Genomic DNA, 55793 nt, shown 5'->3' with positions numbered 1-55793 from the left:
CCTTGGTTCTGTGGAATAGTATTTAGGAACCAAGATTAAAGAAACTATATGTGCTTGCTGTTACTGGGTTATTGTTTCCAGGCCTCTTCAGAGGACACAGCCAGAGCCAGTGGCTGGTGGGGCAGGGGGCGAACAGGCACACATTCATACAAACATCATGAGTTCAAAACCAATAACACACTGTCTGTCTTCATCTTCTTCATTCTGTACCTCTTCTCCCATAGTGAGTAACCTGATTTACAGTAACAATATATTTACTCATTGTGAATGCTACAGAATTATTTCAGAATTGCTTATTAAAAATAGTCTCAGCAACATTTTCATGTCTACACACTTGAGTTTAACATCAGAGTATACCAAATCATCCCATGTTATCCTGCAGAAGTCAACCCCAAAGCAAGTTAGCAGGCCTCCCCACAGCAGAGGTAACATGGACCCTGTCCAAGGCAAAACTCAACTTTGCAATGGCTGCCATTTGGCTTCTCTTGAGTACCAGAAGAACAAAGGTCAGAACAGATTACTGATAACTCTCATCGAACTGAAGATTATGTAAGCTGTTTCACTGGTTTTTTTTTGTTTGTTTTTTTTAATTTCAAGATACTTTATTCTTAAGACAGGTCACAACACTAAGCTTGTGGACTATTCTGCCACCATACAAGCTACAAAGGCTTGCTCAGCAGTGGAGAGGCACTCTTTTCTTGTAGCATGTCTGAAAAGTGATAAAAATCCATATAAAACAAATATTCAGATATTTTCTGCAGGAACACAGATAAGTGGGACCCCCTCTCCTAGTCTTCCATAATGGTGTATCTGTGCCAACTCTACTCTTACAAAGTCATTTCAAAGCCAGCAGTAATTAAGCTCAATGGTCCCCCCCAAATCCCTTAATTCAAGCTAAACTTGCAGTTAACCATGCGGAATGATATCTACACATTAATACTAGCTGAAGCACAAGTTGCTGGGTGACATTTCATTCCACTTTCTCAAGCACAAGACACAGGCGGAGTGCTGATGCCCTTCTCTTCCACTTGGGGTGGGAAGTTGGGGTTCTGGGTTTGCTGTATGAGTTGCCCCATTGGTCCTGACATCACTTAGCAGATAGTCGGCCTTTGGAATCCACTGGAAGTAGAAGCAGCAGCCTCAGTGTAAGCACCAGGGTCAAAGAGCATCTGAGCACATCCAAAGGCAACTTGGTTTTGCAGTTTGCCCCTGATGACTCCAAAGCAGTCTGTCAACTCAGGGCTACATTAGGTACCACGCTCAAAACCAGCAGACTTCTTTTGGGACTGGTAAAAGAGTTAACTGTTGCTGTCCCTGGTGTCAGCTTCCACGTAGGAAGTGGCTGTTCTCATCCTGAGACCTTCGTGCAGGCAATCTCTGATGCTTGCTGTGTCTGTGACGTGGGAGCTCAGGTTGGTCTCAGCACGTATCTGCTTCGTGTTGGTGGTGGCTTTCCTGGATCTGAGATGTGAAGCTTAAGTTTGAAGAGATCACCAGTGTAATCCAGCCAGCATTGGACAAATATTTTCCATCAGACTCTGGAGTGAGAATCATAGCTGTTTCGCTTTTCAAAATCTACCCAGTTTTATGTTTGTCATTTGCTCCAGAATAATCCAGTGTGACAGAAGAGAAAACGTACTCAACAGTGGCCGTTGTGCTATTTATACTCTCCGCTTTGGTGGATGTCTACAATGTTTTATAATAAAAAGACTTTTGAAAAAACTTGAGCTTAAATGGCTAGCCCCAACTCAAATGAAAGGCAGGTAGGTAGTGGAAACAACACTTTAAAAAATTGACAGAGAAATCTACAATCAACATTTTTGGCAACTTAAGGTTCTAGGGTCTTAAAGGCTAGACTATAAAGCTAGAGTATCCTCCAATAATCAATACTTTAATATGGAAAAGGAGGTACTCCAATTTGGCCAAATAACTGTCATTGGAAAGAGATTAGATGATTCAAGTATTTTTGTGTTTTGAATGTTCTCTATTCTGTCTGGGATCACTGGTTTAAATATTCCTCCTAGCGCAATGTGAAAACCTTTTGGCTATAGCCTAACACAACATCTCTCCCAGACAGATCTGCTCTGAGGCAAGGCATTATTTTATATAATAAAGGGCACTACATAAGTGAGCCCCAAACTTGCAAAATCCAGTGACACAAAAGGCAAAAACAGGAAACATGACCAGGATCTGCCAGGCTGAGGCAATTGTGGGGTGCTTCTGAGGGAATGAGAACATATGAAAGGCTTTCCGGGTGAGACGAATGGAGAACTTGGAAGAGATTCCTACATGTTACTTGTAAAATGCATAAAAATAAATTTAAAATGATACAGGGGTGTGATAAATTTTCTGTCTAGTAGTTTCTTCCACTTCATTTTGTCAAAAACTCCAGGGTGCTAGGGAAAATAAACAGTTTCGACTACATGGTAGAAGGGAGGGAAAGGAGTTGATCTCTGAACGCTTTCTCCTGGAGGATTTCCGCTTTCAGCCACTGAGCTGGCCAAGTGCAGTTCAGCAGGAATTGGTTCCAACAGATTCACACTGTGACCAGGAAAAGCATTCTCTCCAAAGCTACAGGGCACAAGGAAGCTTCCCAGGGTAGAAGACGAATGACCCCTGCTATTAAAATGCACACTGGGAACTGCACTTTACTAACAGTCCTGAACGAAGATGAAAAATAGGTTGCAAATGTTGGGCAAAACACTCTAGCTGAGCTTAGAAATCGATCACATTAATCTTCTTTGATCTTATCAAGAAAACAGACATTAGACACGTGTATTCTAACCAAGGATAATTTGTTAATTCAGTGCCCAAATGGGTACTAGACAATGCAAAACCCTCCATTTTCTGAGGCAGAGCTGCTCTTTCTAAAAGAAAAACCAGTTACCAGTGAACTGGGATAGGTTACTAGTGTCACATTATTTCAAACTCTGAAAGCAGCTGCTCTTGCTACTGTCTTTAACTTGCCACACGGGACCTACACAGGGGTCTTCAAACTGCAGGCCGCAGGCCACATGCGGCAGTGTGATTGTATTTGTTCCTGTTTTGTTTTTTTACTTCAAAATAAGATATGTGCAGTGTGCATAGGAATTTGTTTATAGTTTTTTTTTTAAACTATAGTCCAGCTCTCCAATGGTCTGAGGGATAGTGAACTGGCTCCCTGTTTAAAAAGTTTGAGGACCTCTGCAGGGCAACCATTTCAGCTGTGAGAGAGGGGGTGTCTTAGCTTGTCCCAGGGAAACTTTAAACTGGTAGCAAGATACCAAATTCCTAGAAGTCTGTCTTCCTTTTCTTTAGGATAAATAAAATCCGAAATTTCTACCCCAGCCTCAGACAGAACAGAAGGATGCCAAGATTAGGATGCAGGTTAGGCAGACTTTAGGATTCCTGTCTCAGAAATCCTGGATAACTTGTTAATAATCCAACGGAAACAGGAGGTTTATGTGAGGTTTTTATAAATGTCTTTTCTGTTCACATTTACTTCAGGTGAGATCTGGAAAATGGTGAGACTAAATTTTATCAGAAGTACTACCTGAGCAAAAATCATCCCTATCTTGGGAAGCCTGCCAGATTCCAAAGTGATTGGATATAACTGTTGCTTTGTGTGCAGAGGGTCCCCCGGGAGGTTGACACATAGATGCCCAAGACAACAAAAGAAATCCACCTTTAGGATCTTGGGCTTCATTAAGATGTAGGCACTAAGTGGGATGGAAAACTCAGAGGCCAATTCCAGAGATGAAATTATTAAAAAATAGTCTAAGTCACAGCCTAGCCATAGGTTTGGTTATTTTAGGAAGATCTAGTCGTTTCATTCTTAACCCTGCTCTTTGAGTTCTAGAGTATTATTTTGCTAATCAACAAAACTAAAATGAAGGGGCTACATAGAGAACCAGTAGTCAGTAATAAGTGTGCAGCATCCAGTCTGTGTCCTCAGGCATCCCAGACGTGGCCGGCTATGAGCACACCAGATTCATCCCTGCTTCTCAGCCATCTTCAGCCAATTTCTAGAGACCGAGCTGTAGAAAATAGTTTTCTTCAAATGCCAGTTTTACTATAAAATAGATACAAATAACCTTGTCAAAGAGGAATCCACCAATGGAAACCTACGAAAGAATGGCAACAGCCATTATTACTGTAAATGTTTTTTATATGACTTTGTCCTTGAAATATATGTGACTCACTTTGAAATACAGTGTGTCCCAAAAGTTGCCCTACACAGGGAAAAAGGGAAATTGTAGCTAAATGTACCTCTATTTACAAAATATTACAAAATTATACAAAGAGGTAGCCAACATGTAGAGAATGTTTCATAAATATTTGTGAGTAAAGGTACATTTAGCTACAATTTCCCATTTCCCCCTATGTATGGTATCTTTGGGATACCCTGTAGAGTCAACAGCTTAAAGAAATGATGAGTTACATACCCCCAGCATTTAAAAACACACCGTGAAAAAGAGTATAATTAAAGAGAATAAGCAATCAATCGTGTCCATGGCCTGCCCTGACGACTGTGCAGCCCACTATAATCAGTGGTAAAGGACAAATACATGTATGTGACAAGCCCCCAAATACCATTCCCCTTGCTCACGTGAATAAAATTACCTCATGCACCATATTCTACCTTTCTTGCCCTAACCTTCAATTTTTAGAAAATCCTGAGTGTCTCTGTGTTGAAGTAAGTGCAACTCTTTGTGTGACACAGGAAGAGAGGGGCCCACCTAAAATCCATCAAACACACGGACACATGCTGGGGATGTCACTTTCTGCCACAGAACTTTATTTTCAAACTAATTGTAAGTACACAAAGATTAAAGTTCAAAAAAGCAAACCAAAAAGAGAACCTAAACAGGCACAGTTGTTCATTTGCAGCTTTTCTAGTAGTCAAAGAGGAATTCTACTAAGTGTCAAACAAAGGATGTCTCTGGACTAGAAGACAAGTTCAAGGGTCTTGTTTGCATCGTGGTGATGTGCTTGTTAGCTTTCTTAGAGGAACAAATCTGTAATTTTCCCATTTAATGGGCCTCTGGACTTAACTATCAAAGTACCCCTTTTCCTATAGGAAAAGACTAGCAATACATACTTACAGTGTATTATATAATATCTATTATTATCATCCCAGAAAATCTCATTAAATATAAAAGTGAAGTACTTATTAGAATAGTGCCTGGGACTCAATGATTTACTGAATGATAAAAACCTTAAACCTCATCTCCACTTGTTATTCTCTTGTTTCAAAAAATTATGACTTTGGTTAAACCCCACTGGTTACTAGTTTGGTGAGTAATTCAGACAGGGCTAGCAGGAAAGCTAACTCAGAAGGCTTATGACACAAACACTCAGGCATCCTAAAGCCTCCTCTGGGCCAAGATATGTTACCTAGCTACCTATACAAACTCTGCTCCATGGCCTAGCTCTGGAAAATCTGAAATATCAGGGGGAAAAAAAAAGAGTTTAGCACCCATAACACACTGCATCCCACCTCTTTTGCATCTATTCCTAGCTAGCATTCAGGAAAGACTTCACTTTTTAGCTTGTTTCACTTTTCCTTGATCCTCTACTTTCTTAATGGCTGCTTGGATGGCCTCTTGGTCCCCCAGGAACTGGTGAGGCCCAACAGCATGCAGGTTTTCATCCAGTTCCAGAAGGATGGGGACTCCAGTAGGAAGAGTAATGTTGATAATGTCTTCATCTGAAATTCCTGTTGATCAGAAGAGACAAGGTGTTAAGCTAACTCAGAAGGAAGTTCTGTCTAATTATTTAACTGCAAATCCATTTAATACCATTTAACTACATGCTTGAAAATATGCCAGGTACTGTGAGGGATTCCAGCTATAATTCCTAGAAACCAAGAACTTTCCAGAAATTAAAAAGAAAAAAAGCTTATACAGAGATTCACACTAAGTGCTAAATCAAATCTTAAGACAAGATACCTTTGGGGGCAACTTGTTGTTGGCTGTTTCCCACCTGAATTGGAAGGAACAAAAATTATTTTCTCTATGCACATTTATGTTAATCCTTTTCCACAGGAATCATTTAATGTTGAAAAATTGGGAAGTGAACTAGGAGCATTTTCTGAGTTTTTCCTTTTATATGTTGTCCCTGGGCTGGTACTAAAATCAGACTGCGTGAACCTGGACGCCCTGGGTAGACTCATGCAGGAATGTTCTCCCAGATGCTTCGGAGAGAGGGTCAAGGAGAAGTGGAAACAGGTTTACAGTAAACAGCCCTTATTTACAGGCCTTGTAAACAGGCCTATTCCTCTACTGTTCCTTAACCTCTCCAAAGAGGAAGTATATGTAATGGTCAAGTCATCTTTAATCCTTTTAAAAATACAAAGGATTATTTCAACTTTGATCAGAAGAGTTACAGCTGTAGAAGTGGTAGTAATAAAATTTTCATTATTAGAACTGCTTCTAACAATGGACAGCTAATATGTCCTGAGTACAAACTTCACACCAGGTATGATTCAAAGCATTTTTTCTGTATTATTAATAACTCATTTAATCATCTCTGCAATCCTATGAGGATATAAGCTATTATTTCTCCATGCAAAAAGTTCTGGCACGGAGAGGTTAAGTAAACAACTCAAGAGCACAAGTAGCAAATGGTAGGTAGAGCCTGGATTCAAACTCAAGAGGTCTGTACATACTGTACAAGGTAATGCCTAAAGTTTCTCTGAGTTCAAAATGGGCAAGGAGAAGGCATGCAAAGACAGGGGATTCAGCAAATTAAAAGCAACTGAAAGTATTCAAATTTTCTATTTTATAGATTTTATTAATTACATAGATGTCTAAACTCTAACCATATACTTTCTGTACTTTAACAGAAAAGACCTAAGTGAAGAAAGTTTCTAAGGAGAGCCCTGAGTTTGACTTTACTTGATGGGAGTACACTAAGTTGTTATCAGTTAGTTACCAATGCACCTTGTCATTCTAATTCGCCATTGGTCCTAACTTTGTGCACCAGCCAAGAGTCACAGAATCATAGCACTGGATCCTTACCACTGGGGTGATTCATTATTACAGTTTCATGTCTAGGCCCAGAAGGGCTACCTAGAAACTCTTAAATACAAACTACCCATACTGGAACATCTGTGAAACAATGGAAAGTATCTGAACTCATCCTAACTTGGGAGACGGTGTCTCTTCCAAGTGCACTGCCCCATGGCCTCTCCCACCATCTCACCTCCATATACTGTCTGTCTAATTATAGTGAAGTAACGTCTCTGGACCTCCCTCCTATGATGTAAAAAAAGGAAACACACATTTTTCCTTTTCCAATATGCAGGACAAGAGGGAGGACTTAAAAGGGAACATACACGGACAAGTATAGCAAAGTCTTTCTTCTTTCCCTGCTAGGACTTTCCTTCTAGGTAAAAGATTTAAAGGGAAGGTTACAAAGACACTACTTTGACCTGCCAACCCTCCAACCCTACATCGAGACCTTACACCAGATTATCATCGCACACTGAAGCTGGCAAGAAGAGGTCAATTCAGACCAGACATCTGGCTGTTGAGAGGAGATGACTGTCCTAGATTCTGAGAGCTCTCTGGCTCCCTCAGTCAGACATGTCGGCTGGTTGTGCAGCAGCTGCCACATGCATCCCTTGGAGAGAGAACAAGGGGCATGTCAAGATTAGAGCCAGGCGGCTGCTGAGGCTTAAGAATCCAACAATTCTCATCCCCCAATCCAGGGGAAGCTCTGAGGTCCTTAAGCCTAAAGGACTTTTTTGTTTTTGTTTTTGAGACAGAATCTCACTCTGTCACTTTGTGTTGAGTGCAATGGCATCGTAGCTCACAGCAACCTCAAATTCTTGGGCTTGAGCAATTCTCTTGCCTCAGCCTCCCGAGTAGCTGGAACTACAGAAGTCTGCCACAATGCCTGGCTAATTTTTCTGGCTCTTGCTCAGGCTGGTCTTGAACTCCTAAACTCAAAAGGTGCACTGGCTTGAGTGCTAGGATTACAAGCATGAGCTCCCCCACCAGGGCCTAAAGGACTTTTTATACGCATAATACTCTGGGCAAGGACATGTGTCACCTTGGCCAGAAATTTGCCTCCAATGATCAATTTCTTCATTTATAAAATGAGAGAAGACAATCTCTTTTGGCACCAAAGTCCCTCTATTTTATTCTTAGTGGTTAAGAAAAAGTAGAGGCACCTTAGAGGCCCCAAAAACATGGGACACTGAGTACTGTTTATAATCATCTATTATGAAAGATTACAGTTGATCTGTTTCTCTTTCTGTGAATAATGTGCTTTCATTGGAAAGAAAGATACATTTTATAGATTTCTCCAATTAAGCTACATCTTCACTGTAAAAACTGATTTATTAAGACATAACGAGCGGCCGGGCATGAAGTTTCACATCTGTCATCCTAGCACTCTGGGAGGCCAAAGCAGGTGGATTGCCTGAGCTCAGGAGTTTGAGACCAGTGGAGTTCGAGACCAGCCTGAGCAAGCAAGATCCTGTATCTAAAAATAGAAAAACTGGCCAGGTGTTGTGACTGGCGCCTGTAGTCCTAGCTACTCAGGAGACTAAGGCAAGAAGATTGCTCTAGCCCAGGAGTTTGAGGTTGCCATTGAGTTATGACAACACCACAGCATTCAACCCAGGGCAACAGAGCGAGACTCTGCCTCAAAAAAAAAAAAAAAGGCATAACTAGTAAAAATAACCATGTTTAATTAAAGTTTGTCATAAGAAAAACTATGAGTGTATGTTTATCAGCACAGAGTCATCACTCGTAGGCATGTGACTTTACAAAGTCAGCACCTACTAAAGATCCAGGACTTTAATTTAAAATGACTAAATACTCCAGTTCCATTCAGCATTGTATTGGGGGCTGTAGCCAGAGCAAGTCCAGGCAAGAAAACAAAATAAAAGGCACCCAGACTGGAAAAGAAGAAGCAAAATAATCTCTATTTGCAGGTGATGTGATATCACCAAAAACTATCATAACTAATAAATGGTGTTTAGCAAGGCTGCAGGATACAAAATAAAGAAAAATCAATTGTAGTTTTACACAGTAGCAATGAGCAACATAAAAGTGAAATTAAGTAAACAACTCTATTTTTAATAACAGGAAAAAGAATAAAGTGCTAAGGATAAATTCAACCAAAGAAGCACAAAACTTGCATTTTGAACATTATAAAACAGTGTTCAAATTAAAGAAGATCTAAATATATGGAAAGACATTTTATGTTTATGGATTGGAAGGCTTAGTATCAGTAAAATGGCAATGTTCCCTAAATTAACATACAGATTGAATACAATTCCTATCAACAATCTAAGCTGACATTTTACAGAAACTGACAAGCAGATTCTAAAAATCATATGGAAATCCAAGGCACCCAGAACAACCAAAACAATCTCGATAGTTTCTGGTTTCAAACTTACTACAAAGGTACAGGAATCAAGCCAACTTGGAGCTTGCATGTGGCACGTGCGTCTGTGCTAGTGACACAAAGACAGACACAGATCAATGGGAGGCAAAACTGACAGTCCAAAATAAACTCTCACACTTTTGAGCAACCAATTTTCAACAAGTGCATCAGGACAATTCCACGCACAAGTAATAAATAGTCTTTTCAACAAAGGGTTCTGAGATAACTGTATATCCATCTGCACAATAATTAAGCTGGACCTATGCTTTATATCTTATATAAAAATTATCTCAAAATGGATCAAAGACTTAGATGTAAGAGCTAAAACTATAAAACTCTTAGAAGAAAACATAAGAATAAAGTCTTTATGACCTTGGATTAGACAATGGTTTCATAAATATGACAGCAAAAACGTAAGCCATAAAAGAGAATAAGATAAACTCGGCATAGAAAAATGTAAAACGTTTCTGTTTCAAAGGACACTATTAAGAATGGCGCCTGTGGGCGGCGCCTGTGGCTCAAGGAGTAGGGCGCCGGTCCCATATGCCGGAGGTGGCGGGTTCAAACCCAGCCCCGGCCAAAAACCACAAAAAAAAAAAAAAAAAAGAATGGCGCCTGTGGCTCAGTCGGTAAGGCGCCGGCCCCATATACCGAGGGTGGCGGGTTCAAACCCGGCCCCGGCCAAACTGCAACCAAAAAATAGCTGGGCGTTGTGGTGGGCGCCTGTAGTCCCAGCTACTCGGGAGGCTGAGGCAAGAGAATCGCTTAAGCCCAGGAGTTGGAGGTTGCTGTGAGTGGTGTGAGGCCACGGCAGACTCTGTCTCTACAAAAAAAAAAAAAAAAAAGAATATGAAAGGACAACCCAGAGATTGGGAAACAATTTTTGCAAATCACATCTCTGATAAAGAACTTGTATCCAGAATATATGAGGGCAGACAATGAAGTTCATGAACTCATCCTAGAAAAAAATATATTTATTGCTGCAGCACTATGGTCACCTTCAAGGTACTTCTCTTAGGAAGCTACACAGTGACAGCTGTGCCTAGTTCACTCTTCAAAGCAATTTTGGAATACTTTTTCTGGAATGGCCATCGGGGCTGTAGTGGTACAAGGTCTGATAATTAAGTTCACAAACTCAATCCTAGAAAAAAGCAACTACATACCTCATTGCTGAATATCGCTATGGTCACCAGACGGCTGAGGGGAGTCCTATGAAGGCGACTATACTGATACACAGAATGAGGTATGTAGCACTTTTTCTAGGATGAGTTCATGAGCTTAATTGTCTGACTATGCATAACTATTACACTTCAATAATAAAAAGACAAATGACCAAATTAAGGAATAGGCATAAGATCGGAACAGACGTTTCTTTAAAGAAGACGTACAAGTGCACATGAAAACATGCCCAACATCATTAGCTGTTAGGAAACGCAAAGCAAAACCACTAGACACCACTTTGTACCCATTAGGATGGCTACAATCAAAAAGTCAGATTATAAATAAATGTTAGTGACAGTATGAGAAACTGGACTCATTATACGTCAGAAAATTAGTTACACAAAAGGCTGTTGCCTCTGAGAAAAAGTCTAGCAATTCCTTTTAAACATAGAGTTACCATATGACCCAGCAATTCCACTCCAACAAAAATAAAATGTACGTCTATACAAAAACCGGTACAAACTTTCATAGCAGCATTATTCAACTAGTCAAAATGTTTTTTTGAGAATTAAATGTGGCCTTTAATTCTCAAAAACCAGAATATTATTTGTCAATAAAAAGGAATGAAGTACTAATACAACATGAAGGAACCCTGAGGAAACTTGTCACAAAGGACCACATATTGCATGGTCCCACTTACATGGAATGTCCAGGATTGGCAAATCTACAAGGACTTGAAGAAGATTAGTGGCTGCCCAGAGCTGAGGGCGTGGGGGAAGTCTGGTGGGTGGTGACAGCAAAGGAGGATGAGGTTTCTTTGGGGTGGTAAAAAAAAACAAATGCTCTAAAAGTGATTGTGGTCATAGATTTATAATTCTGTGAATATACTACAAGCCATTGGGTTATATACTTTAAATGATGAATAAAGTGCTATGTGAATTATATGTCAATAAGCTGTTTGAAAAATATCAAACAGACCCACAGAGGCTAAATCCACCTGCTCAAGTCATGAGACTATTAAGACTTAAACTCCGGTTATTTCCACCACCACCATGAAAAGGGAGAGAGGAGAATGTTTATATATATGGTTTGCCCTTTTGAACAGCTGGATAGTAACTGGAACTCTTGTGATGTACTCAGTGTTCCCAGGACTGGTAAGAGGCATGAACAGGTTTTTCTGATGCCCTTGAAATAGCTAACCCACTGGGATCACGATGGGCCTGGTTTAGGGGTTGCTGTGTGTGGCTTCAGAAACAAGTTCTAGGTTTCTAGCCAGAGGCTAGGTTAGGAGCACACATGGGACTCATTTGTCTGACCATGGCTTTAGAGGTAACCAGATCCAACAAGTCCTCTCTTTAATAGCGCCACTCTCAAGCTCTTAGCTAACAACCCATTTTTGTGTGGAACTGAATTAAAGAGCTAACTAAACAAAGGCCACTGGAATTGTAATATTTCAACTACAAAAGAAGGAGAGTTCAACAAAAATAGAATGTTTTCAATAAATAAAGCCAACCTTCCGTTGTAAAGACTACTCAAGCCATTCATCCAGCAGACTAATTACTTATGAATATTTAAAATACTTAGACCAGTTAATAATCAGTCAATGTGACTTCAGTGACTGAAATTTTAAAATAGCAAAGTAGGAAAAACCACAGTGAAGTTATTACTCATTACCCAATTTCAGCATAAGCTACATTCATCATCCTCAGTAAGTTAAGCAAACAATCTCCTCAGGCAGTGGTTCTCAACCTTCCTAATGCCGCAACCCACAGGTTGAGAACTGCCGTCCTAAGGCGACAATGATGCATCAGAACCATATTAAACCAAATGGAATTAGGGCTACGTTTTGTAATATCCCATCACATACTCATTCACTGCAATGTCATATCAGAGTTAAAATGATACGCAGTGGATTTGGGTCCAGAAGCCTGAAAATACCCAAATCCACACACTCAAGTTCTGAAGTCAGCCCTGTATAGACCATATGCATGAAAACCTGACCTGCTAGTATCATTATTTTTGATCCACATTTGGTTGAAAAAAAAAAAATTCTTGCGTAAGTGGACTGTGCAGGTCCATGTAGTCAAGTGTCAGTTGTAAAGGGAAACGTCACCAAGTTCTCACACGGTGTCTTCCCCTTTCCATCACTGTCCCTCTCTTCATGTACCCCCACCGTTGTCTTTGACTCTCGAATCTTCATGTAGGAACATCTAGGCATTGACTAAACCAATTTAAACTCTGGGGATACTTCAAGTACAAAATAATGAAAGTTTCAGGGTAAGTTAAGTGGGTAATTCAAGGCCAAAATAGGGAGAAATTCAAACAACTTCATTTTCCACACACACGATTAGCTGCAAAAAGTCAAATGTCCTCCTACAAACCCCCTCCCCTGAGTCACTGCAGCAGGACAGGAACTGAATGCAAACTGTTATGACAATGTACATTTACTACTGCATTTAATTTTAGAGTTAATACAGCCTATAATGTTAAAAATGAAGATTTCTATAAATCAACTACGCTTATAACAAAAGAAAGTTTAAGCATACCATCAGGCAACTATTTGCCTCACATAAGACAGGCCTGCATTGGTTGCTTCTGAAAATATCACACTAAAATGCCAAAGGTGACTAACTCATCAGTCCCCGTTCCCACAGCTAGTCCCAGCTGACCTTTCCCTCCCGATTCTCTAATTTCATCTCAGCACTTCTTTGCCTGGTTATGCGTGCAGCTGCACACAATTCTTTGGGGAATCAAGTCTATCGTGCATGAGTGTCTTGTGCGCCACTCTTATTCCAAACTTGGAACTGCCTAGCCCTGTGCTTGAACCTAGACTAAACAATCCACTTCCTCTGGCAAGATGCAGACTCCATCTAATGCTTCAGTTTGGTACCTGGCTTTTTCTTGCAGGCTGGCAGGAAACAAACAGGAAGTGACTGGCCAACCACAGAGAAAGAAACACACGCCTGTCTGGAATGCTACAGAACAGGATGCTTTTAGATAGTAGGCCTATGTTAGAAATGTTCATGGCATCGGAACCAGTCAGAGGTGGGCCCTGATTTAACATCCCTGGACTTACCAGCACAGTACATTATTTTTGCTTCTAAAAAAATCAGCAAAGCAGTCTCTTAAGCAGGAATTTTCTTACTGTATCCCATGTCTTCTTTCTTCTGAAAGTATTAAGAACTACCATCAGATTAAAACAAAGCACTCTCAAAATTATATACAATTCATAAGCAGTAAGTCATCTGACAGCGTAGAGGCCACCTTCATCAGTCAAGTGGGCTGAACGTACAGTTCCTATGTTTGCAATTCTTAAACAAGCATGTCATCTGACTCCCAGTCAGTACCGTTTGCCTCTCATTGTACCATTCACTTGCCTTGACTCCAGTAGGTCCTTGCTGACCTACTCCAAGACTAGGTGGTTGTGAGAAGGAAAAAAAAGCAGATGGAAGCCCCAATTAAGACTAACAGAATTTGGTAACAAATAAGCGGAGGTAGTCCTAGGATGAAAACGTCTTTATTAGCAGTAGTGGTAACCTATAACCTAAGCTCTCAAACAAGAGTTCATGGTCCAACAGTTTATACACAACTTCTCATGAAGAAATCTTTTAAAGTCCTTCTCTACACTGGCCATGGGTTAGTGCCAAATATAGTCAGGACCAGATAACTCAGATAGCTCCTGAAGCCTTGAGAACACATGATAAATGTCCTCCAGGTTAGTTTTCAAAGGGACGGCAGGTATATGTAGCAAACTTCACTTAATTCTGCTAAAAGACAATCAAACAACTCTGTTATTTGGTAGAACAAGGTTAAGGGTCCTGATTAAGTGGTGACTTCATTGGACAAAGCAGGTCTTTTCTGAGGTATAATTTACATACAGCAAAATTCACCATTGTCAGTATACAGGTTATCAGTTTTAATGACTGTGTATGGTAGTGAATAAACACTAATCAGGATATCACTCCCCAAATTCCCTTGTGCTCCTTTGCAGCCTGCCTTTTTCCCACTAATCTGTGTTATGTCTTGATAGTTTTGCTTTTTCCCCAAATGGCATATAAATGGAATCATATGCTATATAGCTTTCAGAGCCCAGTCTCTCTCAGTCGGCATAGCGCAGCTGGGTTTTGCTGATACATCCATGACCGGGATATACTAAACAGCCGAAGTAAAACACTTAACTGTAGCTTTTCAGTGAACTCAGAGCCATGTTCTAGTTCCTACATAGAATATATGTATGTAAAATGTCTAGAACTATGCTTGGCACACAGGAAGTGCTCAAAAGGGCCAGTTTGTACAGCTGTGCTGGAGTGTCATTCACAGACCACAATGTTAGGATAACGCAGTAATAATTACAGATTCTTGTTGCATCACACTACCTTTTTATAGCTTACCTGCCAAGGATGCTTTGGACTCTGCTCCTTACAACACAGTATTCCAAATAAAGAACAGATCAAGGGAAGGGCTACTTTTTTAGAAAAAAAATTTAAAAGTCCAAATGATAACTGTGTATGGAGACTTTGAACTGGGTTTTGGGTAGCGTTCACATTCCCACTAATTATCATGATCATGGCCAAGTCATCTAAAGTCTTTTTGGGTTTCATTTTCCTTTAACAGCACCTGTCTTTCCTCCCACAAATGGAGGAAGCATCAGTTAGGATATGGATGCCAAATAATATTCCATTGTATGGATTTACCACATTTAATTTATCCATTCATTAGTTGGATTGGATCCATTCCATCTTTTGGCTATTAAAAATAATGCTGCTATGAAGGTTTGTATATAAGTTTTTATGTGAACATACCCTTTCACTTCTCTTGGGTAGTTTTACAAGTTGAATCAATAAAAGGTAAGTTGAAGTCCCAAACCCCAGTACCTCACAAAGTGACTTTATTTTGAAATTATCTTTATCAGAGATAATCAAGTAAAAATGAGGTCAGTGGTGTAGGGTGTAATTCAATAATTGGTATTCTTATAAGAGAGAGAAAAATCCGGTACAAGAAACATACACACAGGAGAATGCCATGTGAAGATGGAGGACTAGAACGATGTTTCTCTAAATCAAGGAACACCAAAGATTGCCGCAAATACCAGAAGCTAGAGTTGGCAAGGAAGAAGTCTCTCCCACAGCCATCAGAGAGAACAAACCCTCTGACATCTTAATTTATCCCCCAGAAAATCTTAATTAATTAAACCTTCTGACATCTTAATTAATCCCCCAGAAAATAAATTTCTGTAATTTCTTACACCTGCATAAAAAAAAAACACAAATTTATACCTAAGAATGAATCATATGATAACTCTATTTTTAACCCTTTAGAGTAACTGCCAGGTTGTTTAAAGAAGCAGGTACACTGGGGAATGGGTCTAAGTGTGTGACACACCTTTTGGGGGCAAGGCACAATCCTAAGAGGGACTTTACCTAACAAATGCAATCAGTGTAACCCGGTTTCTTGTATTCTCAATGAATCAACAACAACAGAAGCAGGTATACCATTTGATTAAATTATTTTTCAATAAATTATTAATGCTTTCAAAACTTTCCTCAAATGTAGTAAATTAAGCTTTTCTGTCTAAACTCGTTCTCAACACGTAGCTCTCTCTCTGCTCCTGCTACAGTGACAGTCTTCTTTCTACCATTTCTCAAACTTTCCTCTTTACCTCAAAAAGAACATTAACAAATAGTTAAATCATCAGTACACTTGAGGAGAGGGTATCTAGAGTGTGCTGTGTTTAGTGCTGTGGGATAATCTCAAGGAGACCTAACTGGAAGACAGGTGAAGAGCAAACGGTACTAACAACAGGAAACTGTTTTTAAAGGGAGGACTTCCTAGCTAAGGGGATGGGCTGGAGAGGATCCTGAAGGAGATGGTGGCATTTTCTTTAGGGAAGAGAGCCCGGCCACACGAGATCTAAATCTTGTCTCTGGAAAAGAATTGGCATGATCAAAAAGAATATATCTCCTGACAGAAACTCTGAAATTCTAAATTTCAGTTTGTTGTTGTCCTAACAGCAGCCTCATTACTTCTTCAAACAGTGAAATATTATAGTCTATTCATGATGGAATTGTGTATCTTTTGATCAAATATCTGATTATTCGGAACAAGGAAGAATAGATCGTTTTATGTAGCTGAGTAAGATATATACACCCACACAATCTAGTGCCATGTCTAGCCAATAAAGTTTTTAATAGTCAAACAAAGTCTGTGGATTTTAGATGTCTGCATGATTAATGGATGTCAGCTATACGAGTAATGATTTGGCCCTTGGACTTTCCATGTAAAAATTAGGGAAAAATAATCACATGCTAAAGATCATTTTGTTAGCAATAACCTATTTCACATACAAGGTCAAACATTTCATTTTTCACAGCCTCTTATAGAAAAGTAAAGCAGAATGAAATGGAATGATGGAGAAATGCGTTCTGTTTAGTAAGCCAAATGCTGACAGTGATCAAAGGCAGGAAAACATCAGACAGGCAGATGACCCAAAATACACAACCATCTGGGATTAATGAAAGAGAAGAGGGGAGCAAGAAATCCCCAGAAGGTGCCACAGTGCAAACTGGCACTCAAACTGGTAAACTTAAGTCCTCAAAAGAGTTCATTTAGTTCATTTTACTTAAGAAGAATAATATACTACATTTTAGGATACATTTAGAACACTATATCAAGTAATTAAGATAAAATTAAGGCTACCGATGATCTACAAAATTTTAGAGTCGAGATAAATAAGCCAACCATCCTTTTATTTTCCTTCTCCCTAACTTCCTTACTAGTAGGGCTAAGCCTGGTCTGGAAGGAGAGGACTGGAGCACAAGAACTGCTCAGGAAGCCCACGTGAAACATACAGTCCTTTAAAGCTGGGAGAAGGTGGGCAAAACTGAAGTCTGGCTAATGTACTCAACTTGAAAAACTCAAATTTATTTTCGACACCATTTCCACGATTCTTTCCCTTCCTAGCTTCCTTTCATTGTCCTGCAACTAAAGCCATAGAATCTTTAAAACCAATGTTTCTCGAAGTGTGGAACCCCAAGCAGGACTGTGAGCATTGCCCGAAAACATCTAAGAAAAACAAATTCTAAGGCTGATTCAGAAACTCTGAGGGTGGGCCCACAAATCTGTGTCATACCAAGCTCTCTGATGTCCGCTAAGGTTTGAAAACCGCTGCTTCAGATAATATGAATGTAAGACACAGGAGTTTTTATACTAAGATGATTCTTAAGTCTGAAGTGACAAAGGGGAATGGGAAAGGTCTATTATGTAAATGGTGCATTATGAGCTTAATTTCCAGATTAAGGCCCAACTATAATACTCAGCAATCTCTAATAAGTAGTACATAAAGCAGGTACCTTCCAGATGTTTCAGAAGTGCTCTACTGCTATTTCCATGAGCAGATATCAGAACGGTTTTACCACTTAAAACTTCAGGAGCAATCCTTTGATTCCAATAGGGAAGGAGTCTTTCCAGAACATCCTTTAAGCTTTCAGATTGTGGCAGCTGATCCAGGGGTACATCACACACTTTATACCTCCGGTCACTGTAGATTTCATGGTAGTAAGGATGAGACTCCTCTATGGGAGGTGGGGTCACATTGTAGCTTCTTCTCCAGAGCCTCACTTGTTCTTCACCATGATTCAAAGCCATCTGCTCCCTGTTGAGACCAATCAAGGCTCCGTAGTGGCGTTCATTTAAACGCCAGGAGCTTTCCACAGGAACCCATTCCTGCCCCAGCTCTTCCAGGATCAGCCAGGCCGTGTGGATGGACCGATTAAGGACAGATGTGAATACACGATCAAACTCAAAGTTTAGTGCTTTGAGTTGCTTCCCACAGTTCCGAGCTTCCTCCATTCCATCATTGTTAAGTTTCTGATCCACCCAGCTGCAGAAACGATTCTCCTTATTCCAAGCACCCTCTCCATGTCTTAACATAATAAGTTTGTACTTGGACATACTGATGTCTGAGTTTTGTTGGTGTTTTCAAATGGGCTAACGTTCAAGGACAGTAATACATCTAGAGAAGAAACAAAAAGTTTAAGTTATAATATTCTTTCACCTGACTACCTGGAAATGGAAGCACAACGTTAAAACATCTCATTTCTGACATAAACTGAACTCCTTTTGAAGAGTTTTGACATCAAATATCTGGTAACTCACACACTATGGCACATACAGGCATATTCTACAGATAATTAATTACAAGAAATGTAGTTGACTTAAATTTTCTGATGGCTGCATGGTATGTTAATTATATGACGTAAAATAACAGAATACTTCATTGTAATGGCATGTTGCGTTTCTGGCAGATCACAGGACATCGTATGCTTAAAGGGAATTTAGTAGGATGAATTATAGATACCTACAAGAATGATCAGGACCTGGAACTCTCAGCTTTTAGCAGCTGAATCTCACTTTGTTTTTCCTCTGATGGAAAAAGAAATATTTACCAGTCTCACTTTCTTGGTACTGACACTGCTAAACATGTTAACTCAATGAACTGCCACATGTATTTGGTATGTATCACAACTAGCTCTTCAATGCCACAGGCTACAAAACAAACAAGAAAATTCTAAGGTATGCAAGATGGGGGGAGGTGTTAACATCAAATAGCATTAAAAGTGACTTAAAGTGACATTAACACCAAATGTAGTACCCACCTAAATAATTTCTCACCTGCTCCAAAATACACCTTTTAGCAGGAATAAATCCAGGTGCAAAGCAAGCTATCAACTGCGAGCAGCTGAGACACTGCCTGTAGAAACAGATTAACGGGAGCAGGGCTGTGGGAGGGAGAGGAAGCACACTGATAAGGAGGCCTGCCTCCTCCTGCCCAGACCTTCAGGCATCCCACACACACCATCCTCATGTTAACAGAATCCAGTATGGTGGGACAGGCACCCCTCAAGCAATTCTGAACTCCTCTTGTTTAAGCTACTGGCCATAAATCTGCTGGGGCCACTGTGCTTGGGAGATCTGAGGGCCTGGCTGTTTGGCCTGGCCTGGTTGTCCTGTGATGGACACGTTTATACTGACGAGTGTTGTTCAGTTTCCATGCCCAGGGTCTCCACCTCCACATTGGGGAGTCAAGATTCTATGAGCATTGGGCCTTGTCTTCTGCCACTGTTGGCAACTTCCATTAACTGGGGATTTTCTGTTCCACTTGAAACCTCAACAGCTCCTTTATAAATATTCAGCAGTTAGATGAAAAAAGTCAGTTGATAGTACATTCTGTGTGATTCACGACAGTTACTTAACAATAAGTGACAAAGTTAACTGGAATCTAGAGCTAGTTTCTAGCATTTTTTTATGATTCCTAGAGAGTCTAAAGTCTTTAAAATACACACACACATACACACACACACACATATATTCCATTATTTCAGTGGAAGGTAAACAGAGGATCTAAAGAAGGAAATCAGATCAAGGTGGTCTGTAAGAAGTCATGTGTCACTTAAGGGGATATATTCCGAGCAATGTATCCTTAGGCAATTTTGTTGTATGAACATCGCAATATACTTACACTAATCTAGATGGCATACGTATTTCTATTTATATTTTTATATGTGGAAAATCAAATGCCCCAGCACCATCACTGAACACAATCATTTTCCCTAATTGATCTGCAATGCCAGTGTCAAGTATGTATGTGCCATTATTATTCCATGGGACCACCGACATATATGTGATCCATTATTGACTGAAACATCATCACGTGGTGAGTGTCTATAGTTGAAAGACTACAGCAGTTACCATACTCCCTTTTCATCAAGCATCAGGCTTGAAGCTTCAGTGTATATGGAATGGGAAGCACCAGGGAACCCTCGACGTGCCTGGGCTCAGGGCTCACATGAAGGTATCTCCCAGAGCCAGTAATTCCCAGCGAGGGAGCACGATGTCTCTACCCTCAGCCTAGGAGGGGCATCTGGGCAACAGAAGAACAGAGAAGGGGATAAAGTGTATCCGGGCAGTGTTTTGCCAGGTGACCACCTATGCCTAGGAGCAGAATAATCATGAGGCTAACGGAATAAAGTTTAAACTCTAGGGTACCTCTCCTGGGAGAACTTGCATGGAGAGAAGGGTGTGTGTGTGTTTAATCTGCAAAAGAAAGAGAGTTTTGTATTATTTCTTTATAAAGACCCAGTCCGCCAAGTAGTAAAAGATTTAGGCCCATCAAAAACTGGATACTCTTTGTAATCACATATTGCTGTTTTCTTTTTTGGTGGTAGTGGAGGAGGGGTATGCAGAAACAAGAAGCACACTATCAGCTATCCCCTACCTCAACCCTTAGTTTATCTTGTCAAGCAAGAAGGCTCCACAGGCTAAGAAAGCTATTTTTCCCTTCAAAAAAGAGGGGTATAGGGAACAAACTGTGTAGGCAGAAATACTTCTCTATCATCTTTTGATTATGAACTATACCAAGGGAACCAAACAAATACAGCAATAACACGAGCACACAGATACCCACCACCAAGCCTCTGTAGCATCATTCTGCTATATTTGCTTAAAAAATAACAAGCAATTTGTTTTCTTTTTACTCAAAATATGTATTCTGGAGCAGAGGAATAGTATCATAGTCACAAAAACTACACAAGTACACACTGTTCCCTCACTCTGATGTATAGGAATATATTTACTCAGGTGAATACTGGATAAAGTACCAAACTAGTGTGTTTATCTTAGGTTAAAAAAACAAAGTCAACTTACAGCCCTCAAAGATATGAAAAATACAGTAGAATCCCTCAGTAACAGAATGGAGCAAGCAGAAGAAAGGATTTCTGACATTGAAGATAAAGTCTTCGAACGCTCCCAATCTCTCAAAGAGGAAGAGAAATGGAGAGCAAAAACGGATCACTCACTCAGAGAGCTCTCAGATAATTCGAAAAAAAATAACATAAGGGTTATAGGAATTTCGGAGGCTGATGACGTGGCAGCCAAGGGCACAGAGGCCCTTCTACATGAAATTATGAAAGAAAATTTTCCAGACATGCCTAGAGAATCTGAAATTCAGATAGCAGACAGCTTCAGAACCCCAGCACGATTCAACCCCAAAAAGCCATCTCCCAGACATATCATAATTAGCTTCACTAAAGTTAACATGAAAGAGAAGATTCTCAAAGCAGCCCGGCGAAAGAAAACTATAACGTACAAAGGTAAGAATATTAGAATAACTGCAGATCTCTCTGCTGAAACTTTTCAAGCAAGAAGAGGCTGGTCATCAACTTTTAATCTCCTAAAGCAAAAAAACTTTCAACCCAGGATCTTGTATCCAGCTAAACTGAGTTTCATCTATGATGGAGAAATTAAATACTTCAATGACATTCATATGTTGAAAAAATTTGCCATAAGTAAACCAGCTCTTCAGGATGTTCTCAGACCTATCCTCCACAATGACCAACCCAATCCTATACCACAAAAGTAAACTCACTCAGAAACTTCGGATCAAACTCCAACTTCCACACTGGTGAAAGGATTAAAAATGTCCACTGGACCTTTGAAAAACTCGATACCCAAAATTCCACCAGACTTATCAATACTCTCCATCAATGTGAATGGCTTAAACTGTCCTCTAAAAGAGGCATAGGTTAGCTGACTGGATACAAAAACTTAAGCCAGATATTTGTTGCATACAAGAGTCACATCTCAACTTAAAAGACAAATACAGACTCAGGGTGAAAGGATGGTCATCCATATTTCAGGCAAATGGTAATCAGAAAAAAGCAGGTGTTGCAATTTTATTTGCAGATACAGTAGGCTTTAAACCATCAAAAGTAAGGAAGGACAAGAATGGTCACTTCATATTTGTTAAGGGTAATACTCAATATGACGAGATCTCAATTATTAATATCTATGCACCCAACCAGAATGCACCTCAATTTATAAGAGAAACTCTAACAGACATGAGTAACTTGATTTCCTCCAGCTCCATAATCGTTGGAGATTTCAACACTCCCTTGGCAGTGTTGGATCGATCCTCCAGAAAGAAGCTGAGCAAAGAAATCTTAGATTTAAACCTAACCATCCAGTATTTAGATTTAGCAGACATCTACAGAACATTTCATCCCAACAAAACTGAATACACATACTTCTCATCAGCCCACGGAACTTACTCCAAAATTGATCACATTTTAGGTCACAAGTCTAACCTCAGTCAATTTAAAGGAATAGAAATTATTCCATGCATCTTCTCGGACCATCATGGAATAAAACTTGAATTGAGTAACAACAGGAATCTGCATACCCATACAAAAACATGGAAGTTAAATAACCTTATGCTGAATGATAGCTGGGTCAGAGATGAGATTAAGAAAGAAATCACCAATTTTTTGGAACAAAATGACAATGAAGACACAAGCTATCAGAACCTCTGGGACACTGCAAAGGCAGTTCTAAGAGGGAAATTTATAGCACTGCAAGCCTTCCTCAAGAGAACGGAAAGAGAGGAAGTTAACAACTTAATGGGACATCTCACGCAACTGGAAAAGGAAGAACATTCCAACCCCAAACCCAGTAGAAGAAAAGAAATAACCAAAATTAGAGCAGAATTAAATGAAATTGAAAACAAAAGAATAATACAACAGATCAATAAATCAAAAAGCTGGTTTTTTGAAAAGGTCAATAAAATAGATAAACCTCTGGCCAACCTAATCAGGAAAAAAAGAGTAAAATCTCTAATATCATCAATCAGAAACAACAAAGACAAAATAACCACAGACTCATCAGAAATCCAAAAAATCCTTAATGAATATTACAAGAAACTTTATTCTCAGAAATATGAAAATCTGAAGGAAATAGACCGATACTTGGAAGCACGCCACCTTCCAAGACTTAACCAGAATCAAGTGGAAATGTTGAACAGACCCATATCAAGTTCAGAAATAGCATCAACTATACAAAACCTACCTAAAAAGAAAAGCCCGGGACCAGATGGTTTCACGTCAGAATTCTACCAAACCTTTAAAGAGGAATTAGTACCTATATTACTCAACCTGTTCCAAAATGTAGAAAAAGAAGGAAGACTACCCAACACGTTCTATGAAGCAAATATCACCCTGATCCCCAAACCAGGAAAAGACCCAACAAGAAAAGAAAATTATAGACCAATATCACTAATGAATATAGATGCAAAAATATTCAACAAGATCCTAACAAACAGAATCCAGCAACACATCAAACAAATTATACATCATGACCAAGTTGGTTTTATCCCAGGGTCTCAAGGCTGGTTCAATATACGTAAATCTATAAATGTAATTCAGCACATAAACAAATTAAAAAACAAAGACCATATGATTCTCTCAATTGATGCAGAAAAAGCTTTTGATAATATCCAGCATCCCTTCATGATCAGAACACTCAAAAAAATTGGTCTAGAAGGGACTTTTCTTAAACTGATAGAGGCTATCTACAGCAAACCCACAGCCAATATCATATTGAATGGAGTTAAATTGGAATCATTTCCACTCAGATCAGGAACCAGACAAGGCTGCCCATTGTCTCCATTGCTTTTCAACACTGTAATGGAAGTTTTAGCCACCGCAATTAGGGAAGAAAAGGCGATCAAGGGTATCCATATAGGGTCAGAAGAGATCAAACTCTCGCTCTTCGCAGATGATATGATTGTGTATCTGGAAAACACTAGGGACTCTACTACAAAACTCCTAGAAGTGATCAAGGAATACAGCAGCGTCTCAGGTTACAAAATCAACATTCATAAATCGGTAGCCTTTATATACACCAACAACAGTCAAATTGAAAAAGCAGTTAAGGACTCTATCCCATTCACAGTAGTGCCAAAGAAGATGAAATATTTGGGAATTTACCTAACAAAAGACGTGAAAGATCTCTATAAAGAGAACTATGAAACTCTAAGAAAAGAAATAGCTGAAAATGTTAACAAATGGAAAAACATACCATGCTCATGGCTAGGAAGAATCAACATTATCAAAATGTCCATACTACCCAAAGCAATATATACTTTCAACGCACTCCCTATTAAAGCTCCACTGTCATATTTTAAAGATCTTGAAAAAACATTACTTCGTTTTATATGGAATCAGAAAAAACCTCGAATAGCCAAGACATTACTCAGAAATAAAAACAAAACAGGAGGAATCACACTACCAGACCTCAGACTTTACTACAAATCGATAGTGATCAAAACAGCATGGTATTGGCACAAAAACAGAGAAGTAGATATCTGGAATAGAATAGAGAACCAAGAGATGAATCCAGCTACTTACCGCTATTTGATTTTTGACAAGCCAATTAAAAACATTCAGTGGGGAAAAGATTCCCTATTTAACAAATGGTGCTGGGTGAACTGGCTGGCAACCTGCAGAAGACTGAAATTAGACCCACACCTTTCACCATTAACTAAGATAGACTCTCATTGGATTAAAGATTTAAACTTAAGACATGAAACTATAAAAATACTAGAGGAGAATGCAGGGAAAACCCTTGAAGAAATTGGTCTGGGTGAGTATTTCATGAGGAGAACCCCCCGGGCAATTGAAGCAGCTTCAAAAATACACTACTGGGACTTGATCAAACTAAAAAGCTTCTGCACAGCTAAGAACACAGTAAGCAGAGCAAGCAGACAGCCCTCAGAATGGGAGAAGATATTTGCAGGGTATAACTCTGACAAAGGTTTAATAACCAGAATCCACAGAGAACTCAAACGCATCAGCAAGAAAAAAACAAGGGATCCCATCGCAGGCTGGGCAAGGGATTTGAAGAGAAACTTCTCTGAAGAAGACAGGCGCACGGCCTTCAGACATATGAAAAAATGCTCATCATCTTTAATCATCAGAGAAATGCAAATCAAAACTACTTTGAGATATCATCTAACTCCAATGAGACTAGCCTATATCACAAAATCTCAAGACCAGAGATGTTGGCGTGGATGCGGAGAAAAGGGAACACTTCTGCACTGCTGGTGGGAATGCAAATTAATACATTCCTTTTGGAGGGATATATGGAGAACACTCAGAGATCTAAAAATAGATCTGCCATTCAATCCTGTAATTCCTCTGCTGGGCATATACCCAGAAGACCAAAAATCACAACATAACAAAGATATTTGTACCAGAATGTTTATTGCAGCCCAATTCATAATTGCTAAGTCATGGAAAAAGCCGAAGTGCCCATCGATCCACGAATGGATTAATAAATTGTGGTATATGTATACCATGGAATACTATGCAGCCTTAAAGAAAGATGGAGACTTTACCTCTTTCATGTTTACATGGATGGAGCTGGAACATATTCTTCTTAGTAAAGTATCCCAAGAATGGAAGAAAAAATACCCAATGTACACAGCCCTACTATGAAACTAATTTGGGACTCTCACATGAAAGCTATAACCCAGCTACAACTTAACAATAGGGGGAAGTGGGAAAGGGTGGGGTGGGTAGAGGGAGGGGAATCGGTGGGATCACACCTGTGGTGCATATTACAGGGGTATTTGCGAAACTTGGTAAATGTAGAATATAAATGTTTTGGCACAGTAACTGAGATAACGCCGGAAAGGCTATGTTAACCACTGGGATAAAAATGTGTCAAATGGTTTATGAAGTGAGTGTATGATGCCCCATAATCATATCATTGTATACACTTATGATTTAATAAAAAAATTAAAAAAAAAAAAAAAAAAAAAAAAACAAAGTCACTCTCTTCTCCTTGGTACTATCAACTGACTTTTCCCATTTAATTAATTGCTAAATACAGTAGACCTCTGTAAGATGACCCTCCAAGGGATTGTAACAAACTGGTCAACATACAGGGATGGTCGACATAAGAACCCATGCCCACTGTCCTGACATGTATGTGTGGTGCATGTCCAGTCTATGAAAATTAACTTACGGAGGTGGTGGATGTAGGGAGGTTTGACTGTATTTACAAAGGAGCTGCTGAGGTCTGAAGTTCACAAACTTACATTTCAGTCAGCATCTACTGGAGCTGGTTTACCGAGTGTTTACCAACAAACACACAACACTGTAGTCAGTCTGACTTAAAGGTTAAGGCTTGGATTGCAAACTCAAGTGCCCCCACTGGGCAGACAGATGTGTGAGGAAGGGTGCAGTTGGATCACAGGGAGTGGTGAGAATAGAGGTGAAATGCAGGGAATGTGCCTGCTTCTCTGATGGAGGCAACTCGTGTGTAAAGAGACAAACGTTTCCTATAATCTTATTTCTCTGAACCAAGAGCACCCCTCTTGGAACTTTTTCAGAAATCCAAGAGCAGATGTGATCGCTGACCCTGAAGACTGGGAGAATGCAGGATCTAGAGGCAGGCTAGAGAGAACCTGTGGATTCTGTGAATAAAGAAGTATCTTAAAAAAAAAAAAACTAAAACAATCATCTCAGCCACTAAAAATTGTTATATAAAATAAAAGAAGTACCTACTATTTAGTTCTAGCCCATTGCCCTGTGAGGCTGAGGAACTGGGGTTTCTAGAACTTTCAACTTTCAAAAAAAAAAAAAACCCTAGAAATATACATTTTTATGTGATATCTGATTTAAATATTAACAACTAATACATGTGTCAAATATGAGCTGAACAAAACATGTCTGCAGGCTAAATTGTGTCTCTGATAGCTTACGACCAGGTGAACGGCAAGTTTACCATACCCCAAGAGATGGTCAGAACCCTTCCCCACACCTCTTATCCCAGCTTTTCTGTTACTGTCCAACACCCCCTTTCAGGGGGCAGATTCTGTAATCTCCACAATGCTCTGAGCTTCCTTCTCTCTGACCCACTCTTACAGCCCTCCTTCACCACACCCTTCTGAATGCCTTGCAGAGTTCCCAGCTTCATAAACAACTCCGACTCAGCTTTGAGGTTCAATGAGCTGAAAATGAACTGAAGACTACCTCTTCCCAAGTGACACACCTCTCTCTAGTGAGGATGTGCTCTTGCCTCACACACACAGGGTCAAGGTCAGGTGATAGGCAAGGTTCTGCTCCCTCTCAACAATACCTCCAGAACAAATGACTCCTCCTCCACCATCTTGGGGTGGGGGAGCTTGGATCTGGAAAGACTTGCTATACTCAGCTGTAGCTCCCTTCCTCTCATTTATTTGTGGCAAACTTAATTGAGTATCATATTTAAAAGTCCCAATTCTTCCTGTTGATCTCAGGATAAAATTCAAAATCCTTAATGTGACCTGCAAAGTTTGTTTTTCTTTTATTTCTTTGAGCATGACAGGTTCTTTCTTGCATACTCTATCCTACACGGGACACTCGCCCACCACCTCCCCCCTCCACCGCCACTTCAGTCCCACCCTGCTTTAGGTAACCACCAATCATCCTTTAGAGCAGATGTCCTCAAACTTTTTAAACAGGGGGCCAAATCACTGTCCCTCAGACCGTTGGAGGGCCGGACTATAGTTTAAAAAAAAAAACTATGAACAAATTCCTATGCACAGTGTACATATCTTATTTTGAAGTAAAAAACAAAACAGGAACAAATACAATTCACACCGCTTCATGTGGCCCATGGGCCGCAGTTTGAGGACCCCTGCTTTAGAGCAGTTGTGTCCACTCAAGAATGCAAGCCACAAATGTAATTCTGGATTTTCTAAAAGCCACATTAAAAAGTAAAAGGAAGTAGATGGAATTAATTTTAATAATCTATTTTATTTAACCCTATGGTCCAAAATACTATCATCCTGACATCTGATCCATATTAAAAATTATTAGTGAGGTATTTTATGTTTTTTAATTTTTTTCACAGGAAGTCTTTGGAACCTGGTATTTATTGATTTTTTGTAAATATGGAACACATCACAAATTTGCATGTCATCTTTGTGCAGGGGCCACGCCAATCTTCTCTGTATTGTTCCAATTGTAGTATAGAAAATTTGGGACTTTGGGCTGAAATGTGGCTAGTCTATATTGAGATGTACTGTCAGTATAAAATACCAGGTTCCTTGGCCCTCTTTACAGGCTGCCAAGGAACCTGTTATTTTATACTGAAAATACATCTCAATATAGACTAGCCACATTTCAAGTACTCCATCCACAGCCACATGTGACTATTTGCTATCACACCAGACAGGGCAACTTTAGAGCTCAGTGTAGTGTTATTTCTTGCAGGTCAGTGGTTCTCAAAGTTTAATGGGCTGCAAAATCACCCTGAACAGATTAATGTAACTAAAACAGATGGCTAGGCCCCTTTCCAGAGCTTGACTGAGGAGGTGTGAGGGAGGCCTGAGAATCTGCACTTCCAGCAGTTCCCCAGTGGTGCTGGCCCTGCTGGTCTGAGGACCACACTTTGAGAACTCTGCTCCAGGCACACCTTCTGCCTCTTCTCTTCCCCCAGTGGGAAGCAGGTCAGCATCCGCTTTAGCACATCTGGTGGCCCTGTGATGACTCACGCAGATTACCTGTTCAGTGTTTACGTGCCCTGTTAGGCGGGCAGCTACACTGAGGAGGGTCTTCCTGATGTACCTCTAGCATGCCACGTGACACAAGGCACTGAGCAGGTGTGCCGACTGAATCAAAGTCAGACAGAAATAATTAGATTGTCTTAATGAGCCTTCGACATGACAGTTTTAGGGGTAATTGCCTAAGTAACAAAGTCAGTTGTCAGGGCCAAGATGTTAGGGAACATTAACTCAAGAGTCCCTGTGCATTTAAGAATAAGCAGGGGCCAAGAATAATTATCCATTATAGTTCTGTACCCTGTACTTTCGTTGTGTAAGTTTAGTACGTTCATGGACAGCCATTATCTCCACAGAGAAAACAGAGATTCCGACTTGTTTAAAAAATACGTGGCCACTACATGGCAGACTGGGACTGCAACCCAGTTCTTATGACTGCACGTGGTAGAGTCGTGGTTTGAGGACCTGGGCTGCCGTGGCTTTACTTCACAGGTGCATCTCCAGTCTTAACTTGTCCTTCTAAACCCAGGCAACCATTTCATAAAACACGAACAGACGAGGTGAGCATAAAGGAGGGCTCCACTCAGCACTGCTCTTGGGAAATACCTCAGGGCACAAACTCAAGTCAGACAACCGTCACCTCAACTTAGAGGAAGGAACTTACTAAGAATCTATACTCCTCACCCCTAATTAGAAACTATTTCTCTTAAAACCTAAAGCTTTGGTGTTTCAGTTTCCTTTTGGTAAAACCTAGAACCCTCCACTTGGTTCTTAAGGTTCCTCATTTATCCTACAGCCAAAATTATGGCACTTCAACCAAGTACTAGTTTTAATCAATAATTTACCTTATAACAAAAAAAGGGACACAGCAGCTACTGAATTATCATTCCCTTGGGTTTCTTCTTCTTTAAGGTATGATCTGGTTTATCTCAGCCTCCTTCCCCTTCACTATTTTTCTTTCCTTCTGGCCATACTTTTTTAGTTCCCTGACACCTACCTGTACCTCTCCCACTCTACTGAAATTAGTTATTAGTTATTTTAACTAAGTGGAGATAACCTTCTCTCAGGACTCACTCTGCTTTGACCCATCTAAAGCTGACTTCTACGAAAAGATGAAAAAAAAAATACACAGAGATCTTGGTGCTGCACTGCCTCTAGCTCTTCCACTGTCCATCACGGTTTTGGGTCTCTGCATTTTCTTTTCTTTTTTTTTTTTTTTAAGTTTTGTTTTAATTAATTAATTTATTTATTTGCAGTTTTTGGCCAGGGCTGGGTTTGAACCCACCACCTCTGGCATATGGGGCCGGTGCCCTACTCCTTTGAGCCACAGGCGCCACCCTCGGTCTCTGCATTTTCTTAACACCTGTACCGTACTATGTGATGATGGTGTTTGACATAGCAACTGACATTCGCTGGGTGCTCACCATGTTCTTGGCCCTGTTTGGATCCTCAACCACTGTTCCATAAAGTAGAGACTGTGATTACCCCCATTTCATGGATGTGGAAACAGGAGAGGTCACCTTGCCTAAGGTGACTGGCTCTAACTGGCAGAGCTGGAATCCAACCTCAGACAGACTAGACCCCAAAGCCCATACCTGTGCCTTGAACCATTCTCTCACACTGCCACACTGAAACCCAAGCTCTGTCCTCAATCCTTAGAAACCCTTTTCTCACTACTCTAGTCACGTTAAAATGGGTGATTCATAAACTGAAAGCCATAAACATTCAGTAGTCTCCCCAACCTGATCAATTAATTCATTCTTCAAACCGGTGTTGCATTTAGCATTTAGGCATGGCACCATGCTAGGCCTTTGAGGAATATGGACTCCAACATGGATTATGTCATTAAAAACTGGTGGGAAAAGGTGATATGTACACATTTGTGTGTGTCACTAAAGCTCAAGGTGATTCACACCATGGAAAGCACTTCTTTTATAAAAGGGAGACAAGAAGGGAGAGATTATTTCTGAGCAGGGCTTCGTGGACACTGTACTATTTAAACTGGTTCTGGAAAGATATTTAAGATTTAGATTTACAGACAAAGGAAAACGAATTCCAGCATAAAAGAATAATTGAGTGGAGTCCAAGGACCAGGTGCTTATAGAGAATGGTGAGCCCATTCAAACTGGCTGGGATATAGGGAGGGTGACCACATATCCCAATTTGTCTGATTTGCCAAAAAAAGAAAAAAAATTTTTTTCAATAAATGCCACCATAAAAACTGAAGTTATATTTCATGATGAACATTCTTTGACAAAGCAGGGACAGAGCAGGTAGACAGGGAAATGATGCATGTGCCTCATGAGAACAGTATGGCTTTAGGCCTGTGTCCCCATCGTAATTATTATTAGGGCTCCTTTCACACTTAAGTGTCCCATGTGGAAAATTATATTGTCATTCTAAGTATACAATGTAACAAGGAAGTAGGAGGAGACTAGCCTAGGAAGATAAGACTCAATAATGGCCCGAGAAGGGCCTTGTCCCAAAGAATGTAGTTTTTGCTATAAACACTAGGAAATCATTAAAGGTTTAATAATATGAATTTTAAGAGGCTCAGGCAGTACTTACATATACAGAGAGAGATGGGGAAAACCAAGGGTATAAATACTAGCTGGGAGTTTTTGTAATAATTCTGAACATACAATGAAGACCTGGCCAGGACACTGGCTGTTAAAATGGATGAAAGAGAGACATGTAAAAGACACTCTACCTCAGCTATTAGCAACTTTTTCTGTAAAAGACCAAATAATAAATTTTTTAGGCTTTGTGTGCTACATGTTCTCTACTATAATTGTGTACAGTTGTATAATTCTGCCATTGTGACTGAGTCACTGGTAAGACATAAATGAATAAATGTGACTGTGTTCTAATAAAACTTTATATATGGACCCTGACATTAGAATTTCATATAATTTACACAGACATGAAATATTATTATTTGATTTATCTCAACCATTTAAAATATAAAAACCATTCATAGTTTGTGGGCTATTCAAAAACAGGTAGTAGGGCACTACACGGAGAATGGTGCGTTCATTCAAACTGGCTGGGATATAGGGAGGGTGACCAGATATCCTAATTTGTCTGATTTGCCAAAAAAAGAAAAAAAATTTTTTCAATAAATGCCACCATAAAAATGGAAGTTATGTTTCATGATGAGCATTCTTTTGACAAAGCAAACTATGCCAATAGTTGACCTAGCTGGATCCCAAGCTCAGATCTACTAAACATGTTAGCATTTTAACATTTAAACAAACATAACTGTCAGAGATAATCCAAATAAAATCAACAGATTTTAATCTCAGTCAGAACTGCAAGTACCTTGAGTAATGGAATCCCATTTAAAATTGTTTTTATTCAACATAAAATACTGAGCACATTTAAGTCAGTCTAAAAATCTGACTTTTGTTTGAGTTATTTAGAAATGAATTCAGAGAAATACAGATAAAAAGTGATTCCTGTTACCCTCCTTCAAAAATATAATCTGTCATCGTGACACACTTTACTCCTATTAGACATCTTCAGAAATTATCTCACCGTGCCCACACTTCGGTGAATGTATACTTGGAGTAGAAGTATGGGACTCAAAGAACACATACTTCACAGGTGACTTACTTATAACTTTCAAAGACCTTTCACTATTAGGTATTGAAATTCTACCTAACTTAGCTATCAAGCAAAAAATATTCTTTCAATAAATGCCACCATAAAATTAAAGTTATGTTTCAAGATGGCCATTCTTTTGGCCAGGCAGGAACACAGAGGGTAAACTGGGGGAAAGTGCCAAGGCACTGCATTCTCTGAGGTTACATCTCTAATATTTTTGGAATCTCTAAGTAGTTTCAACAAATGTAGCATGGAAATCTTTCTGCTGCTTCCTATTCCTGCTCTTCATTAGACCATACGATTTCACATATGAAATTGGGTGAAACATAATTTTATATATTTCCTTCATAACTGACGCTCCCCTGTTATAACTCCCCCATAACTGAGGCTCATCTTGTCTTCCAAACTAACATTCTTGAGATTTTGCTTCCTCCTTTCCTTATGTGTTTGAAAAAATAATGTCTATGACTCTAGTAGCTTAACTCATGAGCAAATAGGTCAAATTACAGTTCTAATAAGTCAAATAAAGTTCTGAAAGCTTAGTTTTTCTTCCATTTCCAAAAACTGAATATGAAATTTGAACCCTATCATATGGAAGTACTGTAAAATATGGGACATAGAACCACAGTGCCTTTGATCCAAAGTTACACTTAAATATTTTCTGCACTAGACCACTCAGTGTTTTCCTTGGTACAGATCCTCACTACGTAGTTTCAAGCAACTTTAACCTCCATTGTGTTGGGAATTTAACTTTATAGAAAATGGTCTATGTTTGAGGTCATAGAAAAAAGAGGGTAATTAGAGAAATTACAAAGGAAGAGTTCTCAAGAGAAATGAAATCTGGGGCTCAGTTCTTCACAGTTTTTAGTTCAACATTAAAAGGGAAAACATTAGCCCGGCATTGTGGCAGGCGCCTGTAGTCCCAGCTACTTGGGAGGCTGAGGCAAGAGAATCGCTTAAGCCCAGGAGTTGGAGGTTGCTGTGAGCTGTGTGAGGCCACGGCACTCTACCGAGGGCCATAAAGTGAGACTCTGTCTCTACAAAAAATAAATAAATAAATAAAAGGGAAAACATGACTGTACCTAAAAGTACCTAGTATTCCATAGTCTATCACTTCTCCTAACGTTCTATAGTAACTTTTCCATTTGTATTTGCAGTCAGAAGAACCTCTTTTTACCAGGAGCAAACTCAACTACTCAGGAGTGTTTTTCAGACATTATAATCCTCTCATTCTCCAAATTTACATCTGCTAATCTACTTATATACCCTACTGATCACTTGTTACAAGAGCAACAAACCATACCACATAGACTCCTACTTACAGGTAAAAAGATATACACATATGATGAAATGTATATTTTCTTGGGTCACGTTGCTTGTTCCATTCCGCCTGGCATCACCACTGTGCACAACAGCCACTCATAACACCTCCTTCCTATCTCTGGTCTTTTACTTCCTTGGGGTAACAGTTTTTATCAACACAAACTCTTTCCACCAAACCCTTTTTAAAATAAAAAGACCTGGATACGAGCCCAGCTCTGCATTTCTTGAAAGTGTGGTCTTGAAAAAGTTATTTAACTTGTTTGGACCTCAGGATCAATATCCATAAAGATGAGGATAATGAAATTACTCCCAAAAGCTATCAGGAAAATTATGTGAGATTATAGAGAGGTGCTGTAACAAAAAGTGAGAAGTACAACGGACCAGATTTTGATGAACTCATAAAGAATGGCACAGATTTCAGGATCGCCAAAGTGATCCTACCACAATGATAGTATGAATAAATAGAAGCAAAATCTGTGAACAAAGCAAAAAGAAGGGAGGCGTTACAAAGGAGAAGCTTAATTTAGTGTTGGCAGGAGGAAAGCAATCAAATCAATCAAACATTGTGGTGGGAGAGAGTGATGATGAGATACAGTCCTAGAAGCAATTCTGCAAATCATGCTTCAGTGATGTAGTAAACATTTAATTTATATTTTATAAAGAAAGTTTTTCCCAATTTTGTGGCTAAGTTTCTGTGAAACAGTTTTGTTATTACTGCTTTTTGCCCTGTCACCCGTACAAACATTCCCTCACACCAACTTTATTCCAAGGATGTTTCAAGAAACTGTTCAGTACAAACATTTGTGTGTCCTCTGTTCTCCAGGCACTAGACACACAAAGATAGGTAAATACAGATGTATCAACTGTATCAATCATTACTTAAAATAACAGGTGCCTCTTAATCTCAATCAACTACAGAAGGGAAAGAAGAACTACTAAATATCTACCCAAAACTAACTGTGGTTGGCTCTGAGTGAGGGGATTAAGGATGACATTTTCTGCCACATTATACTTCTGAACTCTACAAATTTTCTATAATAGTCTGTGGTCTGGTTTAGACATGAACACAAAAGAACATATTCTTGAAGCTTGGAACTTTTATTTGCTAACAAATTGGTACAGAATTTACTGTAATGAGATTCTGCTTCTGTACCTATGATGAAAATTGTCTAATCCTTTTTATTTTAAAACAGACTTTTTAATAGGCATGAACTTCAGAAATAATCTAGTGCACCATTTGCTTTTCAAAGATATAAAAATTAAGAGTCAGAGTTAAATGATTCCTTTAAGGTCACACAAATATTAACAGCTTCAGGAGTAAAACCAAGGCATCCTGACTTCTAACTCAGAGCTCCTTCCACTATGCCATTTGTTTGAATTATGTTTCTCTAAAGTCCACTGCCCTCTGGGGAGCATCTATGGTGTATGAGATACCAGAGGAACACAAAGATGGATAAAACCTAGACCCTAGACTCAGGGGAGACAAATACAAGACAAACTGACACAAGTTCTGTTTTCATGGGAGAAAACCTTAGTAGCTACTAGTGGTGAAACACACGTTTTGACTGTCTTCTTCCCAACCCCCAAGGGTCTGCATACAGTCAATTAACATTCTAGTTCCACTCACAAGCTATAAATCCTCCATAATTTGGACGAGGCAACAGGGGAATGGGAGTTACAGTAAGTTACCCAAAAGCCAATTATGCTTCAAAGCTTAACTGCAAACCTAACTTCAATTACACATTTTTATTGACCTTCTCTAGTGTAGTAATACCAGGCGCTGCCCCTTAGAAAAAGTGTATTAAGGGAAATACACTTAATTTTGTATGTTTAGTGATTCCAAGAACCTGTGATTTGGCTCCAGATTCCAGTGGTACATGAAACCACTGCATATATTCACCTCCTTCTCTTTTCACGGCATTTAAGTTTTTTTCTGTCTACTTACACAAAATGATACGGCTAGTCTGCCATCGGCCTAAATACAGCGGCAGAGCCGTGATTCCCTCCAGGGAACCCACTACTCTTCAGGCTCTGCCAGACATCCAAGAGACTGTTCATCATTCCCTTCAACTTCTATTTTTTCTTGCCTCAAGTACCCATTAGTAAGAGGCTTTCTCCTTTCAGTTGACAGAATGAGCTCAGAGGCTCATTCTGAGAAAGGGACAGCGGATGAAAGGGACCTTGGGAACAGGTTAGGGTCCCAGCTTAAGAGGTAGAGAGGGCACCAGACTCCCACCAAATACTAAAACCGGGGTAAGTAAAGGAACTGGCCCTTCTCCACGGCCCAAAATAAAATACCACATTATTTAAAAATGAAAACGTTGGTGGTAGTAACATTCTAAAACAAAACCACTCACCTGCAAACGGCCACCAGCAGCCAACCGCCAGAGCTGCCCAGCAGGCACCGCCAACCAGTCATCATTGCTACCGGCATCAAGGCTCTTTTCTATCCCCGGAGTCAGAGGGGGCAGGTCTCCGGGCTCTGCCTATTGGAAGATCAAGCTGTCACTCGCTCACGGCCCCGCCCTACTCCCGGGACGGGCAGCAGTCTTTTCCGTTTCCTCAGCCTTGAGGTAAAAAGCGAGGCTCTGATTGGCTTGCTGCGGGACGAGCACACGCCTAGACCAATAAGGAGCTGACTCTGGAGCCGGTGAGCGGGCTTGGGCCTAGGGCAGTAGAGAACAAACCCCGCAGCGTCTATGGGTGCGCAGAAAAACCTCAGACCCGGGGAGCTCCGTGGTGGTATGAGATTCTAGAAAATGATTGGCTTTATAAGGGGAAACAGCTGCTGGTGAAGAGCAGTGTCGGTGCGGAATATAACATCCTTACTTTCACTGCTTTTATGGGGATTTCCCCTTTGGCGATTTCCCAACCATATCGTAGGTGGGGAAGAAAAGCGGTGACTGGAATGCACCAAAAGCTTAGAGCACAGAGGCAGAGAGGATGGAGTTGGAGGAGAATTATAAATTTGGAGGCAAAGAGTACAGAACAAAGGAAACCTCTGAAAATACCCGAAACCTCGCACAAGGCTCCATAAAGCTTCTAAGCAGTCTTGAGCAACCGCACTGTGTTTTGAAGCATATGTCAGAACTTTTTGTGTAGGCAAGAAAGATGTGGGCATCTTTCTGGCCCACACAAAAGTTTATACTGCATGAATATGTGGGAAATTCCCTTCTTGATTTTTTTGATTTCCTTTGAGTTTTTCCTGTTTCTTCTTCATGACAAATCCAGTAGGTTTGTGACTGGTAAGCAGGTCGTCACCATAATTGCACATAGACTTGAAAAGATAATCTTTTCACGTTTTAAACTCTGTGACACATTAATATATTGGACTTACAAAAACCTAGACGGACATGGTGGCTCACGTCCCTCAGGTGTAATTTTGAATTACAGCACTCTGGGAGGCTGAGGCAGGTGGATTGCTTGAGCTCAGGAGTTCCAGACCAGCCTGAGCCACCTGTCTCTAAAAATAGCCTGGGGTTCTGGTGGGTGCCTGTAGTCTCAGCTACTCAGGAGGCTGAGGCAAGAGGGTCTCTTCAGCCCAAGAGTTTGAGGTTGCTGTGAGCTGTGACATAGCACTCTACCAGGGGGCACAAAATGAGATTGTCTAAAAAAAAGAAATACCTAATTGCTTGTATCTAGTTCCACATCTCATTTATCCGTCTTAGAACATGTATTCCTCCTGGGAACTCTAAGAACAGAACTTTACTTCTGGCAGAGCACAAATCTGGGGTATAATAGGTCTCAGCAGGTGACAGGTCACATCTAGTGATAGTTAAAATTTAACTTGGACACAATTCAGTTCAGGTTAGGACGGCTGGAGTGGGCAGTCTCCAGCCTTGACTCTCAGGACAAAATCAGGAAAAACTTTTCTACTGCAGTGTAATAAAGCTTCCTTCCTACTTGGAGTGCCCATCATCCATACACTGGCAAATAAAGACAGCCATTCACAAAGGCAGTGTGTGATGGCATTTGACATTTAGAGAAACTTATTCTGGACTTAAGGGCACCTACTCACTGAATTTAGTTTTACTGTCATTAAAAATACACAGAGGGTAGCTTGTCATATGAAAAAAAAGCCTGACTTTTGCAATCATTTGCAAGAATATGTAGCTTATGAATAAGTTATTTTGATCATAAAATGGAAGCAATTTTGTCAGTGCTTCTGTTGAGAAGGAATTAAAATTTTTACTCAAAGTCTCAAAAAAAAAAAAAATTTACTCAGGAGCAGGTGAGGTCTTTGTAAAACAAAATTTGCCCAGAGGCTAACAATTTCAGGAGTCACTATTGTCCTAGGCAGGACTGTTTGACGAGCTGTCTCACTTATGAACTTTTATTTATTTTTTTTTTATTTTTAGACGTAGAATATCACTCAGTTGCCCAAGTTGGAGTGCAGTGGCATAATCATAAGCTCACTGACTTCAAACTCCTGAGCCCCAAGTGTTCTTCCCTCCTCGGTCTCCCTAGTAGCTGGGACTGCAGGCACATGTTACCACATCTGGCTATTCTTTTGATTTTTTGGTAGAGACAGAGTCTCATGTTGCCCAGGCTGGCTCAAGCTTGTGGCTTCAAATAATCTTCCCACCTTAGCCTCCCAAAGTGCTGAGATCATAGGCGTGAGTCACTATGCCTGGCCCTTATGAACTTCAAAAATGAGATCAAGGCTCACAAAGATGATTGTAAATCCATTTACGGCTAAGATAAACTCCAAAGGATATTAGACTTACAAAAACCTACTACTTGATCAGGCTTTAGAAGTTATACTCTAGCCCCTCATTGTACAGGTAGACAGGAGACCAGAGTTCATAATTCCCTCAATCCCAGGCTAGGGTCCCAGCTTGAGGGGTGGAGTGGGCACCAGACTCCCACTCTTAAATGATTTGCGTTCAGAATTACTTGTCCCAGCAGAGCTGGGACAAGGACCTAAGGTTGTTAATTCAAAATGCTGGGAAAACGCTTCCTCCTGCTGCTGCCTTCCCCCTCCAAAAGCAGTGTATTTGTTTTAAATCAATTATTTTAGTATTAACTTCTATAAATATTAATCATGAGGAATTCAGTTCTGATGTAGAAGTAATATAGATAATATGAAAATGACTTGGTGTCATCAGACAACTTTGATGTATTCTCACTTTCATCCAAACACGAAATGTAAAGCAATTAATTATTGCAGCCATGTTGTCTCTTTTTGTCATGAATATATATTGAAAAAAAATCCATGTTAACCCATATTATACTTCAAGGATCAGTAGCAGATTGTCTTCTTTATGACTTGAATAAAGTACTGTTTTGTGATAGTGTATGTACCTAGTCAAAATGTTTTCATGGCTGTTGTACAGAGACTCTAGCTTTTTCCAGCTGGGACTGAGCTGGTCCATCGGGCGTTAAAACACTGTCCACTGACCTACGCTCTTTTGCTGTGTGCTAGTCTGGAAGAATCATTGGCTCCCTCCTTCCAGCAAACTCCAGAGTTAGCTAGTCCTATGTCCTATGTATAGGATTAATTTCCTTATCTTCACACTGTCAGAACACACCATGAGCTGGTTGTTCACTGACAATATCTAGTCTCCAACTACACCCTACCCTTTTCATAGTCAGATTGAACTCTGCCGCCCATAATCTAGCATTATAGGCCCATGTCTGGCCCCCACTATTGACCTACTAAATACAGGGCTCCCTTTAATGAGATTAAAAACTGGAAATTCTTAAAGATCAGATCTGCAGACTCAGATGGGACCTTAAAACCATTTATCTTTTTGTTTCAAACGTGAAAACTTAGAATTTTCATCTACCTTGCAGAGTAGTGTGAAGAAAAAATGGGGGCAATTTTGAAATAGCTTTGCAATCTCTGAAGCATCTTACATCTGCCACTTTCTAGCTCTGGGAACTTAGACAAATTCCTTGACCTCAGACTTGGTGTCTTTATCTGTGGAATAAGGGACAGTGACTAAATGGCCCATGTGAAAATTAGATGGAATAATGTAGTGTTGTGCCTGGCACATGGAAAGATTTAACAAATAGTAATTGTCATTCTTTAAGATCGTGATAATGGTAAACATAAAAGTGTTTTGACTACTTACGAGTGCTCTTCATGTGAGAACTCAGGAAAGGCTTGGCTTTGTGCTTTCTTTCCTGCTCCCTGATCAGTGATGATTCTGCCAGGCCGGACTCCTGCAGAAGACATAAGACAGGGATTTCCCCAGCTGTCTTGCAGCTACCCAGGGAAGAGACTGGCAGGAAATAACGTTAGGAGGATACAGACCTATTGGCAGGACCAGGAGCCTCTGGTAGTGGGAAGTCTGAACCATGTGCAATGCCCCTACTGTAAGTCTCAAGACTGGGTGAGCTTCTTGTCTCACATCAGATTGTCACAAGGACAAGGGAAAAGGAAGAAACTTGAGAAACTCAAGAGAGGCACTTTTCTCTTTTACAAATTTACCCCACTGCTCAAAAAACCCCACACTTCTTTAAATGCTTCTTTAAAGCATTGTGATAATAAAAACAATTCCTGACCCATGGACTTATTTTTTAAATGCTATATCATATTTATTGTATCTTTATATTTTAAAATACTTATAAGGTTTTGAAAAGAAAAAATTTCCAAAACTCATAACTTAACCATTCTGAATTTGTTTTTAACACTTTGTATATCCTACTATTTTGTCCCCCTAAATCAGTTTTTTAAAAGGGTTGGAATCATAGAATAGATAACTGTCGTGGCGGTATTTTTTACTTAATTTATTAAGAGCATTTCCCAATGTCATTTAATATTCTTTTTTGTTATTGTTGTTGAGACAGGGTCCCACCCTAGGCCCTGAGCAGAGTGCGGTGGGCGTGGTAACTCACCGCAAGCTCAGACTCGGGCTGCGGGCACCCCGCTGCCTCAGCCTCCGGAAGCCGCTGGGATTACAGGCGCTCGCCCTGGCGCCCGGCTGTGTTTTTCTATTTTTCTCAAGAGTCAGGGTCTCACTGTCGCTCAGGCGAGTCTCGAACTCCTGAGCTCAAGCAATTCTCCCTCCTCAGCCTCCCACAGTGCTGGGATTACAGGCGTGAGCCATTTAATATTCTTCAATGTATAATTCCCTTATGCAAATGTACATCAAGGTATTATGTCTCACAATCCAAGCAAACAGCCAATCTCAGTCATTGAAGTTGTTTCAGTTTCTTGAAAAGATTCAATCATTTAAATGAGTTGCAGCTTTCTCTAAATGACAGGATACTCTGGGAACATCTAATGAACCAATGGGATTCATTGCCTGTTGGCTCCAGCCCTCCATCCTGGAGACTGATAAAGTAGCCAGGAATTCTTTTCTCTGTGCCCTGATAGTACAGAGCCTAAGAAAGATTAGGACAATTAAGCCTGATAGCTAGTGGAAGGTTTCTCCTTAACCCTTCTCACCCCAGGGTTTTCTCTTCTTTAATTTGAAGGAAAGGTATTTAGGTAAGGAAAAATGGGGAGAAAGTTGGAAATCAGAGCTCCATCAATAAAACCTCTCAGAACTCCTGTCAAGTGTATCTTTGTCTAACAGATGAGGAAGTTAAGGCTGAGAGATAATCTGCCTCAAGACTGTACGGCTGGAGAACCAGGTTCGACGCTTAGCCTTGGTTCTAAAATCTTGCTACTGTGTATTGCTCCTAAAAACTTATGGATATATCTGCATTCTTCTTTTTTGTGGGAATTTTATTGTCAGTCTCCTAAGATACATTTATCTGCTCCCTAAAAGTAAAAAAGTCTCCTGAACGTCCAAGAATGCCTTCTGCCTATGGGTTTCTCCAGGTGGCTAGTGCTGTACCAAAAAACACATCCTCACCCTTTGATGAAGAATCAGATAACCCAGCTTTCCCCCCATGTACTTGTTCATTTTCTTAAAAGAAGTGATAATCATAAAAGGTAGTTTTTATAAATCCCTCATCAATTAAGGAGGGATCATCATTTTTGTTTAGCTTTTGGGATTTATTTTCTCCTTTGGCTTATAAACTGATTATGAAAGAAGTTGTAAAAGAAGGTTTTCCAAATTGTTTAAAGCCATGAAGCATCTCTGAAATGGGCATGTAATATGACACTTTGAAGGCAACAACACTTACTTGGAAGAGGAAATGCTGAAATGTTTTGTTAAAACAAATGGCCCACATCACAAAATCTCAAAACTGCAGATGCTGGCGTGGATGTGGAGAGAAGGGAACACTTTTACACTGCTGGTGGGACTGCAAACTAGTACAACCTTTCTGGAAGGAAGTATGGAGAAACCTCAAAGCACTCAAGCTAGACCTCCCATTTGATCCTGCAATCCCATTACTGGGCATCTACCCAGAAGGAAAAAAATCCTTTTATCATAAGGACACTTGTACTAGACTGTTTATTGCAGCTCAATTTACAATCGCCAAAATGTGGAAACAGCCTAAATGCCCACCAACCCAGGAATGGATTAACAAGCTGTGGTATATGTATACCATGGAATACTATTCAGCCATTAAAAAAAATGGAGACTTTACATCCTTCGTATTAACCTGGATGGACGTGGAAGACATTATTCTTAGTAAAGCATCACAAGAATGGAGAAGCATGAATCCTATGTGCTCAATTTTGATATGAGGACAATTAATGACAATTATGGTTATGGGGGGAAGCAGAAAGAAGGAAGGAGGGAGGGGGGGGTGGGGCCTTGGTGTGTGTCACACTTTATGGGGGCAAGACATGATTGCAAGAGGGACTTTGCCTAACAATTGCAATCAGTGTAACCTGGCTTATTGTACCCTCAATGAATCCCCAACAATAAAAAAAAAAAAAGAAACTTAAAAAAAACCAAAAAACAAAAAACATCTTTACACAAACTAATCAGAATTAGTTTCATTCAAGTTACACATTTCATTACTTTTTTCCATCCTCCCAACACACACACACACACACACGCGCCTACACACTACCAACACCCTGGCCCGAGCTGCCGTTACTTCTTGCCTACATTTTCTCAGCTCCAAGCAAGTCTTCCCGGATCTACTTTCACTCTCTTTTAGGCAGCCAGGGTGATAACGGTAGAATGATTATGTCATAGGTAACATCTTTTGTCCCCTAGCTTAGAGCAGCAACTTCTCCCTATGCTCATTAGGCCTTAGACATGTATTTTCTCTACCTAGAACACTGTCACCTTCCCCTCTCTCTCTGTCCTTTCCTCATCTTATCCCCTTAGTCTAATGAACTCCCGTTCAATCAACTTTGATAATAGTTAAGTGATTATTTCCTCAGAGGAACTTGATGCCCCTGCCTGATACCTCACAGGTTAATCACCCGGTGTCCAGGCACCAGGCACCACTTCCTTATAGAACTTTACAGATATACTTACATTGTATACTATTTGTCTGTTAGGCTGTAAGGCCCCTAACATGGGCCCTGTTGCTTTGGTTTACCACTGGTCCACACTGTCTGGCATTAGGTACTCAATTAATATATATTAACAAATAAGCACATCAAGGAAAGAAACAGGAATTGAATTTTCTCCACTTTTTTCACTAAAAAGTACTTCTTAAATATCCACTTGTACAAATAAATAAGCACATCTTTTTTAAAAACTACACATGCAGACTTAAGGAGTATGTTAAGATAAAATGTGATATATATAAGCTCATAAGAATAATGTTAAATTTTATGTGTAGCTCTGAGAGAAACGGTGAAATCACAATTCAGATTCCTTGTTTTACAGTTGAGAAAATAGAGGCCCAAAGTGGGTGAGACAATTGATTACGTACAAAAGCAGTCAAAGCACAGAACAAGAAGGGAAGATTCCTAACTCCCAGACCGAATCTGTACTGCACATATATTACTGGGAACTAGTCGTGATCCCACAGGAAGAAAATGTGAGTTGGGAGTTCCAAAGAAGTGGATCAGTGCAGGAGGTAAGAGCACGGGCTCTGGATACAATCTGGTTGGTTCTAATAGTGACTCTACTCTGTACTACACATGTGACCTTGGGCAATTTGTGTAACATCCTTGCCTCCTTTGGTTGTATAATGGGCATAATAATAGTTATCTATTGAACAAAGTTATGCTATTTAAACAAGTTAATATGTGGAAAGACCTCAATAAATTATAGCTTTCAGAAATCTCAGTGATAAAGACCAATATCATTTTTCATGTATAGAGTAAAATCCACCTTATTAGTTTTCTCTTGTTTTTTTCCTACAGAAAAACAGAACATGCAGCTGAGAGGCCTTCCTAGGGGAATGAAAAGCTGGTTCTAGCAGATAAGGTTTCACAGGCTGCACTAGGTAGAGAAAGGCATATGATTACTTAGTCAAAACAAGTGCCAAACCACAGATGCTAGCCAGTTGACAAAACATGAAGCTTAAGCAGTTTGAAAAATACAGAGGGGAAAAAGTAAAGAAATCTAAAACTCTTAGTATATAAATCACAACAGAGAATAAAAGACAATCCATTTAAAGATGAAACCATCCTAGCTTCTAAACTGCCGTTTCTTTAACTGCTTCTGGGTCAGCAGTTCTCAATCTACGACCCCTTTGTAACAATGAAAATAAGTACATCCTGCATATCAGATATTTACATTATGATTCATAACAGTAGCAAAATTAGAGTTATGAAGTAGCAATAAAAATAATTTTATGGTTGGGGATCACCACAACATGAGGAACTGTATTAAAGGGTTGCAACATTAGGAAGCATTAGGAAGGTTGAGAACCACTGTTCTAGGTGCTATTTTATGTCCAGAGAGAAGCTACTTTTCCTGTAGATCTATGACTCCAGCATGAGTGGGACAAAGCTCTTTGTGTTTCCCATTTGAGACCTCACAGAATCCTTATAAAGTAAATTTAGGAACTAGCTTGATAGCTTCATTAGTAAGTTTCAAGTAATAATGAGAATAAATAATTTGTTACTGGTCTTGTATCATCACTCATTACCAACAACTGAATTTTGATCTCTTCCTGTCAGATGAGTGTCCTAACTAGTCTCTGACATTGAGGTACCAGATAAGAGGAATAGATAACTCACTGATGCCAACCAGAGGGTGTAAAACTCAGGAAGAGAAGAGAAGTTGCTCTCACCTGAAGTGGTCCGTTACTAGTTATGATTTACAAAGTGAGTAATGAATGGCAAGCTCCACAGTTTGATGGATGATTCTAAGTAACGATGTGCTGAAATTGAGTTTGTTATGATCCATTATCACTCTGACAGCTGAAGCAAAGAACTGCAATGTCAAATGACCTATATGTCTTCACTAGCAGAACACCAAGCCAATTATAAGGCCTGCATCCATATCTTGAATAAGTTTCCCTTCCGTAGAGAATTATTTTTAGGACCAATAAGATGTGTATTCTCGCCTCCAAACTCAATAATATTAGGCAAAATAAGAATAGACCAACTTTTAACAAAATATTATGGAAATCATTTTTATTTTTATCTCAAGAAAGGATAAACTTAGTGCATATATATAAAACACTCAGAGATCTAAAAATAGATCCGCCATTCAATCCTGTAATTCCTCTGCTGGGCATATACCCAGAAGACCAAAAATCACAACATAACAAAGATATTTGTACCAGAATGTTTATTGCAGCCCAATTCATAATTGCTAAGTCATGGAAAAAGCCGAAGTGCCCATCGATCCACGAATGGATTAATAAATTGTGGTATATGTATACCATGGACTACTATGCAGCCTTAAAGAAAGATGGAGACTTTACCTCTTTCATGTTTACATGGATGGAGCTGGAACATATTCTTCTTAGTAAAGTATCCCAAGAATGGAAGAAAAAATACCCAATGTACACAGCCCTACTATGAAACTAATTTGGGACTCTCACATGAAAGCTATAACCCAGCTACAACTTAACAATAGGGGGAAGTGGGAAAGGGGGGGGTGGGTAGAGGGAGGGGAATCGGTGGGATCACACCTGTGGTGCATATTACAGGGGTATTTGCGAAACTTGGTAAATGTGGAATATAAATGTTTTGGCACAGTAACTGAGATAACGCCGGAAAGGCTATGTTAACCACTGGGATAAAAATGTGTCAAATGGTTTATGAAGTGAGTGTATGATGCCCCATAATCATATCATTGTATACACTTATGATTTAATAAAAAAATTAAAAAAAATAAAAATAAAAATAAAACATATACACATATGCAAAACACAGTTATATATACTCCTCTTTTCCTAAACTCAACTTTTGTTGCATCTACATTTTCTCTAAAGTGGGGAATGAATAAGAGAAAAAAAGGAAAAGGAAGAATAAGAAAACAAGTAAAACTTTCAGAAATGTATAGGATCTGGTCTCAACCAGCAATCAAAGCAATAAGTAACCACTTGTTCATTAAATGCCTCCTAATGTTTAAAAACTTGTGTTAGGAATTTTGAAAGAATTGAATGAATATTTTTAGCCCCTACCATAAACAATCACCATCCTAGATAGTGCACTCCACGAACCAATAATTTTACTCCTAAGTGCAAACCTTGGAGAAATATTTGCATATGTCCAACAAGAATCATACATGTATACAGCTTTGTTCATAATAGCACAAAACTGAAAATAACCCAAATGCCCATTACTAAGAGAATAGACAAATAAAATGGACAGATGAATCTCAGACACATAATTTTGTCAAAAAAGATCACATACAGTGATTCCATTTACATAAAGTCCAACAGTGTACAAAATTAAGCAATGTATAAAGTGATAAGGTAAAACTAGAAAGAAAGGGAACAGCTGCAAAATCCAGGTTATAAGGTGGGTGTGGAATGCAGTTGGGCTTCAGAGTATTGGTAATATCCTGTTTCTTAGTTGACTGGTGGGTTAATGGGCATTCATTTTCTTTAGATCATACATAGGTCTGTGTGAAATATTGCATAATGAAGAAAGAGGTAAGAGTGGGTGGCACTGGGGGAAGGGAAAGAGGAAAAGAAAAAAAGGGAGAGAAAAACAGAAAGGGAGAGAGAAATGGAAAGAGAAACAAACGAACACTCCTGTACCTGATGTCTTCAGATCTGGGTGATAAGTCAGATTCTGACACCAAATACCTGTGTGTCCTGGGATGAGTCACTAAACTTCTCTGAGCCTCAGATTTCATACCAGTTAAATGAGAACAAAGTGCTCTGCCTTGTATACTTCCCAGAGTTATTGTGAGGATAAAATGAATAATTTATACCTATGTAATAGCATGTCAATAAGTACTAAAAGGTAAGACAGAAATATCCCAAATTATTATCTTGCTTCCTAATGACAGACCTAGTATATCTCAATATTTATGTGCAATTTCATATTCAGTGATTATTTAACTTATATCCTGCATTTCTAACTAACATGTAAGGAAGAAAGCAAATATTCTGTTGTGCCTTTCAAGAAGGTTTGTTGCCCTTCTGACCAAATTTATAAAAGAGTGGTTTACCCAGCACATTCTGAACTTGCCGGCTGCACAATTGAGGGCTTTTCTCTCTTTAGAAGGGCAATGTTGGTCTGCTCTCTGGTGGTCAGAGGGGACAGCACACACGAAGGGAATGTCATTTGGTTCTCAATTCCAAAAAATACAATAATAGGCAATGTAGCAGGTACTATGGCTTAGTATGTGCCAGGTTCTGTGTTAACTACTTAATAGTCATTATCTCATTTAACTCTCACAACAGTCCTAAAAGATACATCACTTTATCCCTATTTTTTTTTGAGCAAATTATTTATTTTTATTTATTTTTATTTTTACATATACATGTGTTTATTAGGTTTCCATGTTTTGCCTTCACAAAATTAAAGAGGCTTAAAATTTAATAACAATAACAATGTTTAAGATAAGAACTAGAAACAAAAACCTCGTAAAGAATGAATGAACATAAATACATTCAGAAAAGGAATCAGAGAATTGCTACATCGAAATATTAAGCAAGAATAATAATAATGCAAAGAAAGTAAAATGCACGTTGTCAAATAAGAGTACGTCTATTATAGAATGCTTTGAGATTCAGTATGGAGTCATCAGTTAACTTCTTATTTTTTTTAAGTCTCAAAAAAATAGACAACTAATATTTATAAATAAAAGTAAAAGATAATTTCAAAAAACAGATCATGCCAAATCTTATAGACAATAGAAAAAGAAGAACTACTTCAAAATCATACTACTTGATCTAGGGACACCTGATAATTAAAATTGGAGAAATTATATTATTATAAAGAGGAAATAACAAACATATTTCACTTATAAATGAGGATGCAGTATCCCAAACAACATATTAACAAGTTGAATGAAAAATTAATGTTTAAGTAATGTACTTTGGTCAAAATTAAATCCAATTTATGTGAGAATTAGTCACTATTTTCTTTTTCTTTTTTTTTTTTTTTGTAGAGACAGAGTCTCACTTTACGGCCCTTGGTAGAGTGCTGTGGCCTCACACAGCTCACAGCAACCTCCAACTCCTGGGCTCAAGCGATTCTCTTGCCTCAGCCTCCCAAGTAGCTGGGACTACAGGTGCCCGCCACAACGCCCAGCTATTTTTTGGTTGCAGTTTGGCCAGGGCCGGGCTTGAACCCGCCACCCTTGGTAAATGGGGCCGGCGCCTTACCGACTGAGCCACAGGCGCCGCCTACTATTTTCTTTTCTTGTCTTTTTTTTTCTTCTTTTTCTTTCCCTTACCCACTCCCTCCTTCTCTGTCTGGTTAGTACAAATGCTGCAAAATCTCCATTTTTTTATGGCTGAATAATATTCTATGGTATAAATATACCACAGCTTACTAATCCATTCCTGGGTTGAAGGACATTTAGGTTGATTCCACATTTTAACAATTGTAAATTGAGCTGCAATAAACAGCCTCGTACAAGTGTCTTTATAATCAAAGGATAGATAAAATCAAAGGATTTTTTTCCTGGATAGATGCCCAGTAATGGGATTGCAGGATCAAACGGGAGGTCTAGGTTGAGTTCTTTGAGGTTTCTCCATACTTCTTTCCAAAAAGGTTGTATTAGTTTGCAGTCCCACCAGCAGTGTAAAAGTGTTCCTTTCTTTCCACATCTGCGCCAGCATCTGCAGTTTTGAGATTTTGTGATATAGGCCATTCTCTCCGGGGTTAGATGATATCTCAGGGTGGTTTTAATTTGCATTTCTCTAATAATTAGGGATGATGAGTATTTTTTCATATGTTTGCTGGCCATTCATCTGTCATCTTTAGAGAAGATTCTATTCATCTCTCTTCCCCATTGATGTGTGGGATTATTGGTTTTTTTCTTGTGGATTAATTGAAGATCTGTATAGATCCCGGTTGTTAAGCATTTGTCTGATTCAAAATATGCAAATATACTTTCCCCTTGGGTAGGTTGTCTATTTGCTTTGGTTGTTGTCTCCTTGGCTGTACAGAAGTTTTTCAGTTTAATTAAATCCCATTTGTTTATTATTGCTGTTGTTGCTATTGCCATGGCAGTCTTCCTCATAAAATCTTTCCCCAGGCCAATATCTTCCAGTGTTTTTCCTGTTCTTTCTTTGAGGATTTTTATGGTTTAATGCCTTAAATTTAAGTCCTTTATCCATCTTGAATCAATTTTTGTGAGTGGAGAAAGATGTGGGTCCAGTTTCAGTCTTTTACATGTGGATATCCAGTTCTCCCAACACCATTCATTGAATATGGAGTCTTTCCCCCGGTGGATGCTCTTGTTTGGTTTATGGAAGATTAGGTGGCTGTAAATGGTTGGTTTCATTTCCTGGTTTTCTATTCAATTCCAAATGTCTCTGTCTCTATTTTTGTGCCAGTACCATGCTGTCTTGACTACTATGGCCTTGTAATACAGCCTGAAATCTGGTATGGTGATACCCCTAGCTTTGTTTTTATTACTAAGAACTGCTTTTGCTATGCGGGTTTTTTCCTGGTTCCATTCAAAGTGCAGAATCATTTTCTCCAAGACTTGAAAGTAGGATATTGGTATTTTAATAGGGATGACATTGAATCGGTAAATTGCTCTGGGAAGTATAGACATTTTAACAACGTTGACTTTTCCCAGCCATGAGCATGGTATGTTCTTCCATTTGTTAAGGTCCTCTGCTATTTCCTTTCTTAGGGTTTCATAATTTTCTTTATAGAGGTCCTTCACTTCTTTTGTTAGGTATGTTCCTAAGTATTTCATTTTCTTTGGGGCTATGGTGAAGGGATTTGAGTCCTTAGTTAACCTCTCATCTTGGCTGTTGTTGGCATATAGGAAGGCAACTGACTTATGGACATTGATTTTATATCCTGAGATATTACTGTATTTTTTGATGACTTCCAAGAGTCTTGTGGTTGAGTCTTTAGGGTTCTCTAAGTATAAGATCATATCATAAGCAAAAAGGGAGAGTTTGACCTCCTCTGCTCCCATTTGGATGTCCTTTTTTTCTTGTCTTGTCTAATTGTATTGGCTAGAACTTCCAGGACTGTGTTGAATAGTAATGGTGACAGAGGACAACCTTGTCTGGTTCCAGTTCTAAGGGGAAAAGCTTTCAGTTTTACCATTATCCCTATTTTTTCAGGTGAGAAATAGGACCTCAGAGAATTGAAGGTAATGACCCACAGTCACCCAGCGAGTGAAGGCAGGTTTTCTCTTTAAGGATATCTGTAGCTAAAGCCCACACACAGCATATAAATCAGATGTCTTGGTACTCAGATCTTGTTAGAGAGCTTAACATCTCACAGTACTTTAATTTTCTCATTGTCCCTATTTGCTTGAAATAATCATTTCACCCATATTTTCACTAGTTCCCTAAGTGGCTAATTCTTTAGCCTCTGACTCCTCTAATTACTGTCTCCTGGCCTTTTGCTTTATTTTTTATTCTATTAATGAAATTCGTTAGTTGGTTATTTTATAGTATGTAAACTCATAGTACTTATACTACTTAGTATAAATACATAGTATTTCGTATTTAGTTATCCTTTAATTTCTGGAACAAAATCCTATTGGGCACAGTGTATTTTCTAACATGCCATTAGAGTCAATCATTACATATTTTATTTAGGTTTTTTCAACTTTTTATTTTGAGAGGCTGATCTATACTTCTGAATGATTCTTTGCCAAATTTTAGTTCCAAGTTATTCTAACCTTGTAAAATAAATTGAGAGATAAATTTCCTTCTTTTAGGTGGTGCCTGTGGCTCAGTGGGTAGGGCGCTGGCCCCATATACCAAGGATAGTAGGTTCAAACCCGGTCCCGGCCAAACCGCAACAAAAAAAAATAGCCAGACGTTTTGGTGGGTGCCTGTAGTCCCAGCTACTCTGGAGGCTGAGGCAAGATAATCGCCTAAGCCCAGGAGTTGGAGGTTGCTGTGAGCTGTGTGACGCCATGGCACTCTACCAAGAGTGATAAAGCTCTGTCTCTACAAAAAAAAAAAGAATTTTCTTCTTTTTTGACACTTTGACATAATTTGAATATTGGCAAAATTTTACTTACACTCTGAATCTTTGATAGAATTTTCTTGCTTGATCATTCAAGTTAGGAGATATTTTATAGGGTAGATATTGTCATATAGGGTAGATATTGTAATAAATACTTTACACCCTCACCCCCACCTTGACCTCTGGTCCTACCTGGCCTATTCAGGTTTCCTATCTCCTTTTGAGTCAGTTTTGGTAATTTGTGCTTCCTATATAGTTGTTTCATCTAGATTTTCACATTTATGGCACCAAAATTTTATGTCATATTTTCTTATTATAAGTCCCTTTTTTGATTGTTCTTACAATGCTTTTGTTATAAGATTGCTGTCATTTCTCATTGACTACAGTAACCTCCTGACTGGTCTCCCCAGATACACTCTAACTACCTTTTCTCTGTGTATCTATCACATCTTTTATCATTCTCTGCTGCATCCATCATGGGTCAAAGAGAGCTATAAGATTTTAACTAACTAACCCCACACATCAGAGAAGGTTTTTGAACTAATAACATGTTGTAGTCTCTTCCTGGCAGATCTGTACTATGAATCCCAGCTGTGAGCTGTGGAATAGAGTCCTGTGCCCATTCTTGGGCATCCAGGTTGTCATTGTGATACTCTCATCTCTAGCTCACATCATATGTACACTTTCCCTTCGCTTCTTTCTGCTGTACCCAGTCTGGCTACATCCATCCTATGGACCTGTCTCCCCACCCTGCCTCCATAGCTCACCTCTGTTATTGGAGAAGGAAATGAGGATGTCCTGTACAGGTTATCCTGGATCCCCAACATTGCAGAAACAACTGCAGCACTGATGATCAAATGGGGACCCATAGTGCTACAAGCAAACCCTCAGCAACGTGCCAACCTTCACTACACAAACCACTAGAGAAACTCCAGTTCAGTTCTACTCAGCATCACCCTGAGGGGAGTGGATAAATCTAGAATTGTGCATTGATCTTGATACCTTTAAAACTACCCCCAAGTCAGAAAAAATTATCCATCTTCTATAGTTTCAGATCCCAACCTCACCATTTCACACATGTATGGGTCTCTTTTATCTCGTAACCTCTTTCATCACATATTTACTAGTTATAGCTCTGTCTTAGACATCCTGATTTTGGTGTACAAATCAGCTGTCTTGCTTAGCTTCCAACTAGAGCTGGGTATTTCCTATTTATTCCTGGGAAATATCAAGCATTAGTAACTGAGGTTAGAAGTTGAACTATTACATTCACACAACGATTGTGTCCTTATCATTTGAATTGTTTCTTTGAAAAGTATTCTTGAAGAATGTAATATTCTTTCAACAAACAAAGTTATGTATGAGGTCATCAGTTCTATAAAAGTTAAAGAAGAAAAACAATCTAAAGAGCTTTTCTTCTCCTTATGTTTGGTATGCCATGCCGCATACTTAAACAATTCACATCGACTCGCTTCAATCATGTAGTGTGGTATAGTACATAAGCTTGGCCTGGAGTCAGGAGACTTTGGCCTTCTTCCATGATCTATTATATTGGCTGTGTGACCTAAGAATAGGTAAGATGCTTAAAACTGTCATCCAACTTACCTGTCTGAAACTGTTAAACTACGCAGCCTCTAATAATCTTTCTGGAATAGTAGTTTTGGATCCTAAAAGGTACATAGGTGCGTATTCTTTGTTGAATAAACAGTATGGAAGAAATGCAGTCCTTATTCTCAAGAATAAAATATATTACTTATTTTAAGTAGTTAGCTATAAGGCAACATTTTCTCTTTTTAATTATTTATAGTGAACTTGGTTTAAGCTGTTCCAGTCCCATTTATAACAAACTTTTCTCCATCTATTCTACAAGCCTTCTTTTGAGCTCTTAGAAGAAGCATAGTATCATCTTGGTCCTAGAAGCCATGTTATTCAATACTTCTACACGGCTTACTACTTCTTACTTTCTCTTTTTTTCTTTCAACTGATATAGATAACATTTTTATGCCATTCACTACTAGGATTCTTAAAATCCTAGCAAAATGAATGGCATTTTTATGCAATTCACCACTAGGAACAACTCTGCCACTGTAGTATGACTAGAGCCTGGATGAATTTCAAATATAATTTTTAATGCACAGCTGACTGAGGTTTTTTCCACCTAACAATCAAATGTGTGATGTCTTTTCCAACATCATTTCTCTTTCTGACACTGACAACCTAGAATTAGTGAAGACCCCACAGGATAAGGGTTCACTTCTACAAAACTACCCCCACTCCCCCCCCACACACACACAAACACATACTTCAGATACTGGACACAAGTCCTAGGTCTCCCATGCTTCCCATTGACCATCTATAAATCACAAGCTCCCATGACCCCCTGCTCAGGTTCAATAATTTACTATTATAGCTCACAGAACTTAAGAACATGCTATACTTATTATTACTTGTTTATTATCAAAAACTCAGCAAGCTTTAAAGGGAAGAGATACATAGTGCAAGGTATGGGGGTGTGTGGGAGTGTCCATGCCCGCTCTAGACATCCTCCTAGCATCTTTATGTGCTCACCAACCTGGAAGCTTTCCAGAGCACATCCTTTAGGGGTTCTTAAGGAGTTTTCATCTGTAGGCAACTAATTCATCCTCCATCTCCTCCTCAGATATTGGAGGGAGGCTGAGCTAAATGTTCCAAGCTTCTAAGGAAGGCTTGGTCTTTCTGGGAATCAGCTGCCATCTTACCTAGAGGCCTACTAAAAATCACTTCATTAGGGAAAAAGAAGATGCTCCTATCACACTTATCATTCAGGAAATTCTGAGTGTTTTAGGAGCTCTGTGCCAGGACCCAGGACAAAGACCAAGTACCTTTCTATGATATCACACTGGATTTCAAGAAATAAAGGCTATTCTCAATGTGCCAGAAGTGGAAAATAAAAAATAGCAAAAAATGGAATGGTGAGCAGTTTAAATAAGTGAAAAGGCTAGGATTGCCTTGGAGAAAATGTCACTGGCAGAAAGCGTCACTGAGATTCCAAGACTAAGCCTTGAACTTCCTGCAAAGAGGAGAATGAAATTCTTCCATTAAGTTTATATCTTTGAAGAGTCTAGAGTGGTTCCAGATCAATAGCTATCCCTACTCACGAAGAAGCAAAGACCCACCACATAAGGCCTTCTGGAAAGACTAAATTTAACCAAATATAATAAGCTATTAACAAATATATCATGAATTAAAGGAGAAAGCAAAACAACACGTTTAAATTCCTGACAATTTAAGATACTGAAATTATTACACAAATGTTTTGAGAAATTAAAGATGGAATACAAACTGAAAAGGATGGAAATATAAATCTAATTAAAATATCAGGCATACTTGAAAAAAAAGAATGAATTAGAATATTTACAAATAAAGATATAATTATTTGAATTAATTCCTCAGGGAATGAATTAAACAGCAGAATGCATGCCAGGGGAGAAAGAATTAAATCTGAAGAAAATACTCAGAATACAAACAGAGGAGATAACAATGAAAGAGAGGTTAAGCTACATAGAGGATGGAATGAGTACATACAGCACAACTAAGTGAAGTTCCTGAAAGAGAAGATAGAGAAAATAGAGCAAACACAATATTTGAACATAGAAATACTGCGAGTTTTCTAAAACCAATGTTAGGACATGAATCCACAGATCAAAGAAATGAATCCTAGGAAAAATAGGTAAATAAAGAGAAATCCACACCCAGATAAAGTTTAGAAAAACCAAAGAATATAAAAAAGAGACCTTAAAGGCTGGCAGAGAAAAAGGGCAGAAAATTTATAAAAGAAGGCAAATATCAAGGTTCTCAATGGCATCAATGGAAGCCTTCTAATAAAGTGATTCTCAGACAAACATGTTGAATTTACTAACCAAAAACCTTCCCAAAAGGAACTTGTAAAGAATGTACTTCAGAAGGGAAAAAAAATGATTTCAAAAACCAGTTCAGGGTATCTGCACGCAGAAGAATAAAGTTAGAGTCTAACCTCACACCATATATAAAAATTAACTCAAAATGGACTAAAGGCCTAAATGTGAAAGCTAAAATTATAACACCCTTAGAAGAAAACATAGGGATAAATCTTCACAATCTTGGATTAGACAGTGATTACTTACATATAACACCAAGCACACAAGCCACAAAAGAAAAAGTAAGTAAATTGGATTCAAAATAAAAACTATGCATCAAAGGACATTATCAAGAAAATGAAAATACAGGACAGAATAGGAGAAATTACATGCAAATCATAGAAGGGTAAGAGTCTGGTATCCAGAATGTATAAAGAACTTTTACAGCCAAACAATGAAAAGGAAGACAAGTCATTTTTTTTCCAATGGGCAAAGGACTTGAATGGACATTTCTCCAAAGAAGATATACAAATGGCCAAAAAGCACATGAAAAAAGTTTAGCATCATTAGTCATTAAGGAATGTAAATCAAAACCACACGAGGTACCACTTCATTGCCACTAGAATGGCTGTAATCTTTTCAAACATGTTGGCAAAGATGTGGAAAATTTGAATCTTTTGCTTAATTTTATGTTATGTGAACTTTGCCTCAATAAAAATAAGTT

At 39.2% G+C, this 55793-nt stretch overlaps 1 protein-coding gene and 1 non-coding gene across 3 annotated transcripts; both read right to left on the bottom strand.

Annotated features, from left to right (window-relative positions):
- Positions 1 to 4748: 4748 nt before the first annotated feature.
- BPGM (bisphosphoglycerate mutase) lies at positions 4749 to 36312 on the bottom strand. 2 transcript variants are annotated; one of them, XM_053609408.1, is made up of 3 exons: positions 36208 to 36312; positions 17892 to 18553; positions 4749 to 5698 (listed from the first exon to the last, which is right to left on the bottom strand). In XM_053609408.1, exons 2-3 carry the CDS (start codon positions 18490 to 18492, stop codon positions 5520 to 5522), a joined length of 780 nt encoding a protein of 259 aa, XP_053465383.1. In that variant the 5' UTR covers positions 18493 to 18553; positions 36208 to 36312; the 3' UTR covers positions 4749 to 5519. The 2 variants fall into 2 exon arrangements, with proteins under 2 accessions (XP_053465383.1, XP_053465384.1); XM_053609409.1 differs by lacking the exon at positions 36208 to 36312 and having other exon boundaries at positions 17892 to 18555.
- Positions 28307 to 28409, bottom strand: LOC128560541 (U6 spliceosomal RNA). The gene has a single exon (XR_008373038.1). It is a non-coding gene; the product is annotated as a U6 spliceosomal RNA (small nuclear RNA).
- Positions 36313 to 55793: the final 19481 nt, after the last annotated feature.

This window comes from Nycticebus coucang, chromosome 11, assembly GCF_027406575.1.
Source record: "Nycticebus coucang isolate mNycCou1 chromosome 11, mNycCou1.pri, whole genome shotgun sequence".
NCBI lineage: Eukaryota > Metazoa > Chordata > Mammalia > Primates > Lorisidae > Nycticebus > Nycticebus coucang.
Note: the sequence above shows the minus strand (reverse complement) of the source record. Positions and strands in the feature narration are given on the sequence as shown.

Coding starts and splice junctions, on each gene's coding strand:
- BPGM (XM_053609408.1), bottom strand. CDS start 18,492: ATGTCCAAGTACAAACTTATTATGTTAAGACATGGAGAGGGTGCTTGG. Junction 5,699..17,891: donor ACTTCTGAAACATCTGGAAG/GTACCTGCTTTA, acceptor TCTGATCAACAG/GAATTTCAGATGAAGACATT.